This window comes from Cryptomeria japonica, chromosome 1, assembly GCF_030272615.1.
Source record: "Cryptomeria japonica chromosome 1, Sugi_1.0, whole genome shotgun sequence".
NCBI classification, from domain to species: Eukaryota; Viridiplantae; Streptophyta; class Pinopsida; order Cupressales; family Cupressaceae; genus Cryptomeria; species Cryptomeria japonica.
This window is the reverse complement of record NC_081405.1, coordinates 70,874,985-70,947,073: the sequence shown is the minus strand read 5'-3', so window position 1 is coordinate 70,947,073 and position 72,089 is coordinate 70,874,985. Positions and strand designations below refer to the sequence as shown.

At 34.4% G+C, this 72,089-nt stretch overlaps 2 protein-coding genes and 1 long non-coding RNA gene across 5 annotated transcripts; 1 reads left to right on the top strand and 2 right to left on the bottom strand.

Annotated features, from left to right (window-relative positions):
* Positions 1-11,384: 11,384 nt before the first annotated feature.
* On the bottom strand, positions 11,385-15,995 carry LOC131040346 (probable pectate lyase 5). 2 transcript variants are annotated; one of them, XR_009104817.2, is made up of 7 exons: positions 15,413-15,995; positions 13,574-14,210; positions 12,787-12,890; positions 12,562-12,700; positions 12,197-12,399; positions 11,782-12,079; positions 11,385-11,668 (listed from the first exon to the last, which is right to left on the bottom strand). XR_009104817.2 is itself a non-coding variant. In XM_057973245.2 (6 exons), the coding sequence occupies exons 1-6, from the start codon at positions 15,748-15,750 to the stop codon at positions 11,836-11,838; spliced, it is 1,665 nt and encodes a 554-aa protein (XP_057829228.2). In that variant the 5' UTR covers positions 15,751-15,995; the 3' UTR covers positions 11,385-11,835. The 2 variants fall into 2 exon arrangements, 1 of the variants encoding a protein (XP_057829228.2); XM_057973245.2 differs by having other exon boundaries at positions 11,385-12,079.
* A 10,949-nt stretch (positions 15,996-26,944) lies between these two features.
* LOC131040347 (probable pectate lyase 5) lies at positions 26,945-30,881 on the bottom strand. 2 transcript variants are annotated; one of them, XM_057973246.2, is made up of 6 exons: positions 30,655-30,881; positions 28,941-29,577; positions 28,313-28,416; positions 28,088-28,226; positions 27,781-27,983; positions 26,945-27,663 (listed from the first exon to the last, which is right to left on the bottom strand). In XM_057973246.2, the coding sequence occupies exons 1-6, from the start codon at positions 30,879-30,881 to the stop codon at positions 27,495-27,497; spliced, it is 1,479 nt and encodes a 492-aa protein (XP_057829229.2). In that variant the 3' UTR covers positions 26,945-27,494. The 2 variants fall into 2 exon arrangements, with proteins under 2 accessions (XP_057829229.2, XP_057829230.2); XM_057973247.2 differs by lacking the exon at positions 30,655-30,881 and adding an exon at positions 29,712-30,062.
* Positions 29,486-32,775, top strand: LOC131040348 (uncharacterized). Its single transcript, XR_009104819.2, has 5 exons — positions 29,486-29,617; positions 30,061-30,981; positions 31,053-31,665; positions 31,765-31,793; positions 32,376-32,775. It is a non-coding gene; the product is annotated as an uncharacterized LOC131040348 (long non-coding RNA).
* The last annotated feature ends 39,314 nt before the right edge of the window (positions 32,776-72,089 follow it).

The following is a 72,089-nucleotide window of genomic DNA, read 5'->3' as shown; positions in this document are numbered from 1 at the left end:
CCCATCCTGTGTTGATAGCTAATATGCTCCTGACCCAAATACTACTATGACCACAAACAAACCTAACCAATTTGGTTCAAACTTCCCTTTCTTTTCTCAAGCTGCCTAGTTGCGTGGATTTTCCTTTAGTACTAGTTCTCCAACTTGAAAGGCTCTTGGTTTGACCTTGTGATTATAACTGTAACACATTCTTTGTTGATACACCTTCAAATGATCAAAGGCATTTTGTCATCATTCATGGATCAATTCTAGTTCTTGTAGTTTGGATACTCTTTGTTCTTCATCAGGGATAAGGCCTTTTAATGATACTCGTATAGAAGATATAACTACTTCTATTGGCAGTATTGCTTCTCATCCATGGACAAGAGAGAAAGGTGTGGCCCCGATTGGTGTGCAGATACTCCTCAAGAGTTTGTGAACATTTATTGTTTGATATTAGGCTCAGCCCCTACAATTATATGGGATAAGAATTGATAGTACGATAGGCCCATAGAGTAGGGTTCAATTGAATATGCCAATCTCTGCCAACATCAGTCACGGTCTTTTTGATGATTTTCAAAATAGTTTTGTTTGATGCTTTTGCTTGCCCATTCCCTTGTGGATAGTAGGGTGTGTAAAATCTGTGTTGGATCTTGAATTTCTCACATAGCTCTTGTACATCCTGGTTCTTGAACGGTCGCCCATTATTAGTGATAATGATCATGGGTATGTCATAGCGACATATGATGTAGTTCAAGATAAATGCAGTAATTTGTTTTCCTGTGATATTGATGAGAGGTACTGCCTCAATCCATTTTGTGAAATATTATGTAGCTACAAGGATAAATTTGTGACAATTGGATGATGGGGGATTTATCTTTCCTACTAGATCAAGACCCCATTGGCAGAATGGCCAAGATGTTGCCAAAGCATGAAATTCTTGTGCAGGTGCATGAATTAAATTTCCATGGATCTTACATTGTTTGCATGTTTTAGCTATCTGAAAAGAATCTCGTTCCATAGTTGGTCAATAATAGTCCAAGCATATGAGTTTTTTTGAAAGGGTAAGACCACTTGAATGAGTGCTACAAATATCATCATGGACTTCATTTAAGGCGTTCTCATATTCTTCTTGCTCGAGACATCTTAAGAGAGTATTGTCCAGACCTCATTTAAAAAGGGTATCCGCAACAAGAGTATAATGGGAAGATTGGCGAATATAGTTTCTCTTTTCATTCTTTTAAAAGTCAGGAGGGAGGATATTATCTTTCAGGTATGTATAAGTTTGGCCATAACTGGAGAAATCATGCCTGACAAGGTGATAGATAATTTGGGAATCTAGACAATTATGTACAGGGTAAAACAACTCTTCCACCAGGAATTCATAATGCTCTTGATTTTCCTGTGTCTAAAGTAGAGAAGCAAGTGTTGCCATGGCATCTGTTTCTTTGTTGTCATTCCTCAGAATCTGCTCAAAAGTTATTTCAACAAAGTATTTCTTGACATCATCAACTATCTTCTTATAAGGCATTAACTTTTCATCCTTTGTTTGATAATCATTATTGATTTGATTGATGACGAGTTGAGAGTCTCCAAAGACCTAAAGTTGTGAAATGTTCCACTCTATGGCCATCTTGATACCTGTGACCAAAGCTTCATATTCTATTATATTATTGGTACATGGAAAGCTTAATTTGTATGCCTTTGGAATTGTATGACCTTGTGGCGTGATGAATAGAATGCCTACTCCTGATCCATGTTGTGTTCTATTATTGATGTCTGCTCCTGGACTAGAATTTAGGTGATGCATTATAAGATCTGAATCTAACCCTGGCATGTCTGCATATGACCAGGTAAAATTGATTTGCCATCATTTGAAGAGTTCCAAATATTTTTGCCTTTCTTGTTCTGATAGAGAGGTTGCTAGATCTATATCATTTGTGCTAATGTTAACCGCTTTCGTTGGTTCTATTGGGATAGATGACCTCTCTTGATAGTATTTAAGTAAGATGCCAAATCTCCCATCTTCTGGCACCTCGAGGAGGTTTTCACCGTTATATGCATCCTTTCTTTTTACTTTTTGTCGGTCTAATGTTGGTTTTCAGTAGTAGACTTGATATTGTTTTCTTTATTTTTATTTTTGCGACTAGGAGATTTGGCGCCCATTTGATTGGAAGATGCGCTGTTGAAATCCTTGGTGAAATTTGTTGCGGGTTTGATTGCATTAAGATATAAGGATATTGCATGGTCATTAGGAAAGGTATCAATGGTAGTATGTCTTTTATTTTCCCAGTCAATAAGTTCATGATGGATTAAGGGTAAAGGATCCTCAGGTTGAATTGTTTCAAAGATATTAGGGGTCATGATAGAGATGTCAGAGCTTTCAATATGTATTTCAATGTCCAGAACGATACTCTCGTTAGCATGACCTTTCGCAAGTAGCTCCCGATTGTCCTTGATTAAGTCCAAGTCAATCGAATGTGATCCTGATTCAAATGATCGAGTTCCTAACATTTTCTCTACGTACGCATGAACTACATCGACATCTTCATCTTCTTCTTCCCTTTCAGTTGCAAGTTGCTCTTGTCTATTATCATGTTTATCTTGTTGTTGGCTAGAAGATGTGTCCTCTGGTAGAGTAACTTGTCCATACCCTAAGCTGGATTTGTCTATAGCCTACTGAGTATGAGGTTAGATAGGTTCTGAGATACCTTATTTTCTTTTTCCTACATGACCCGTTCCAGTGTATCCCATTTTATGAAGTCCATGTTAAATCCTTTTCCATATTCTTTCAGTGGGTATTCTAACATTGTTGATTTTTTGTTGGACTTCTTCATCCTTGTATAGCCACTATAGCACATCTTTGTCCTATGTTTCCTCAGATAATGTTCTAGCACTGATAAATGCTCCATCAAATATCGAAAGATGTTTCACAATTGGTTGTTGTTGAGAGTTTGATGGTCTTTCATAAGATTGAGGAGAAAGTGGTATTTGTGATAGTATATATTCTATGTTCCCTTGATCTCTTAGCTGTATTTTTTATCCATGCTTGACAAAATTGAGGCAAATGATTTTTCCTTGGATTGTGTGTTTGAAGACAATGCCTCTCTTTTATGTGGAACAATAACCTCTTGAGCTGGTTTCATATTACTACAATACTGTAATGGATTTGAGTCTACTGAGATCATGATTTCCTGCCCATTGTAGGGAAATTCCAGGCACTAATGCTATGTTGATGGAATAGCTTATATGTCATGCATCCAGGGTCTTCCCAAGAGTATGTTGTATGATAAATCCAAGTCTAGAACCTGGCATGTTGTGTCTTTCTGCAAAGGTCCCACTCTGATGGGTAATATCACAATTCCTTTAGAGGAACACTCCTCTTCATCATATGCTTTGATTGTGATCTTTTTTCGGGGATCAACTACATCTTCAGAATAACCTAGAGCACGAACAAGACTTAATGAGCAAATGTTTAAGCCAACTCCCCCATCTATTAGGATGCGTTTAACAAGCGTCCTATGAATGAGGACTTCAATTTGCAAGGAAGGGTTATGGGGATGTTGCAAGGAATCAATTCTTGGATATGAAAAAGATGGGCTTTGAATATGATCCTCTGAAATAGGTTTGATGGCAATTATGGATATCCCTTGGGGAACTTCATCCTTGGGTGTATTGTTTGGTGAGGATGCTATGGAAGGTTCTTGCAAGTTTTCAAGAGGTGTAGGAATAGATGCCTTTGGAGAGTCAATTTTCTTATGGGGGGATGAGCCATTTCTAGACATAGGTGCACAATTTTGATCTTCCTCAGAAAAATCCCTTAGGGATCTCTTTAAGAGTTGCATAAAAGAGCCACCTTTCTTTGGAGATGTATTTGAATCCTTGTGAGGTTTTGACATAGTTGGCTTTTGATTTTGGACTTGTTTGATTTCTCTAATATGTTGACCTGCTATGTCTTCTTCTTGTATTTTGCTTTGGTATTCCATGTTTCTATGATCTTTAGCTATTTTGAATGTTACTATTTCCATTTTTGCGATCTTATGCTTCTACGCTCTAGTTAAAATGGGCATACACGTGTGTTGAATATTGTGCAAGGATTCAATTGTCTAAAAGGTGTTTCGATAAGTGATCAACTGTCAATGTAGATATGATAGAGTGATATGACATGAAAAGATAATTCAAGTATTTATAAGTTTGTAAGTTTTTCGATCTTTGGTTGGAGTGCAATGATGATGATTTGGATAAGACTAAGTCCAATAGGAATGATATATTCTATGAAATGGGATGAGATTATCCTGATCAAACGTTGTAGTTTCGTGATAGAGAATGATGGATACTGATGAGAAACTATATTTTGAGTGATCAATTTATCAAAGAGGGTGATAATACACTTTGAGATGTTAGATCTTGAACTTGTTGAAGGTGAATACTTGAAAATCTTGGGGTGTCTAGTTCTAGAATCTGATTTGACAGAAGATAACTTGATCGAGAGAACCAAGAAGACAACCTAAGCACATAATGACAGATATCAGTTGTTTATGCTCACTGTAAATTAAGCAAGAAAACATGACAGATCTGGAATAGACATGCAAGAAGACAGCTCTGGACTGACAGAGATAGAAATTTGTACGATAGTTTACACAGTATCAAACGATAATTCAGACAAACCCATATGAAAAAGGCATAATCTCGTACGACACTTCCCACAAAACCATAAGACAACTGATAAAAAATAATCTTCTACTAATCTGACTCATACAACAATTAACACAAAATAGGACGATAAACTAGCTTTCTCGTATGACAAACTAGAAAACTCATACGACTGAGGACAGAGAAAAGACAAAATTTTGACTTTGATAAATTTTTTATCAATGATGTTTGATGTTTTGATTATGTTTTCCAGTTTTAGATGTCTGAGTTTATGTTTCAAGGATGAAAACACAGCAAACACGCGATATGATAAGTGACTTCAAGCACAACATGCTAAATCCTAAGGAAGTTGGTTGAGAGGGAAAACCTTTGCTTGCAAACTTAGGTACACACCCAATAGCTAATCAGAATATGGTTGTTGAGTCTCACACAATGGATTCTCAACGTTGTATTATCTGACTCCAAACGCTAATGGGGCCACGATATGGCAAGTGTCTTGGGAGAGTTACTATCTCTCTTGCACAAAGATTATCCCCCTTTCGGAGGTGAATCGAGTAGCTTCTATCTTAGGGTTTGTAGTAAGGATTTTCATTTGGAATTACCCCTTATAGTCGCGCAAGCGCGATTGAGGCCTATAGCCCAACAAGGTACCAAAACAAGAATTAGTCATGCAAGCATGATTGACACCGTGAGGCCCTATCTGATATGAGAGATCTCAAAAGAGAAAACTCAAATAATCCCATCCTTTGAGCCTTTAATCCTGAGAGGCCTATTTTTTAGAGTGAGTCAGAAAGCTTAGGTCGAGTTGTACTCACTTGGGTCGTTCTCACAAGGTGATTAATTTTTCCCACTGTGACAGGCCCGTTAAAGGTATTCAATTCTCAAACATAGAAGTGCTTCAAGGGTCAGGATTTCTGATTGTCCAAATGGACAAGAGCATACTCTCCTACCTTTTAGACAACTTCTTAAGCATAGAAAACAAGATTTTCATTAACCAATAGCAATTTAAGTGTGCCTAGAAAACTTTAAGAAGACACAAAGTTTGGTTGAGCTTCCTTTAGGCAACCTGCAAAACAAATACATTAGTAATCATGTTGTTTTGATGAATTAAATTTCTTTGGCAAGCGTAAACTTCGACAATCATCTTGCAAAAACCAGTTAGGTTGTTAAACAACTCAAAATCAAGCAAGGGTTAGGATTAGTAATAGCCAAATTGAAGCACACAAACCCTAAAATGCAAACTGTTTTGAAAACCCAGAAGCAAAAAATCGTACAAGTATATTCACCTAATAGTACGAGTATTCCCACATAACCGTACGAGTGCACAAAGAAATTCGTATGGTACTGTAAAGGTACTCATACAAGATTCTGAAATAGGTCCAGCCAGAAACCCGTGAGATGGATGATTTGATGATGAGAGAGGCCAAAAATGAGATTTTCGACCCCACGGTGAGCGCCAAAATGTCGTGTGTGTGAAGTAGGGTACTTGCAGCTGCAACACAAACACTCAATAGATCATTACAAGCATGGTTAGAAAATTGAAATAAAATGAAAGATAAACCATGACAAAGCAACCTATCACCTCCTAAGAGATGCGAGTGTGGATTTGCTCTCAAATCTAGATGAGCAATCCCAGTGACTTGACTACACCAAGACAGAGGATTTGAAATGATATGATGTGCAAGCTAGATGAATGTATGATTAAAATAGATTGATCCAAGAAGATAATTATGCTAATGATATGCATTGATTATGCTAAATGATGATGCAATTAAGCTAGATGAGAGATTGATTATGCTATATGAATAGGCAATTATACTAGAAGATGATCAAATTAAGCTAGATCTAAGATGCAATTGCTTATAATAACAATGCTTAAATGATATGCAAGAATGGATATGCCTATAATAACAATGCTTGAAATGAGATGAGATCGGATTTGCCTATAATAACAATGCTTAAGATGACATGAGATCGGATTTGCCTATAATAACAATGCTTAAGATGATATGAGATGGGATACTTTGTGCTCCGAAATGGGGGATATTTATAAGATTTCCAAGGCCAAGGGTGAGGTGGCAGGAATCAATGGTCAAGATTGAATCTGAAGATATCAAGGGTCAAATTGGAAGAGGTTGGAGAAGAGGTTGGAGGGAGGGACACTTGTCATCTCTGTGGTGACAAGTGTCAAGGAGCCTTGCTCATAGGAGGGCAAGTGTCTAAGGGAGGAGACATGTGGCATAAGTGCCATGTGTCTCAAGGGGAGAATATTCAACCCATAGGAGGTTAGGATGTGCAAGATAGGATAAGGTTAGTTAAACCCAAGGTTCTAGGTGGAATGGGTTAGGTGGTTAGAATTTAGGAGGCATGTGGGGAATTTGAATTTAAAAATTCAAATAATAGGAAAAGGCTAATTAACTTTCAACAACTCATAAATTGATTTTTTTAATTAATTAGGGGATTAGAAGAAATGATTTAAATGGGAGGAGGATTAATTAATTTAATCAAAGGGGACTATTGAAATGAACTTATTAAATGAATCCTTAGATTTATTAATAAGCAGGTGAATGGGGAATTTAATCAAATTGCTAATGAATTCAATTAAATTGGGAAGGGTGAATTATCTTCAAACCATTTTTAGGTGTATACAGTAACATACAATCACATCTATAGGGAGGGCAATTCCCGGGCGAATTGTTTGGCTAACTAGGGGCAGATGGTCAAACTATCATAAAAGTAAATTCACATCCAATGGTTGGATCAAGTAGGCACCTTGATCCAAAGGCATAATTTACCACAATAAAAGGATAGTATTATTATACTATGTGCAGGGGTCTTCTTGTATTAATAAATCTTTAAAGAACAAAATAGTAAATTAATTTATAATAACACATTCATAACAAACAGACCAAAGATATATAGTAATATTTAAATTAATACAAAGATATAGATATATAGATATACCCATATAAATAAACATAAAGATATTAATCTCTCTCTATATATATATATACACACACAAAGGTATATATAATTAAAATATAAATTTATATTAGTATAAATATAAATATGTCTATGTGTGTGTGTATTCTTTTATATATATATATATATATATATATATATATATATATATATATATATATATATATATATATATATATATATATATATATATATATATATATATATATATATATATATATATTCATACTTATTTCTTTTCTTAAATGCATACTCCTTTATATACACGGTTTTATATATATAGTTATATAGTTATATAGATAAACAAATCAAATATATATATATATATATATATATATAAGATTCTTTAAGTTTTATAAGCAACACTTTATTCATGGCATCGTTAAACTGTTATTTTTGTTTATATAATTTGATGATAATTTTTCTTGATGAGCCCAGTTATGGATAAGGATGCTCCAGTATATATAAAAATCTTTTCCAAGACATATATTAAATGTATAGACATCTATGACATGGATGTTTGATGTTGGTGTAGTTATATATGCATTTTATATGTGACTACTAGGTTCTTCTGGGCTGAAATTGAACTATTACAATGAAAGATGAATATGGCTGCTTAATACGTTTTAGTTATTATGTTATCAATGTTGGATTATAGTTGTTGGCTTTGAATTTCTACCGCCTTCCTTGGTTATTCATTCTGGAGAATAACCATATGCATCTTAATATTTGCTATGCCCTTCATAGGGGGTGGGCGCTGGTGTGGTGATATATTCTCTGCTCCACTCACTACTAATGCTCTATTTTGATATTTAGGGTATTTCTTGGGAGAATAGGAAAAGGTCTCTATTTTGATTTTCCATCCTTCACAGGTGGAGGGTGCAATTGTGGAGATAGTTTCTATGTTCCAATCAATATTAATGCTCTATTTTGGCACATTGGGTATTTTCCTGAAAAAGTAGAAAAGGTTTATATTATTAAAAAAAATTGCTTAGTGATAATCGTAGAATTATTTGAGAATGTTTGATAGGTGGTAATATGCCTACTACTCACACTTTATTGAAATTTGTCCTTTGTAGAAAGAAAGAGATGATATAAGATGTAATGTGGCTAACCAAACATTGAGTTGGAATGTTGTAGATTTGTTTAGTGATGCAGGTGTTACAGGGGAAAAGGCGAGATCCATGAGGAACTAATGGCTGGACAAACAATGATGGGACTAATTAATCTGTTATGGAAAAAGATAGTCAAGATTCAAGAGTGTATTAACCCATCAAATCAATGTAGTGTAATATATTGTATTGTAAAGTAGTAGAGGATAGTCACTGCCTCTTTACTTCTTGTAATATAATAAGAAATACCTACTGGACATGTAAATGAGAACCAAAGGCTCTCATCTAAAATGATCCGTTGAGTCCAGGGCGGAGCTATAAAAGAACATAAGAATTTGATGTAATTTTATTTTATAATCTGAGACGTTGGACTTATATGTCCCAGGTGAGACCGGAGGTTTTCTTGACTCCATACTTTCCTACTGGTGCCTACATTGAACGGAGTTTGTAAAAACTTTTATAATTAGGTTTTCATAATTAATTTTCCTATATTATTTTTCCAAAAGTAATTAGGTTTTCATAATGAATGCTCTAATATTCATTTTGAGGAGTTTTTAATTAATTATTTTATTCATATAATATTATACTATATTATAATATTATATTAATATAATATTATACTATATTATAATATTATATTAATATAATATTTAAAAATAAGATATATAAATAATATAGACATCCATATAATTAATCATAAAATTAAATTAAAATAATTAATATAAAATTAAAACAAAACATTATAAATTTTTCATTCAAAAAATATTTAATAAAAATAAATTAATTATTTTTATTTATTTGAACATTTCTGTTTAATTAATCCGATATACAAAAATTTAAATCTAATTATTGAAAAGGAAAAATAATTTATAATATATGTTTTATTAAATAATATACTTATATTTTAGTTTTATGAAAAAGATTAATCAATTCAGATCAAAAAAATTTAAAACACTTATTTTAAATTTATAAACTACAATGTCGCGCATCACACATTTTAATCTTATTAAAAAAAATTGACTCGTGACAAAATGTATTGTCCAATCACAACAACAATAAAATGAAATTTTTTGACATATTTGTAAAAAATGTCTACTTTTCATAATCAAATGTTCATGAACTTTGAAAAAAAAATTATTTACTTGATTTTGATTGATTGTCGTTAAAAACTTTATTCACTTGTTACTTATTGTTAATTTTAACAATTATATTATCTTTCATTAAATATTTTTAAAGATAAAATAAATATTTTTTTAAAATCTACTTTTATATTAAGATTCCAATTTTTTAAAATAGATTGGCTTTCCCATTAGACTTCTCACCGAAAGATTTGCTCTATATTTCATTTTCTCCTATATAAAATTTATTCTTGAAAGTGATAATACAATCTATAAATTTAAACCTTAACCTTTCGAAGTCATCCGCTACACTTGAAAAGCAGTATAATATATATTTAATATTTTTTTAGTCAAATATTCTAACCGACCTCTTTAGATTATAAAATTTAAAATATATTTTATATTTTTTAAGCAATATATAAAATGTTTACTCATCTTCACAACAAAACAAAATCGGTTTGTCGTGAATAGAAAAAGAGGATAATAAAAGGAGGAAATAGAATCTGGGTGGAACGTGGATGATGAAAACTCCCTTGTCGTTTATCTCCTTAACTACCACAAATATCTCCATCAAGACACAAATAATGCATAAATTAAGTCCAAAGGGAAGATCCCCCTCTTACAAAATTCAATTCTATTTATCAGCTTGATCAATATTAATTAAAAAATAAAAAATAAAAAAATCTATTTCAAATTCAAGATTATTAGGGATTGGATGTTTTAAAGGGACTATGAATTTATTATTTAGAGAATACGATTTAGTTGTCACACAATTTAATTTCGTTTTTAAATTATATGTAGTAAATTTGAATAGTTTTTATTAATTTATATTAAAGTTTTTGACAAGTTAATTATTTAATTATTTAATTTATATTATAAAAAATTATGTTACATTAATATGATTTTGTTAAGGTATTATAATGATCTTTTTTGAAAGGGATAATACTTCATTATATTTGAATTGTTTGTTCATGCAACATTACTTAGTTTTTTATTTTTTAGATCTAATGAAATTATTTCATGATGTAGACAATTTTAAAAATTACAAATTATTAGTCTTTCAAACAATATTCTATTTTTGCAATTTATATTTTAAGTAATATATAAAATGTTTTCAATAAAATTAAACTAAGATAGATATCTTAAATACATCTATGTGAAAAAAGACTAAGAGATCAATTTCAAATTATTTTTATTTTACTTTTGAATTATATTCATTTCATAAACTATGTTATATCTACATTAAAACATTTTGATTATGAAATGATAGATAGATTTTCTAAAATATTAATAAATTATATTTATTTATCTATCTAAAACTTATAATTTAATAAGCAAATATATTTATTTATTATTTATTAATATATTTTTATTTGTATTTAATATTTAATTTAAAAATATTATACTTATTATTAAATATTAATAATTTGATAATGGATTTCCATCAATCATTTATATATACAGTGGATGACCTACACTGCAGCTGCAAGCTTCTTAAATGAAAGGTCTAAAGTTCAAATCTCAAAAGGATTGTTCAATATTAAAAAAAAATCATTCATATATACCACCAGGACTTTACGGCAACACAAAATTAGTCTATTAACCATATTTACAGTGTTCGCGGTGGACAGAATTCGAAGCTCGAAAGCGATTAAAAATCTTGTCCTGGAGCAATGACGGGCAGGTGCTTGATTAACAAATGGACAATTTGTAATCTATCCATTCGTCAAGGACTTTTGGCACAATACAATTTGCAAGAAATTTTGAAGGATCTTCGCAAGAAACAATCTGTGATCCATCTCGAAAGACCTTTGCAAAGATTCTCTGCGACATGTGAAATGGCATTATGATCGATTTCGCCATTATTGGCCGGGGATTTGTCCCCTCCTCATCAATCATGACCGACGGACCAAAAAAAAATATTATTCTATTCTTACCCTAATGGTGATATCCTTCAATTCATGGCCCGCACTGCACATCTATTCTTTGCTTCAACTTTCCGTCCTTTTAAAAGCAATGTCACATTCAATATGGAATCCAATTTTTCTAGATCCACTCATTTTGAGTGCCGTATCTTCACCAGCAAGTATTAATACAGAGCAGAGGAAGACGCAGAGCGTAATGTAGAATATTGTACAGTGAAATGGCGACAAGGCCTCTGCGCCAGACACTGTATTGCGGCCCCCTACACCTGTAGTGCTCGCTAATCCCGTACTTCCGCTTCCAGTTTTAACCCTGCAAATTATGCAACAGAAAGCAGGATAAATTCAAAGCATTTTACGATTTCACTTAACTTCTTTTCGTACGCGACAACAAAAAGATTCTGTGAGCGAGAAAATGATTTTCTTTTACCCGTCCTGAAGAACACCGGCGTCCGCAGTTAGGGTTCCGACCAGTAAAGAGGGCTTTGCTCCGAGGCTAGAAGCATAAATATAGCTGTCAGCTGCCACTGCGCCTGACGGAACAAAAACTGCCCCGTTTAACATTAGGTCTCCGTCCGATCTCCAGTTCCAGTTCATCCACTCACTGTCCTCTGCATCAAGCCGCTTGGTTACCTGCAGTACTTAATTGAAGTTTTCAGTAGCAGACTCAATTAGGTGAGTGAGCTTTAATTCAACGAATGCGCCAGAATTTGAGTAGGCAGCAAATTTATACCTGCTTTGCAGAGAAAGTGGAGAATTTATACCTGCTTTGCAGAGAAGGTAGAGAATTTATACCTGCTTTGAATTGGGATCCGAGGGAGCCGAGTATCGATTCCCTTGGCTGTTTATAGTGGGCTTCGCGCTTCCGCCAATGGCGTACATTTCCCAGTGTGTGAAATCGTTGTTAACCACGTGGAAGTACCCATGGCGACATCTGTCGAAGAACAAAATGAATTATAATATTCCATGAATGATGATAATTGATAAGGGTTTGTGAGGTTTGTATACACCATTGCATACCGAGGCATCCTTTGAACAAGATCTTCGCCGAAATGGTTGAATGCGATGGTGACCTGCATTATCACGTCACCAGTATAGCTGTCGCTGTGACCAAGCAGCATCACCTGCATTTCTAGAAAGAGCAGTCTTCTAAGCCAACAATCATCAAGAATATGCAGCAATGTCGTTATTTTAATGGAGGATTTGATATTTTGGTCATTTCTTGGGGAACTTTTTCTCGGGAAAAAAACAACTATTTAGCGATCCACAAGAATGAAATTGACATCTGCTGCGTTAGGGTTTTTTATTATGATGACATTTGGTTCAAATTAAGCCCTGGATTCTGGAGGATTTTGCCCCAATTCAACGAAGGAAAATTGATAGCAGCTTCGTGGAAGTTTCCCCCAAATTGTAATCTTTTTTATTATGATGACACTTGGTTCAAACTAAGCCCTGGATTCTGGAGAAGGAAAACTGATGGCAACTTCGCGGAAGTTTCCCCCAAATTGTAATACAACACTTAAAAAGCCCCGCAAACTTGAAATTTATTTTCTGCTGCACTGACGGTCAACAGGGCTTTATCTTTTCCTACTATAAATAAGTAAAATGAACGATCCATTTGGCTAATTTCGTCTTGCCCGTAAGATCACCCAGGATTAAGACCCAATATATATAAATTGAACTCTTTATTATGAACCATTCATTTACCAAAGATCGATCGACAATTTTCCAGACACAGTGAAACCCTAATAAGAGAAGTAAATCCTCATATGCATAGGAAGTAAAGCGGCCGGATTGAAGAGCTGACCTTATTGTGATGATGTAAGTAGTTGTTGGAGATGGTAATAGCAGTGGAACCCAAGGTGGCATCGATTAGGCCGTCGGCGCAGTTGTAGAGCTCGCAGTGATCGATCCAGATGAAACTCGAGCTGGAAATGGAAATGCCGTCTCCGTCACAAACGCCATGGTAACCGTAATGAACAGGGGTGTCCCTAATCATGGCATTTCCTGCCGGTATACAGTCGTGAATATGAACGCCATGGATGATGATATTCGTCACATCGTGGATTGTGATGCAGGGGCCATGAGCTATGTGAATATTCGCGCCCCGGCCATCGATTGTCTTGTAGCTGTTCATTATGAGCTCTTCCTTGAGCTGAATGAACATGTCGCTCTGGAAAATAATCCAGAGGGGCTCTGTTTGAATGACGGCATGGCGCAAGGTCCCCGGCGTGGGATTCACTGGATCGTTGTCGCTGGAATCGGTGATGAGGTAGTATTGGCCGTTCTTTCCTCCCTGGGCGCCGCGGCCGAAGCCAATGGCACAGTCTGCCAGTGTCTGCCGGTTCATTTGCCAGTTAGGGTCACACCTCCAGCAATCGTCGATTGGATTTCCGGTTCCGCAGTTCACATAGCTCAGCTGTCGCCGTGAATCGGTAATGCTCCTGTATAGCCATTTTGCATCACTGGTACTGTTAGTAGCAGGTATAGTAGTGACATTTTCTCTTAAATGAATCTCATTAGATACAAATGCTTCAGTCTAGACCTTAGGTTTTGATGTTGGAAAGCAATCCACATTGTGGAAGATTTGGGGTTTCAGCAATTCATGGAGATTTAGGGTTTCAGCAATTAATGGAGATTTAGGGTTTCTGAACATACGAAAGCTCAAGCACAGAAATGTGGCTTGACTAAAGGGTTTCCAGTGAAGTTGATGTTGAAGAAATGGAAAACGAATGGGAAATCACACAGGATTATAGCGCCCATCAAATAAAGAGGGTTTAGTAGGACATAGCTACGTTTAACCAAATAAAACAAACTACAGCAAGAGTAAGGCTATAGGCATTATAATCGATACAACTATTTTAAGAAAATTAAAAACAGAGTTACGAAGGCGATTATATAATGCATCATGGATCATAGAGTGTATTAAATCTTGATGAAGAAAAAGTTTATTCAGTCATATTCAGAAATTTTTTTTTTTTAAAGATGCATAGTCTGATAGTGGAGTCTCCCAGTCAAAAAGTCTGAAGGAACTGAAAATAAAGGTCAGCAATATTTAAAGTTAAGCTGAAAATAAAAGAGGATTACATTAGCAATATTCAGAAGTATTTGAAGTTAAAAGCTGAAATTAAATTAACAGCTCAATCTAAAAAGACAGATTTTCTTATTCTCGTATATACACAGAACTCTGTGTCTGCATTGCCAAATTGCTGAGGATTAATTGCATTTAACCTCCCTAGACGGTAATAGAGACAGATCACAGGAAACATTTTTGTTAGTTATCTTTTTATCTTCAATAATAGAAGCAGGCTTTCAATAGCCACAAATTAAAGATAATAGTAGTACTTCAAACATTATCTACAGCTTTATTTCTTCTGAAGGATACTACCATTATCTACAGATTTATTTCTGTCCTACGGCATATTAGATCTTTATTTGTAATTTAACTAGCCAATTCCTGAGCTATGAATTAACATTACAATCAAGTATTCTAGCCATTAATGCTTCTGCTAATAATTCAAATTAATCTTACAAGAACATTTAAGTCATTTGGATCCTAGTAAAATGTATGGAAGAGCTTGAACCTCAGAAGTCTATAATGTCCAAAGATACTGTTTGCAAATTTAAGATTTTAAAGTACGAATACCTTTGGACCATCTCAACTACTAATTCTGGATCATCTACCGAAGAAGATTTGTTCCGCGAGCGGTGTTGCTCCAAATCGTTAAAAATTCCAAAGGTCTTGACAGATGAAGATTTGTGCTCCGTGCGGTGTTGCTCCAAATTGTTAACAATTTCAAAGGTTCTGATTGCAGAAGATTTTGGAATGAGGACTTGGAAGCACAGAGTTCCAATTACTATAATGTACGATAAATCCCTCTCCATTTGCATTCTCATTTGTAATTCTATAGGACTCTCACAATTGTGATGCTCGTGAACAACTAACTCTCTATTTATGGCTGCTTTTGATGGCGACAGCTCCATTCACACACGGACCTTGAACAGCATAATAATTGATTCCACTTTAACCAAAGAGACTTAACCCAGGTCTCCGTCAAAATGAAAGCAAAGCATTTTCAGTTTACCTCCATTACATTCTTTCATCACGAGCATCTACATTGGTAACAATTGACCAAAAAAATCCAAGACTTGTTGGTTACTCCTCTTGCTAAACCTTCGCCGGGAGGAAATTAATATATTCCCACAAGCTACAGGGCTCCACTGGACTTTTTAACAAAATCTCTTTTTTTTTCTTTTCATACTTTCGGGTAGTTTAATTATATATACAAGATCTTTTGACAGATTCTTTTTGTCAGTCTCAGACACTTCCATTATACAAATTCGTTCTTGCAGTTAGGGTTCAGATCGTTGTTCTTCTAACAATTCATCTCGGGGTTGTATAGATCTCAGTTTTTTATTTTCATCTTGTAAGTTTTTTATTTTCTGAGCAGTAATTTTTTTTTCTCAATTTCATATCGTTTTCCACAATCGATCTCTGAGACTTGGTTCAGAAGTAGGGTTTGGAAGAGGTGTTTAGTTTTTTCAGAACATTTAGGATCACATTCTGTGATCTATTATTATGACGATTGAGTCTTATAAGGATGATTGAGTATCATGATTGTGAGCTATCAGATTTTTATTATCTGACACCACTCAATCATCCTGATGATGAATCATGGAGTGTAATCCAAAATATTATGCAAAAACTACCCCACAATCTGATCTTGCAAATCTCATGGATTGTGGCAACTTGATCTCTTTTACAGTAACAAGAGTTTAAGCTGGGTCTAAAACAGAAGTGGCTATCCAGCTATGAAAATGCACTAGGACACCTATGGCTGCATGCTACATAACATTGATGAGGATTGTTGTTATTCATTTGAGGCGATAGTACAGTGAACAATGTGGAAACAATCTTCATAAATGAAAAGTCAAAACTTCAGTTATGTAACATCCAACCTTGAATGCCATGATATACATCCTGACAGCTGGATAACTGTTTCCAGCTCCAATCTATTTTTGACGTGTGGCAGAAACAACCAAGCTATTCTTGACCTGGTTTTGGTCATGAAACAAAAATACTTCGCACTGTAAAAACCTCCCAAACCTCCATTTTCATCAAGGCATTGTAGCTTGATTTGTTTTGAATACAGAAATGATTTGCATTTTGGAGAAGCGATATTTCCAACAACACTACAATAATGTCCCAGACATCTCGTTTCTGTGTTGCGGGGATCCACAACAGTAAAAAGAAATTAGAGATCGAAGCATTGAGGTGAAGTTTCAGGAATTTCTAGTGTTGAATTTGTTGAGAAAATATTGTCGACTACAATAACTGACCAGATAGGTATGAATTTGTTGAGAAAATGTTGTCGAATTCGAACACTGCTCAACTACAACAACTGATCAGATAGGTATGAATTTGTTGAAAAAATATTGTTGAATTCGAACACTGTTTGACTAGAACAACTGACCAGATAGATATGAATTTGTTGAGAAAATATTGCCGAATTCGAACACTGTTTGACTAGAACAACTGACCAGATTGGTATATATTTTTCAGATAAAAAAGATTGAACTCCAATTTTTACAGTTTCACAGAAAGAGATTAAAGAGATTATCTTAAGATATAGAAGTTTCTAATTGAAATTGGGTATGTATTTTTCTTTGAATTTCAGATTGATCACACTCAATATTCCATCATCAGAATTTAGATAACTCCAAAATTTATTCAAATTCAGAATATAGTCCGTATCTATTGAACTCTCTCTTAAATTATTGTTCACCTGTGAGTCTATAAATTCTGATGTGTAAAGGGATTTCCTATTGACTTTTGTTGCTATTTTCTTATGCCTGTTTTATGAAAATGATTCGAGTAACTTTTTCCTTTTTTAAAAGTGCAATTCTTTTTATTATAATCCAACTCTGTGACACAGATCTAGGTTACTGTAATTAATGAGATGATTTTCGATTGGGTCTAAATAGATTGCAGTGATCTGATAATTCAAACATATCATAAGTTTGTTGCATGCTCCTATCAATTAATTGAAAGCTTTCAAATCAACAACCGAACCAATCTAGTCATTTATGGACAAGAGCAGGCAAAGGTCAAAAAGTGGAGCAATGGATGAAAAGAAATTCATTACAGGCCAGGCGTCCTGTCCCCTCCACTTTACCGCCGTCGTAATCTTATCATTTTGCCATCTGCGAAAAAGAATATCGGGCCGACTTCGCTTGTGAGCACGTAATTGGGGGGTTCTATGAAAGATAGATATATTGATTTTTTTAGTCTCTAATATCAAGCAGTCTGTATACAAATGAGTTTAAATTTGTGATGTTTCTTTCCAGAATTCACATTTTTCATCAATCAAAAAAATAAAACAAATATTTTTTAAATTATCATCAATTAAATGTTTATTATTTTATATTTATTTATTTTATTAAATTATAAATATACAAAATAGTTAAATTTATGAGATTGTCAGTTTCTAAAATTTTAAAAATTTAAACTGGTTTACAAAATTTATGAAATTATTTACTTTAAAATATTTATTAATTTTAAAAAACAAAACTCCCATCCATACAACCCATCGGTCTTTGATGGTTACGAAAAGACCACCAATTTTACATCCACTAATTTAAAGGAATAAAAACTCTCATCCATGAGAGTCTGAGACCCATCCAAAGGTCTTTGATGTTTATGAAAAGAGCCACATTGTCACACTTAGTTGCCTCTTGCAAGTGCCATCTCCCTTCCTTTCTTGCAAAGAAATCTTGGATTTCAATAGTGAGATCATTGTTTTTTTTAAATATGGTCATGCTGGACATAAATGATCATTTTAATGCACATATTACATTATTAATAGTTTTTTTTTTAGTAAATTTAAATTATTTTTTAACTAAATGATCAGGATTAAATTGGGAAAATATTGAAATCTAATTTTTCCAAAATTTTATATGTTTTAGTAAATTGCAATTTTGAGGGTCTTCGGTGCATTTTTGGACAAATATGGTGCGCGGAAACATCATCATGTTTCCGGAATTTGGTTCTAGATTATTTGAGTACCTTTCCAACGCATCAAATGGTTTGTAATTCAGGGCTAGGATGAGAAAGTTATGCCTTCTCAAAGTGGACTGAAATTTTATATTTAGTTTTTTTGATAATTTTGATAGTTTTAATAGTTTAATTGTAATAAACATTATGATGACTCTTCATTTCAAATTCCAAGGGATTTGTGTGACCCTTGGGATACATTCGACTTGTATAAACTCCAATTTTGAATAGAATGGAGATAGTTTTTAGTTTGCAATCTTCTTGTTGTCAATTTCTTTTTGTGTTGAAATCTACAATACCGCAAGTATCACAATAGGTATTGTAATCTGGTTTTCATAAATCAGATCACTAAAATTGTATAATTGCGTCAAAGACGTTATATTTGTATATATTTAATTATTATTATTTAATTAATTAATTTTTTTTTCTTATGCATTCAAATAATTATTTAATGCTAATTATATCTTTATTTCCACCCACTCACTTTGAGTTTAACTAATCAATCAATTAGAGAAACGACTATTCAACCCTATGATGCTTACGCATTAGTGTAGTCTAGGAGTTAGATAGCCATTTCCATCAGTTTGTAATTGCATCGAAGGTTCAGAGTTGGCACTATAAGTAGGTTCAAAGAGAGACAATGATACCTCATCCAGGGTTTGTAATTGCTAAAGGTTATGTTGGGAAACCAATGTTAGTCTTTCCATCAAGGTTTCACTAAATAAATACCTGGCTTATGAAGCAAATTCAGAGGCAAAGCAAAGACGACGACATCAAATGCTTGTCAATCTGATCAACTAAGCTGGAACTGAGTTCTCATATCCTCCCAAAAATGAAGACTCATGGTAACTCTAGAAAAGAAGTCTGAGGAGTACGAATGCCATACATGTGGAAGCACTAAAAACGAACTCCAGGCACTCAAGCTAGGGGGAGCCTTGAATTTGAATGAGCATAGACCACCAAATGTTATTGTTGGTTGAATGAGAGACCATCTCCGAAACCAAATCCATCCCACCAAAGTCAAGGTTTGATGGCTTCCCAAGCCCGCCAAATAATTTTGGCCACAAAAGTACCTGTTGTAGACACCTAAAATTGTATTTTATCCCAATTCTTCTATTAATTAAATAATTATTTATTTATTTAATTAATTCATTAATCCTCTTCTAAGCCTTTTCTCATTCTTTTATTTATTTAAATTGTCATTTTATTAAATTAAATAAATATTTTATTTATTTATTTGATCCTATTTCCTCTATTAATTAAATTATTTAATTAATTCATTAGCCTTTTCTACCTATGACACATGTCATTCATCTTTTAATTCTTTTCTTACCTACCCTCTTTATCATTTTATTATTTCCTCTACCTACCCTTTAATCATAACCGACCATTTATCTTTACACCTCTTAATCTTATCCCTCCATTTCTTATAGTGTCTTCTATATAAGAGGATGTTTCTTTCATTATCAACCCTAAGCATTCTATTCAGTTAATGAGCACACTAATTATGCAATCAAGTTTTTTTGTGATCAAGCTATCAACCACATTTTCGTTCTTTGTTGAGCTCTTGTGCGCACATAAAATATGAGAGCAAATATATCAAGCAAGATCAATAGAGATAGGAAGACAATGGAGATTGAGACCCTACTAGACATGTGAATGGTAATATTGCTTTATTTTTGTTGATTTACATTATCTTAGGTATCTCTATTGGTATTGGTGAATGTTTTATTGTAGAATCTAGATTGTTTGTGGCTGAATCTTTATGGTTTTACAATAGTTCATTTTTCACTTTTCACCATACACATTTTGGCACGTTCAATGGGACATGGATTTTTGTTAGATCTATATTTTTTTGCAGGTTTTTCTAACCCTATATTGTTGTTTTGTAAAACCATTTGGAGAATAACCTTGTGCAACTAGGGTTTTGGACACAAAATTAAGATCTTGGAGAGATATGATCTGATTTCACAAACGGATTATAATTTTGGTACCAAATTTTGTTGTCAGGTTGAGGACTATATCAAGAGTTCTCAATCCAAAATTCAAAAATTTTGGAGCATATTTTAATTTTCTATGATTTTTTTTATGCATTTTCATAAAAAAATAATTTTGAGATCAAATGAGTGAATTTTGTCAGATTTTTTTACAGTTTTGGAAATTTCTCAGAATTATACACAAGATCTGTTCTTTGTGATTTTAATTTTGATGAAAAATATTTCACAAAAAATCGGATCTTTAAAAATTAGGGTTTTGCATTATTTTGATTAGATCTCATAAAAGGATTGGAATTTTGGCATAAAATTTATTTTGCAGGTCTAGAATAGTATCAAAAGTGCTCAGTAAAAAAATCCAATTTTTTTTAGCATATTTGAATTTTCTATGAATCCAATTTTTTTTAGCATATTTGAATTTTCTATGAATTTTTTATGCATTTTCATAAAAAAATTAATTTTGAGAGCAAATGAGCGAATTTTTTGGATTTTTTTATAGTTTTGGAAATTTCTCAGAATTATACACAGGATCTGTTCTTTGTGATTTTAATTTTGATCTAATTTATTTCATAAAAAATTGGATCTTTAAAAATTAAGGTTTTGCATTATTTTGATTGTCTCACAAATAGCTTAGAATTTTTGCAAGATTTTTTTTTTATGTAGGTTTGGAAGGATATCAAGAGTTTCCAATAAAAAAATCAAATTTTTTGGATCACATTTGAATTTCATATGATTTTTTTTATGATTTTTCATAAAAAAATTAATTTTTGAAGCAAATTAGCAATTTTTTGGATTTTCTTATATTTCTAGAAATGTCTTGAAATTTTACAGGTGGTCTATTTTTAATGATGCAAAAGAACGCATGGAAAATCATATATTTGAATCTATCAAAAAAATCTCTTGTCGAAAGCCCCTATTTCACAAAGTCTTTTGGATCTAAAATTTACCTAACTTGTGTGCTTGCAAGAGGAGTATTATTTCACAACTACTAATAATCTTGGTGGATGAACTTTGACAAAGATTTGATTTTAAAATTGTTTGTTTTGTCTTCTTAGTCTAGCAAACACTTCAATTGGTGTTGAATATGAAGTACCATTGAGAGGGCGGTGAATCAGTGGTTCCTAGGTCTTTTCACTTTTTGATCTAACTTGAGAATATCAATCATATACTTAATCACATAAACAATCAAACCGGTAATATAAGAAGGAAAGCCGAAGTGACCATGCACACACAACCAACTCACAACACCATATTTACGAGGAAAACCCAATATGAGAAAAACCTCGATGAGAAAAGCTGTTGAAGTCTACTGCTCCAATCCAACCTCACAGATAAAACACAGATTTACAAAGATTTTAGGACACCAACCCAAGGAGCACCAACCCCTACACCAAGCTCCGACTTGGCGATGTATATTGAAATACTATTTGAATGCAATTAAGGCTTCTTACTGCAAATGAATTATGCAGCTCTTGAATCAATTAACTCTTTGTTATCTTTCTCTCATTCTCACACACAATCTCTCAGTACACTGTGTCACACTAGGATGTTGTCTGCTCTGCCACGCCTTACCGATTAGGCTCAACTGCTCAACTATGAAACTACCGATAGAGTCCTCTTACCGGTCTGCTTGCTTACTCACACTGTAACTTGATCGAAACCCCTTCTCAAGTTTTCATCTTCCAACTCCTCTCCACTCAACTTTCTTCACTACAACATAATCATATTCTATTTATTGCTCCATTTTCTTATATGATGATTTCTCGCCGAAAAACAATTTAAAATTGAAGCGGTTAAGGTTTCTTCACCATCCTCGAGGCAAATCAAATCCAATTAGATCTTGCAAGATCCGATCTTCTTGAAGTCCATCGGTTCATCTTCGTCATTTTCGTGCCTTTTAAGACACGTTTTAAAGACAGGGGAAACACGATCCTTCTTATAGATTTACATCTGTCAAGTTGCTATTAATGCCTCTGTTGTTTCCTTCTCTAGGTATTCTTTCAATCTGATCCTTCTTGCTTCGATCCAGGCGCCAACTACTCCCCTGATCTTCCTCTGTCATTCCTTCTCCCTGGAGCTGCAATCAGTCTGATGCAGTCCCTTGATTTGCGGTTCCTTCATTAATGGCGAATATCCGTTTCATCGACACTGTGGATGAAGCTTCACCAACCACACCTTACTTGCCACCTCAACTTCACATTAATCAAGACACGACCTTCCAATGTTCAGTCGGTCCGACAAACACATACCGGTAAAACCCTTTGCCAGTAGAGTGTTCTTCCCTATTGATCGGTATAGCATCCTATATCGGTTGTACATCTTAACATTCTGGCTCTTCATCATTAACCAAGCAACCATCTACCATGCTCAATCTCCACCTGTTGACATCAATGACAATTAAGTGCCAAAATGCCAACAATTGGTGCACTAAAATTGAACCAGTGTCTTTTGTGTTTTGAGCATTATGATCTTTTGTGTTTATCTTTAGAGGACTTGCCTCCCCGTGTGGTCACTAGGACTACTAGTGAGGGGGGAACGACCCAAGTGAGTATGACTAAAACCCAAGCATTCCAACTCACTATAATAAATAGGCGTCTTGGGATGAAAATTTCGGAGGTTGGAACTATCTAAAATTTATCTCATATCAAGCACTTTGTAGGGCCCCTTGAGGTCTAAATCATGCCTGCGTGACTACTAAAGTGTTTGGTACTTTGTTGGGCTATAATCCTCAATCGTTCTTGCACGACTTCAAAGGATAGTCTCCTAACGAAAACCCTTACTAGCAGCTTTTTGTTTTAGAAAGACCAAAAACCTTCTAGTTGTTGGCGTAGGAGGTCGGACCTCTGAAGCAGCTCACATTCTTACGGTTCTTAGTAGAGATACAAAGTTCACCACGAGGAGTTTTCGTGGGGACTGGTGCTTGGCTGCCCCGAAGAAGTGAGTGTTGAGGGTGGAGCCAATGGGGTCAAACACCTAAGTATCCACTCTGAATTGCGTAGCTCAGGGTAACCCCCAATGTGAGATTGAAAAACTATTGTTCTGGCTAACCCTAGGATTTGTGCTTGCATGATCAACACAGTCAAACATTTTCAAACAAAATGAAGAAACATTGTGTATGTCATGTTTTCAAGTGTATGCAAAAATATTTCACGTTATACTTTACATTTGGAAACATTTTGGATCTTCAAGACAAAACACCTTCAAACATTAAGTCTTCATTGTTTTCGTGTCTTCTTGCCACTAAAAATTCAAAACATTAAAATTTGGTCACATTCAACAACTTCACAACTGGACAAAATTGCAAAACATTTTCAGAATCACGTCTGGGTTTGTTAAAACTGTGTTTGCATTAACAGTTGAGAGATTACAAGAAAACTCTTGAGAACAATAAGGACTTAAGTTTTTAGATCTAAAGAGCTTTTAAGGTTGCTTCCTATAGGGCTTCATTCTTTAGTCAACCTGTCTTGGTCATACACAATCAATCATTTTCCTTCACTTGCATTGCCCTCATACATATTTTCCAAATTTGAGTCAAAAGGTTACCTTGCTTGTCCTCATCACATTTTACAAACATACTATAACACAACACTAGGTGAGTCCCGCATCAAGATCCATCATCTTAGGGTCTCATTTGGTCTTCTTGAGTCTAGGTCAACTTACATCATCAAGAGATCCATCATCTCTTTGGAAGCCACACCTTACTCTCAAACATACATACTTGGAGTCAAGGTCAACTTACCTCATCAAGAGATCCATTCTCTCTTTGGAAGCCACACCTTACTCTAAAAACATACATACTTTGGTCTTACACTCTTGGGCATTGCAAGTTTACCCTAGATTCAACTACACTTCATACACCTCTTTGTCTTCCATAATCTTTGCATTTTCATCCTACCTTTCATTTTTGGGTCAAGACTTTAGTTCATGGTTGAAACTCGTTCCCAAAAGTCTAGAAGGGAAGCTGAAGAAGCTTTAAGGTCTTTAAACATGAGTACCTATGAGTTTGATGGAGATGAATTCTATAATCCATTTGAACACCGTAGTAATATACCAGACAATGACAAAAATGACAATAACAATGGAAATGATAATGATAACGACAATGCATCCATGGATTTTGCAGAAGTTGAGGAAACTATCATAGATCCCCATTTTAATAGATTGGTTCAAGAAATCATGAAAAGGGATAGACAATATTATCTACAAATCATGGCACAAAATGGGACAAGATTACCCCGTGATTTTGATATGTCAGATTTTGGAGGATGATCCAAATAAAGCAAATCACGTTAACACAAGACAAAGGAGGCCCAATAGTGAGCTCTAGGTAGTGTGCCTGAATGCATGTGCATTCCCCATTGTAATATTTCACATGTACTACTGCAAAGTATCATCTTACTATGGGTAGGTTCCCATCGTGGTTTTTCCCTTAACCAGGTTTTCCACATAAAAAATCTTGGTGTGGTGTGTTGTGCTTTCAATTTGCTTATCTTTGTTATTGCAACAATTTATCGGATTTGTATTTGTAGTTAAGTTTGTAGATCCGGTGAAGACTGATTCACCCCCCCTCTCAGTCTTCCTTCATTGTTTTTGCCAACACAACTTACATGATTATTACACTTATTTATACAAATCATCAACCTTGATCTCAAGGTCGGCTCAACTCATAAGACCTAATTACAAAATTACATTACATGATACATGAATCAATGCAGACCAATACAATGTCGGCAAGGACATAACATGGACCCAAATCAAAACCTCGAACACGCAACACCACCGAATATCTCGCCAAGATCATCCGCAACACGCAAGAACCGTTGGGTCTGTCAAAAGGTTGTATAACATGAAAAATACCACCGGACCAATAAAATCTTCAATAATGCGCACAATGATCAATGCGGACCAGCAACACGGATAACACACAATCTAGAAACACCAACAAGCAATGTGAATTCCTTCACAACAATGACAACAACTCGGATTATAAGAATCATCATCATCTCTCTTCCAAAGCTCAAGAACACCATCATAACTATCTGGCAAACTGAAAGATATGCTTGTGAAGTTTCAAATCATGAACCACTCGAATTGAGGACACACATGAATGTCCCAAGCACTCTCTGAAATCCGCACAACATAATGAATCAATTCTAGAGCAATACAAACAAAAAATCACAACTCTGCAATACATAACCAACAGAAAAACCAGTCACCACACTAAATCACATAACACGATCAAATCACCTTCTGAAACACTGAAACTCATGTTAAATCAACTGAAGATACTAATCTCTGAATCATTAAATACGCATCAACATATCTGCAATAAATCAACCAAACCAACTCTCTACAACACTGAAGCACAAGAACACAAGAATATGTTGACAACAACACATTCCAACAACTCTAATATCCAACATAAATATAGTGTGACGACAGACTAATTTAAAAAAAAAAACAGTAGATAGAAGCAAACAAAATTCCTAATAGGGGAGAGGACCCAGTAGTTGTGCACCCTAATTTCGCACTTCTCAAAATCCTACGTGGAAATTTCAAATCACTCCCAATTTTTTACAAAAACTTACTTGGCAAGTCCCTGCTTATAACTAAAGTTTCAGGGCCACATCATCAATATGATGTCAAATCAACATGCTTTTTGCCAAGGTGTCCAAAACAATGCATAAAAAAGGTGAGACCAATAGACATGCAAACGATGTCCCAATACTTGTACAACTGATGTGGCATCACAAGATTGGTTGTTTTTTACAACAAAGGGTATATTTCATTCAATTATTGATACTCATCATCAACAATAACAACTTTAAAGTCACAACTATTGGTACAATGTTGTCCAAAAATTGGACATTAAATCAACAAGTATGGGGGTATTAAATCAACAACTTCTATCACAGCAATTGGAACGCACTCAACTACTAGGTCCTCTTCCCTAGAGCGAAAAGGTGGTAGCTAATCTAGCTATACAAATGCCACAATTTCCGCAAACATGAGGGTAATTCGAAAATTACAGATCTCCATAGAAATAGCTGCATCTTTCATTTTTCAGCTGTGTGTATAACACGTCAACCATTTTGAAGCAAGATTAGTTGAGTTTGAACCCAAAAAAATAAAACAAAAAAAACCCAATAGTACCATATTTTTTTAATATTTTTTAAATAATCAAATCAACATTTGGTCGTTATTTGATCTCATTTACAGTTTCGCGATGGACAAAGACCGCCGCTCGGGAGAGATCAAAACTCTGCTCCTCGAACATACGGGCAAATGCTTGATTAACAAAAGGACAATTTCTAATCTATCCTGAAAGACTTTAAAATACAATTGGTGATGATCCTTGAAAGATCATCGCAAGAAACAATTTGTGATCTATGCTGAAAGATCTTGCCAAAGACTCTCTGCAACATTTGAGAGTGACAAAGAATTGGCATTATGCTCGATTTCGCCATTATTGGCCGGCGAATTGTGTCCCCTTCGCATCAATTATGACCGACGGACCAAAAAAAATGTATTCTGCCCCACACCGCACAGGTATTCCTTCCTTAAACTTTTCCCCTCTGAACAGCGGCGTCACGTTTAATGGAATCCAAAATTTCCTCGATCCACTCATTCGAGAGGATCGTAGGGATCATATACCTCCCTTTACCGGTAAGTACCTATAGCTATAGTCTCAATACAAGGCAGAGGCATACGAAGACTGTAATATAGTATATTATACGATCCAATGGCGACAAGGCCTCTGCGCCTGACACTGTTACGCGCCCCCCCGAACTGCCCTCTAATCCCGTACTGCCGCTTCCACTGTCGTTACTTCCGCTTCCAGTTTTCACCCTGCACATTATGCAACAGAAATCAGGGTAAATTCAAAGCATATTAAGATTTAACCTACTCACTTTTCGTACCAGACGACAAAAAGATTCTGTGAGCGGGAAAAGGGTTTTCTTTTACCCGTCCCGAAGAACACCGGCGTCCCCAGTTAAGGTTCCGACCAGAAAAGCGGGCTTTGCTCCGAGGCTAGAGGCCAACATATAGCTGTCAGCTGCCCCTGCGCCTGACGGGACAAAAAACGCGCCATTTAACAGTAGGTCTCCTTCCGTTCGCCAGTTCCAGTACATCCACTCACTGTCCTCTGCATCAAGCCGCTTGGTTATCTGCAGTATTGCATTTAAGTTTTCAGGGCCAGTCTAAATTAAGTGAGTAAGCTTAAATTAAAGTAATTCGCCAGAATTTGAGTAGGTAGGTCGAAAATTTGAACCTGCTTTGCATTGGGATCTGAAGGAGCCAAGTATCGATTGCCTTCGCTGTTTATAGTCGGCTTCGCGCTTCCGCCAATGGCGTACATTTCCCAGTGCGTGTAATCGTTGTTTACCACATGGAAGTATCCATGACGACATCTGTCGAAGAACAAAATGAATATTAATATTCCACGAATGATGATAATTTATAAAAGCATGTGAGATTTCTATACACCATTACTTACCGAGGCATCCTTTGGACAAGATCTTCGCCGAAATGGTTGAATGCTATGGTGACCTGCATTATCTTGTCGCCAGTAAAGCTGTCGCTGTGACCAAGAAGCATCACCTGCATTCCTAGAAAGAACACTCCTCAGCCAAAAATCATCAAGAAAACACAGCTACATCGTTAATGTACTGGAGGATATGATATTTAAGTTATTTCTTCATGACCTTTTCCTTGTGGGAAATGAAAACTATTTAGGATCCACAAGCATGAAATTGACACCTGGTGTGTTGGTTTTTCTATAATTGACACTTGGTTCAAATTAAGCCCTGGATTTCGGATTTTCAAAGCAATATTGATGTTAGCTTCCTGGAAGTTTCCTGGAAAACACTTGAAGACGGCAAACATAAAATAAAATTTTATTTTCCTCTGCACTACGGTCAATGGGGCTTTACCTTTCCGTAAACTAAATAAGTAAAATGAGCGGTCCATTTGGCTAATTCTTTCTGAACCGTAAGATCACACAAAATTGAACTCTTCATTATGAAGCATTGATTTAAATCAAGAACTACTAGACACGGTGAACCCTAATAAGAGGAGAAAATCCTCATATGCATAAGTAGCGCGGCCGGAATCGAAGAGCTCACCTCATTATGGTGATGGAAGTAGTTGTTGGAGATGGTAATAGCAGTAGAACCCATGATGGCGTCGATTAGGCCGTCCGCGCAATTGTAGAGCTCGCAGTGGTCGATCCAGATGAAACTCGAGCTGAAAATGGAAATGCCGTCCCCGTCACATATGCCCCTGTAACCGTAATGAACAGGGGAGTCCCTCACCATGGCGTTTCCCGCCGGTATACAGTCGTGAATATGAACGCCGTGGATGATTATATTCGTTATATACTGGACAGTGATGCAGGGGCCGTGAGCTATGTGAACATTTGCCCCCCGGCCATCGATTGTCTTGTAGCTGTTCATGATGAGCTCTTCCTTGAGCTGAATGAGCATGTCGCTCTGGAATATGATCCAGAGGGGCTCTGTTTGAATGACGGCGTGGCGAAGGGTGCCCGGCGTGGGATTCACTGGATCGTTGTCGCTTGAATCGGTAACGAGGTAGTATTCGCCGTTCTTTCCTCCGAGGGCGCCGCGGCCGAAGCCAATGGCACAGTCTGCCAGTCTCTGCCGGTCCATTTGCCAGTTAGGGTTACACCGCCAGCAATCGTCGATTGGATTTCCGGTTCCACAGTTCACGTAGCTCAGCTGTCGCCGTGAGTCGTTAATGCTCCTGTATAGCCATTTTGCAACACTAATACTGTTAGTAGCAGGTATAGTAAGTAGTATTTTCTGTTAATTGAAACCAGTTAAATACAAATGCTTCAATCTAGACATTAGGTTTTAATGTTGGAAAGCAATCCATACTGTGGGTGGAAGATAGTACTTGGAGGCAGGATACCCATCTTCCAAATGGGATGTTTTAGTTTCAGTCGTCGCTCACCCATAGAGATTTAGGGTTTCTGAACATAAGAAAGCTCGAGCGCAGAAATGTGCCTTGACTGAGGGTTTCGATGAAGTTAAGGTTGAAAAAAACTAAGGGGAAATCACACACGATTAGACCAACTTGAAAGACCAAACAGTCCACCAAACAATAAGGGTTTAGTAGGGCACAACTACATTAAACATAAGAAGACAAACTGCAACAAGAGTAACGCTTTTAACATTACAATCGATATCAAATCGATTAAGAAAATTAAATACCATTGTTATGCAGGGGATTAAAAAAGCATTCATGGATCATACTCATGGAGAAATGTTGAAGAAAAAAGTTAACATGATCAAGTCGAAAAATATACAGCTCAAGAACAGTAGACAGGTATATCGCCCATTCATATTCCTGTACATGCACAGAACTCGGTGTTTGCATTGCCAAATTGCTGAGGATTAATTGCATTTAACTTCCCTAGACAGTGATTGAAAAAGAAGATCCCAGGGGCGTCTCGACAACATTTTTGGTATTTATCTTTTATCTCCAATAATAGAAGCAGGCTTTCAACAGTCACAAATAAATGATATTAGTCGTTCACTTACATTATCTACAGCTTTATTGCTTGTCGAACAAACAATCGCATTTATTTTTATTCTCCTGCATTTTAGATCTTTATTTGTAATTTGTCTAGCTAATTCTTGAGCTATGAATTAACAGTACCGTCTCCATCTCTATCCATTAATGCCTCTGCATTGATCTTAGATAAACATTTTAGTCATTATTCTATCAAAATGTATGGAACAGCTTTGACTATAATGCAGGGTTGTCTATAAATCTAACGATACCTTTTGCAAATTTCAGTATTTAAAGTGCGAATACCTTTGAACCATCTCAACAACTCTTTCTGGATCATCTATTGAAGAAGATTTGTTCCGCGTATGGTGATGCTGCATTTGTTTAGGGGATCTACTTCCCGAAAATCCCAGCAAATTGTTGAAAAATCCAAATGTCTTGGCTGCAGAACATTTTGGTATGACGATTTGGATGCACAGAACTCCAATCACTACAATGCAGCAGGATAACTGCCTCATCCTTTGCATTCTCATTTCAATTCTACAGAAATCTCACAACTGTGACTGATGAGAAGGGAAGAAAAAGCTCTACCGACTGACAGGGGAACATAAGTTGCTCTGTACCGGCTTTTGGGTAAGAATGTCTATCTTAGAAAACAGAGGAAATGTATTATAATAATATTAATACATGTTATGTATTTGCAGACTGTCTCGAAGTACGCTTCTGACCAATCGCAGCTCTTTTTTCAAGAAGAGTGCTTTTACAAAAGCTCGATTGAAGACTAGAAATATGACCAATGTAGAAATCGATGATTATCGATTTCTATACCGTTCCTCAATATTTAATGCCAATTCAGAAATTACTGCTTTATATGCCGTTCAATGATAATTCAGGAAATTGCAGACTGTATTCTCTGAGTTGCACGATTCTCGTGAACAACCAACTCTCTATTTATGGTTGCATTTGATTGAGTCCCTGTTCACACGGGGTCATTTAAAAGGACTGAAGAAAAGAATTTTGGTTTTCCTGCATTGCATTCTTTCATCACTAGACATCACAGAAGTAATTATTGGTATAAGAATCCAAAGCCTTGGCGGTTACACATGCTTACTTCACTAGAAGTTAATTAATATTCCTCACTAAACATCAACTTTAATAGACCTTTTACAACAGGGCCCAATGCATTTTTTAACATTTATTTTCATAGCTTCAGGTAGTTTGATTATATGTACAAATTCATTAACTTGTTGCGTATACATTTAAACAGTGATGTAGGTTCTGAACTTTGTTCTTTTAACTATTCGTATGATGTATAAGGTTTGTACAGGCCTCAGTTCTATTTAACTTTTTTATTTTCTTAGCAGTAATTTATGTTGCATGTTAAATTTGGATTGTTCTTTACAATGTTTCTTGCAGCTTGATGCTGGAGCACAAATTCAAGATAGGTATTTTTTTAATTGTGCTTTTCTGAAATTTTATTTTTGATAAAAAGTCAAATCTATCACTCTTATCAATTGTACTCAACTAATTAAACTGTAATCTTTCTGCACCCAATTTTAATTGAATACTTACAAAATTACAAAATTTCAATACTTTATACTCCAATATCTCATAGATTCTTATTGGATCTCTTTACATTTTATTTATCATTTAATTTGAGGATAAAAAATTCAAAAGCAGTGGCCATTGTAGACTGTAGGTAGATTGATGCCTAACATATAAAAGCACAGCCGCCAAGCCATTAGTTCTGTCACTTAGATTCCAATGGGGTCCCTCTCAAATCAAGACGGCAGCAGTATAAATTTGACTTATTTTTCTTTGAATATGATTCACTTCTACTTGCTCTATATACCCAATATATAACATACAGAGAAGATGCCATATATTTTCTGTATAATCAACGCTTTCAGCTATATGTACATTCATTAATAGAAACAGATATGTAGGTAAATGTTATTAATGAGATAATATTCGATTGGCTCTAAATAGATTGCTGTGATCTGGTCGTTCTAAATCTACCCGGCCAGAAACGGTGCTCCTATCAATTAATGGAAGCTTTCAAATCGAGTAAGCAATTGTTGATCTAGTCATATGTATGGACAACATGAGGCAAAGGTCAAAAGAATACAACAATGCACAGCTAAGGGTGATGGGTCAAGCTGCCCAGTTGTTAAACATTACACGCAAACCGTCCACTTTTTGAACACTGGACGTAATCTATCCTTTTGCGGTGGCAGGGCCCACTTCACACGCAGGCATGCAGGGTAATGTCTGATCGTCTTTGATGGCTTTGAAAAAAGAGACATTTTCACCCTTAATTATCTTTCGCACGTGCATCTGCCTTCCTTTCTTCCAAAGAAATTCTGGATTTCAGTAATACTAATGAATATTGAAATAATTCACTTTTGACATAATGTTAACGCACCTATTCATTAATAATAATAATAATAATGCATTTTACATTTTTTTTTTTAAATATGGTTTTGATAGACGCAATTGATCCTAATTTTTAATATTGTTTAGTAATACAATGGATTAGTTGAAGTAATATCCTAAAACTATTAGTAGTCTACCACTCAAATTCATCTGGGATGGGAGTGGTTAATTTTATTTGTCATCTTATTCATAGTTGGATCGATCGATGTTTTTGATGTGTTAATAGTTTGTTATGTTTTGACAATCTTTGATATGGATGGTTGTTTTCAAGTTCTTTTTTGGTAAGATTCTTTTTCTTTTTGGGGCAATCTTTTTTGTTTTGGCCAAGTCTCTTTGTTTTTGAGTTGTGTTTGGATGCTATTGTCTATTAGATAAGATTCTTGTGAGCTTAAAGCAAAGATCATCATCTAAAGAAAGCTATTAGCTCAAAAAGAAGTTGTTGAGATTAAAGTGTCATTTATATTGCAATCTTATGTGTAATTCATGTATCTAAAACATTCTTGGAAAGTGTCCTTGAATGCCTAGAGTTGTATTGCAAATTATTTTGTAATTTAGATTTTCTAGGAATCTATATTTTATTTATCACACAACAATGGTAGTTGTAGTTGACTTTTGCATCACTAAATACAATTTCCCAATTAAAGGTGCTAGGATTGAAGAGTAGGAATATTGTATGACAAAAAAAGACTTACATGACTTGGCTGCTTCATTTTGAAGCACTATGTTTGGGAATTCAAGTCATTAGGGAATATGATACTTAAGATGCTTTTGCAGTTAAACTTTATATTTTGGGGGTCAATTGATTACACCCATGCAATGTCCATGTGAAGTTGTTGATGTATTTGATATTCTTGGAAGATGCTCTCTAAGTTGAGTATCAAATTTTCACATGATGTCATGGTTTTTGTATCCATTATTGTGGTAAACCATTTATGGCATTTTCCTCTTTGCGTGCCTATATATTGAGAATGTGAGATAATGATTTATGATGAAATTATTTGTAGGTACATAAATGTTGTTGGAGTGTTTTTAGAGTGAAAGAGTGTTAGTGTGTGGATGTGTCTCACATTTGAAGATTAATACATGTCCTATTTTTCATGTGGACTTTCTTCCTAAAAAGACTTCTCTACATAAATCATGTGTTGATATAGTTACCTAATTTATTTCTCATTGCTAATTTATGCAATCACATAATGTAATTATATGACAACCCTTGTTTATGATGTAAATTTTAGATTTGCATACACTTGTAGAAGTTTTTTTTGCAATACTTTCATCTTGTTTCTCAATACTTGGTATTAAAGTGAATAGTTTTACATAAAAAGGGACATATTTTTATAAGTGTTGAAGGATTTTTGGGTACAATGTTGATTTGTAGGAAATGAGATTCTAGCATATGGATGTAAACTAAGATTTTAAATTTCTATGGCATATCATTGGGAACATTAATAAGGTTAAAATTCAATCCTAATATGAGAATTGAATGCTTTGGACTAATGTTCCTTTTTTTTGTAATGGATTTGAGATTAGGAGATATATGTTTAAGATATAGGTTAAATAGTAGGAAAATGATAACTTTAAACAATAACAATGAATTACATAATAGAAAACTAACACAATAGCTTAAATCTAGAAAGAGGACATAGAAAAGAACCTGTAACTACAAGCTGAGCTTGAAAATACCAAACTAGTGTGTTGGTGCCTCAATATGAGGGTGTTTTGATACCAAAAAGTTTCAAATTTACAATTAGGAGGCCATGTAGGTTTGTCTTTCTAAAATTTAGCCAAAAAGTGTTGGATGCATCTACTAAGTGACCTAGTCTTGGGGTTTTCACCTATTCAAAATTTGGGAATGTTTGTCACTATATGCTCTGTGCACCTGTAACACTCTATACAATTGAATGTGAACCTGCACATACTAAAAAGGGAAAAGAAGGGTTGTGTTGTATAGGGGTTTATATAATTCAAACCTCGTGTTGGTATTCCCACTTCCACTACAACAATGGTTGATGAAAAAGAGAGCTTGTCCTTAGAAGGAAACATGCTAAAACAATTATGGAAATGCTTGGATTGACAAAATAATACATTATAAATGAAACCATTGGCTTGAAGTCTCAAATTAGGCTTGATGTTGCTTGAAAGATGTTAATCCATGCTTTCATCATGAAGGAACACATTATGATTGAAACAAATATGTAGGCTTGAATGCTTGAATCCTTGATTGTATATCTATGCCTAATTGCCTTGATTAAATGTGCTCATAGGATGTAATTGATAGGTAATGTTGAAATAAGAGAGGGGGTTGTATTTATATGCAAACTTACACCTTTTTAGATTTAATTTTTAGAGAGGGTTGACATTGAAGGGCATTTTCCTACTACTTAGAAAGTTGACATTCACAATTCAAAATTTGGGGCTAAACTGTTTGGATAGATGTGTTGGGTGCCCTAGTCCAAGACATGGGCACTAGGCACCCTAGTCTTAGTAGTTTGAGCCATGAAAAAGTTCGTGAATAGGGAATGTACTGTTGGAGTTATTTGTTCAACCTCACAAGTCTATGTATCACCTGCAAGAAAAACACCTATCACATATGAAGAGAGGAATACATGAGTAATGTTATGCACCCTTGAGAGAGGTTGATCAAAAAATGAATCTAATATGTAGATTAACCTATAAATGAATTAAATAGATTATAATGAATGAATGACTTACTTTATAAAAAGAAAGAGAAACCTAATATAAAATTAGGAAATTAAAATTAGCTCAAAGAACAAAACATTAGCTCAACTTTAAGTGAACTTAATCTATTATTAGCCTAATCGAATAAAAGGGAAAAAATAATTAAAGGAGGTCTAATTAACTAATTAATTAGATAATGTCTTAATTACTCCAATCGCCCCTTTATGATTAACTTAGGGATAAGCTAAAGAACTAATGAATGCAAGCATGAATGGATGGGTCCCGACAACAAAGGTTTGATTAGGTACCCATGTACAAGCCAATGAGACTCTCACAAACAAAAAAAAGGAGAAAAACCCAATGGGAGAAAACTCCTCTCCAAAATAGAGAGAAAGAAATGAAAAAGAGTACATGTGACTAAGAATTAAGGACTCCAAACACCCCTCCAAGTGTTGAATCAGTCACATAAGTACAATCAATATCCTCCCCATAAGAGAGAAAGGAAGAGACAATGTATCCCCCATAATGAAGAAGCTCCAATGTTGAAGGTGAATGCTCAAAGACAAACAGTGAAGATGATCCAAGAGCGACAATGTTTCTCCCCTTGGGAAGAAATAGATCCAATGACCAAGGTAGAAGAAACTCCATGAAAGGAGATGGAAGGAATAGTCTCATGATGGGTGCCATGGTAGATTACTCTAATTGTTTGTTAGAATCATGATGTTCTAGATCAATTGAAGAAATCCAAACCACTGTGTAGATACCAAATGTGTAATGCCCGCCAAAATACATACACTAATTGACATGCAAGTAGATTTAATTAAAAAAAAAACATCTACTAGTGCAATATTAATCATGTGCATTTAACATCCATTAACAAGATATACATGTTTCCATTATGAGCATAAACATAAAAGCACTATACACAAGCGGAAATAAACACAACTCTATAATTCATCTTTCCCTCGGGTACCTCAACGTCAATACTTACAACTTATCAAGACAATATCCATGTAAGCATAACCTCATATTTACTACCATGATGCAATGAATTCTAACTCATCTACATTTGTCTTTCATATCTACATAAGATACCCCACTAATCTATCTATCATGAATGCATCCATTTATAATCCAAAACCTATTTAACCCCTTAGGTTCATTTTATGAGCACCAATACCAAATGTTCCTAATCCCATCCTACATCATACTTCTATCATAGCACAATACTATATAATCATTCCCAAGAATAAGATTAGATCAATTCCTAAGAATCATAACACTACTCATTTAATTAACAATCATTTGTCTAAGCAAGAATCACAACAAATAGTACTAATCCTTTCCAATATAAATGAACATATAGCTATTCGAACACATGATCTCAATACAACAATTACACATGATCTTTAACTATTTCCTTAATTCCAAATAAAATTAAAATCTCACGTTACACATTGACCCATAAATACATCCTAGCATATACAATGATTACATCTTCTAGCACTACAAGGTCTAGTTGTAATTATCACATCTTAACCTACTACAACTCCATAATCCAATACATGATAACATATGATACAAATGTTCAATATCTTCCTCTAAAATTACAAATCATCATGATACAATGTTTTCACTTCAAGTACATAGAAATCAGCTCCATAAGATTTCCACATAATGAAGAACCAAGAATCCAAATCCACGCATGCTAACATCCAAGAAGAGCATCCCAATGGAAGAAGGCATCAAACCACCCGACCATGTGGAACCAAAAGAAACCACCCCCGTGCTAGGAGATGACATAAGGTTCCAACTCACACTCTAGACCTAGGATGACACCTAACAACCAAAGGACTCAACATGACATCACAAGACACCATCATGAATGCAAAAAAATGAACAACCTCAAAAATTGCTAATGAAGATGTGATGACAAGAATGTTGAAGTTGTCATCAAAGAGGAACTAAAGATCCTCAAATATGTTCCTGTAGCGTCCTAAAATTGCGACACTTGCAATTTCGACTGCATTTGGGTCTTCACGATGGCGGCGCAACGTTGAACCTGAATGGAGACCCCGAAACCTGCTTGTAACACCAAAAACTGCATTTTTCTGCACCCTGGCCTGATCCTTCCTTGCACCCTGCTGTCCCGGGAGGTGGGACCATGGCGCCCAGCGCCCTGGTCCCTGGCCCTATTTTGGGCCCGGTCTCTTTTGGGCATCGGGTCTTTAAGTTTGCAATTCGGGAAATAATGTTTCTTGGTCGGCCTAAGGTCGGAAAAATCAGTCTATCAGCCCTAATTGACAAGTATATAAACTACATTTCCTCTTCCAAAAAAAGGGGAGAAGAGGAAGACATATGTGAGCAAGACGCGGAAGCAATATTCAAACATTCAAACATTCAAGCATTCAAGCATTCCTTCAAGCAATTGAGCATTCTAAATCTCCATTCAAGGCTAGGTGTTGCATTCAAGACAAGGATTCGACCATTGAAGAGGAGATCACATACAACATACAACATACTACATACATTACACCTTCGCATGTAAGAATACAAACATTCTTACAACAAGGTATCAGTACTTGTTTACATTACAAACATTTACATTTACAGCATTCTCATTTCTTGGTTAATTCCAAAATCGGGGTTTGACCTAAAGGCAAACCCCTAATCCCTAACCCCCCAATTGTCCTCTCTTTTCTGTGTGTAGGTTGCAGGTACGCGGCTGTAATTGAAGATCTGGAATCCTTGTGCAGAGACGAACAGATCCCCCTTCGTTTCGCGGATTTTTCGGAGGACCGTGTGCACGCCGGGCGCCATCGTCCTGTCAACTTTTGCTCAAATTTGCAGGACAACACCGTCTCGACATTTTACTGCTAATTCCAGGTCCGCAGCTTCATCTTGTATCCCTATCTCTGTTTATAAGTGAATCTTTCCCACTTTACATACATTCCTAGTTCAATCATCTTATCTATATTCTTTACAAAAGAGGGTATCCTTGATGTCTTAACCCTTGAAACTCATTTAGAATCCAATCTTGCAATGCATGGGATTGGATCCTGTGGGTTTCAACCCCTCTTTTGAATGTAAAGTCTCTCCTAAGTGAAAACCATCAACCCTAGTGATCTCCCTTCTCTCTCCTTGGAGTTGGGGAGGGGAGGACAACTAGGGTTCGATTTTTCCGCTTTACATTTTGGTGAACCCGATGTGAACATCCTCATTCTGATTATTCATGGTTAGATCTGAAAAATTTGCTTCCTTAACTACATTTCCATGTTTGATCTTTTGCAAATTTTAGAGGCTAATTGCATAAAAACCCTAAAATTTTCTTTTTAGTAATTGAGCTTGTGAAATGTTTAATTGTTAATGCTTGTTTCAGATCTACCCTTCTATTGCAAATTGTCAATTCATATTTGTGCTTTAATTTTGAAAATTAAGAGGTTAAATGTCAAAACCCTAATTTTTAGAACCTTCTTGATTCAACCTTTGACTGATAATTTCACTGATCAAAACACCTCCAAATCGGCTGTAATTTTGGATTCCGCAACAAAATCACAATATCTTTCATCCTTGAAAATTTGGAAAAAAGTTGCGAGGACTGTGTGCACCCCGAGCGCCATCGTCCCCGACATTTTTTTCGAAATTTCGGGAGCTAGATCTTACTGTATTTTTCTGCTAAAATCCAGAATTTTGGCTGATCTTATCAATTCTAACACTTTCAAAATTAAAGTCAAAGTTGGTCTAGCGATTGCTTGGATTGAGGTTTCTAATCATTCAAAAATCATTGAAATTAAAATTCATATCAAAATTGTGTTTCTTACTGTCCTAAATCTGAAAAGTGTGTTGGCATTCATTCGAAATTTCAGTGCTTTATTCAAATTTTTGTAGTTTGTGACTTTTGAAATTAAATGTTTAATTGCAACAACCTTGATTTCCACTTTCAAAATTGAATTTTGCGTGAAATTGAGTCAATTTTTAAATTTCAAAACTTGCATTGCTTTTAGTATTCCCTCTAAAATCATAAAATTCAAAATTTCAGTTTCCCTCTCTTTTTCAAAATTCAAAATTTTACATTTTTCAACAATCTTGGTAGGGTTCAATTTTGAGATTGCAACTTTAATTTGGCCTATCTACAGATCATAAAATCATTCAATTTTTTCAGATTAGCTTTAAAATCATCATAACTTTCATCCCTGAAAATTTTGAAAAAAGTTGCGAGGACCGTGTGCACTCCGTTCGCCACGGTCTCTGATGTTTTTTTCGAAATTTCGGGAGATTGTCTTGATTGCATTTAACAACTTAAATCTAGGAGATTGGCTGATTTTATTGAAATTTGCTACCTCTAAAATTCAAAATCTTCTATCTCTCTTTAGTGCATGAGTTTTACAACAATAAGCCCTACTTACACTATTCCCGTTAGACGAAGCCTTAGAATTAAGTCTTTCCAAGGTTTAATTACTGAGGAGATGGAACCTAATTTGAATGGCCTTTTTAACGAGGACATGGGTAATTCCTCTAATCCTCTTAATGATGAAGAAGCTCTCCATGAGGTTTCTGTAGAACAACTTTCAAAATTGGATAACCAATTTGATGATTTTCGACAATGGATGTCTCAAGAATACCCCAATAGTCAAGTTCTTTCATTAATTGAGGGTCTAAAACGTATGGTTCAAAGTGATAAGAATGGAATTGATATTTTGCGTGGTATTGCACACATTGTGGATTCGAATGTGATGCCTATGAAGAGTTGTGCCGAAACTTTAGGTTATACACAACCTCCTACTCAAGTTAATCATTCTATTCCTTTGACAACTCCTATTGCTAGTATACCTACTTTTACATCAAACATGATGACTACTTCAATACAAGACATTCCTCCTATGATCACTAGTCATGGGGGCAATCCCTCGTCTTCAATCAACCCTCTTCCTTCATTCAATCCAACTTCTTCATTCATTCCTTCAATAAGTGTTCCTATTATATCTCCGCAAATGAACATGACACAAGGGGGCAATTCATTTAACCATTCCATTCCTCCTTGTAGTGTTCCTCCTTTCCAATAATCTCCTATGACTAACTATCATAGTGTCCCACCACCTTACTCTCAATCAATACCTTCTTTCAATAACATAATACCTCCATCACAATCTAACACGTCTAATATGAACTCTTCGACTGAAGCGACCATTAACAATCTTGCACATACTGTCTCTTCTTTACAGCAACAAATTGCCTCTATGAATCAATCTAAGTTTAGTGTGCCCACATTTGATGTTGCGAGCCCACTTTCTCTTGACATTGTTCGAGCTATTCCCCCTAAACATGTTGAAATTCCGCATTTGGAGCTTTATAATGGTAAGGGTGACCCTCTAACACATGTTAAGACCTTTCAAACAATATGTACTGATTTTGCTTATGACCAAAGGTTGCTTGCAAAACTGTTTACTAGAACATTAAGAGATAAAGCCCTACAATGGTATTGCTCGTTGCCTTCTTATTCTATTACTTCTTTCGAACAACTTGCAAATGCTTTTATTCAACAATTTCAAAACAATATAAGTCCTAAAGTTACTTTGATTGATTTAATGCATTGTAAACAAGGTGTTAAAGAAAAAGTGACTGATTTCATTGGTAGATATAAGCATTTGTATGCTCAAATTTCTTTTCCAGTACCTGACAATGATATTCAAAGAATCTTTATTTCTAATTTACAAAAAGATATTAGAGAAAAACTTCTGTTTTCTAAGTTTACTTCTTTCCAACAGTTGTGCGCAACTCTTCACAATTATCAACTGACTGTGAGTCAAATGGAACAAGCAAATCCTATGGCTCCGAGTGATAAGGGTGATAGTAGTCAACAACCATTTGGGAAGTTTAAACCGAACAGAGAGTCCATTAAATTCAATGAAAAAATCATCAACAACAATGTGAATACAGCATCAGGTGTGCCTCCTATTTCTAAGTTTTTCAAGAAAGAAAGAAATTTTACTCCTTTGAATGAATCATTGCATAGTATTATGAATAAGTTATTGGAACAAAATGTGCTTACTCTTCCTCCTATAAGGCAAATAGATCCTGCAAAGATTAACTCACCCTATTTTGATAACAAATCCTTTTGTCAATTTCATCGTCATCCTGGGCATGATACTGAAAAATGTTTTGCTTTAAAGGGTAAAATTCAAGATTTGATTGATAATAATACTATCTCTGTTTCTGGTGTGAATGATAAAGGCAACACATCTGTAGCTCCTCCTAACCAAAATCTTCAGATTTTTACTGATCCATTACCTTCTCATACCTCTAATGCGATTGATACTAATGATTCCTCTGTCTCACTTGATGATCTTGTGTCCATGACTCCGAATGTGATTAACTTTGTAGAGTAGTAGAAAATCCCTAAAGAACTTTCCATCACCTTTGATTCCAGTGAAACTATCAGGGCACCTGATGGTCCTTTATATATAGTTGCAAAAGTCAAGAATACACCTTGCCGTGGAGTGCTTATTGATCCTTCTTGTATGATTAATGTCATTATTGAAGAATTTCTTTTTACTTTGCAATTGAATCAAGTGATCTATGACAAAACAAATGTGGTTGTGAAACTATTTGATGCATTTTCTTCTCCTGCAATTGGTTCTATTACATTACCTATTGAGGTTCATAACAAATCCTTTGATGTGAGTTTTGCTATTATTCCATCGTCCGAACAATTTCATGTGAAGCTAGGCTATCCTTGGCTATCTTCCATGAAAGCTATTGCTTCTCCTATTCACAAGTGTTTGAAATTTCCCCATAATGGTGAAGTTGTTACTGTCAATCATAGTCTCTTTAAACCAGCTGAAAGAACTTCTAGCATCCCTATTGATTACTTTTGGCCTAAACAATTCCAATCTCTTCCTCCACGAAGTGATCATCTTTTCAAATCTTATCAAAAGTGGAAAAAAGATATGATCCTATCTCTAAGTGAACCTAGAACACCCAAACTTGATATTCCTATCGTTCTTGAGAAGGAAGTTCTTCCTTTGAAAGATAAAACTAATGTCTTTCCTCGAGTAGATTCCCAACCCATCCCTATGAATGTGACTATGCCTATGACTAATAAACTTCCTAAAAGTAGACCTATACCTCCTCATCATGATGGGCTTGGTCTCCTTCCTAAACCAAATATTCCTCCCTTATATGGAGCAGTTCCTCCTCCTTCCTCTTATGGAGAGAAGAGACCTTCCTCTTCTCCTATTATTCAACCTAAGAGACCACAACCTAAACACCCAAGTGATAAGGATGAGAACATTCCTCCTCCTCAATCTTCTCAACTTCCTACTAAGACTAGACGAAATCGTTCTGCACGTGAACGCCGACAAAAGCATCGTCTTAGAGCTCAGGCAGCTGCTTCTCAAACTTTGCAATCCCCAAAAACACCTTCAGCTAGTATTATTCCATTTTCTCCTCAGCCGACGATTGAGCCGAAATCTCCTAAACATAAGATGCATGATGGTCTTGATCCTGTGCGAGTTAAAGATCCTATTTTTATAAATCTTGATGATGATATAGATGAAAATGTTATTCATGATGAAAATGTTACTCCTCTTCATTCTGATAGTGAATATGCATATGTTGATGTTGATAACCATTTATCTAACGAATTTTCTAAAGCACTTATCCTAGCTCCTAGACAAGAACAACGTGGCTCGGAACATGGACATAGCCCTTGTTTGGATATGGTGATAGCTCCATCTGTTGTGTTGGATGTTCCTCCTCTAGCGTGTTTCCTACCTTCCCGAAATATTGATCAGCAAGATCAGGGGGTAGATGACGTGCTAGACTAGTTTCATTAGCATAGCAGACTCTCTCCTCCTCTCTTGACCTCTTTTGTTACTTCTTCTATGTGTTATTCTCATTCTTCTATTTGTTGTCCTTAGTGTTGTCTACTTGAGGACGATGCAAAGCATTGAGATCTGTTTTGGTCTCTCTCATGTTGACTCAAAAGACACATGTGTTCCCTTCTTCTAGGTGACCTTCCTTGATTGGGGAATGAAGAACAATTATGCATACATACATATGATATACATGAATTATCATACAACATACTGACCCCGAGGAAAGCGAAGTCACCTTGTGCTTTGTGTTTTGTGTCTATTATCCTTGGGCTTATCTCACACTTGGGGGCTAAATCCTTGTGATAACGTGCTCCTTTCCCTTCTCATTTTTATATGTATCACTACCTTAAAGCAATCACCCCGGTGAGGCATGTGCGATCGCTTTAACATAGGGGGGCATACATCCCGTCCATATCTTTTCAAGATACTTGAAAATTTCTTAACAAATTTAACTTTGCCTTGAAAATTTTTGATATCTTTCTTGCATGACTCATAGTGAGGGAACCTTACTACTGACAGTCATGGTTCTCCCTCGTGATCTTCCCTTTTACTTTGTCAATCGAAGTTGTAAGATCCTTAGTCCACTGGGGGCTTGGTGTATCTTGCCTCCTTGACGTGGTGAAAGTTTTTCAATGTTGTTTCCTTGTACTTTACCGGAAGTATGAGCGTACGCTTATACCCCCGCTAAAGTGGGGGATAAATGTAGTGTCCTAAAATTGTGACACTTGCAATTTTGACTGCATTTGGGTCTTCACGATGGCGGCGCAATGTTGAACCTGAATGGAGACCCCGAAACCTGCTTGTAACACCAAAAACTGCATTTTTCTGCACCCCGGCCTGATCCTTCCTTGCACCCTGCTGTCCCGGGAGGTGGGACCATGGCGCCCAGCGCTCTAGTCCTTCAGGACTAGGGTGCCCAGCGCCCTGGTCCCCCAGGACCATGGCGCCCAACGCCCTGGTCCCTGGCCCTATTTTGGGCCCAGTCTCTTTTGGGCATCGGGTCTTTAAGTTTGCAATTCGGGAAATAATGTTTCCTGGTTGGCCTAAGGTCGGAAAAATCAGTCTATCAGCCCTAATTGACAAGTATATAAACTACATTTCCTCTTCCAAAAAAAGGGGAGAAGAGGAAGACATATGTGAGCAAGACGCGGAAGCAATATTCAAACATTCAAACATTCAAGCATTCAAGAATTCCTTCAAGCAATTGAGCATTCTAAAACTCCATTCAAGGCTAGGTGTTGCATTCAAGACAAGGATTCAACCATTGAAGAGGAGATCACATACAACATACAACATACTACATATATTAAACCTTCGCATGTAAGAATACAAACATTCTTACAACAAGGTATCAGTACTTGTTTACATTACAAACATTTACATTTACAGCATTCTCATTTCTTGGTTAATTCCAAAACCGGGGTTTGACCTAAAGGCAAACCCCTAATCCCTAACCCCCCAATCATCCTCTCTTTTCTGTGTGTAGGTTGCAGGTACGCAGCTGTAATTGAAGATTTGGAATCCTTGTGCAGAGACGAACAGATCCCCCTTCGTTTCGCGGATTTTTCGGAGGACCGTGTGCACGTCGGGCGCCATCGTCCTGTCAACTTTTGCTCAAATTTGCAGGACAACACCGTCTCGACATTTTACTGCTAATTCCAGGTCCGCAGCTTCATCCCGTATCCCTATCTCTGTTTATAAGTGAATCTTTCCCACTTTACATACATTCCTAGTTCAATCATCTTATCTATATTCTTTACAAAAGAGGGTATCCTTGATGTCTTAACCCTTGAAACTCATTTAGAATCCAATCTTGCATTGCATGGGATTGGATCCTGTGGGTTTCAACCCCTCTTTTGAATGTAAAGTCTCTCCTAAGTGAAAACCATCAACCCTAGTGATCTCCCTTCTCTCTCCTTGGAGTTGGGGAGGGGAGGACAACTAGGGTTCGATTTTTCCGCTTTACAGTTCCTAGTGTCTACAATGTGTGACTCAACAAATAATCTTGCAATATTTGGTAGAAAATCATCCCACAAAGCTGAAACTAGAAGGGAACTATCAACTTGTTGAGCTAAATCAAAGGGGGCCATGCATGAGCCAATGCCAAGGTCATCATAAATAATAGAAGATGTAGATTGAGATGGTGTCTCAATATGAGTAGGAACATCAAGACAAGTCTTTGATCCATCAGAATATGCAAGACCTATGATATTCTCAAGCTCCTCTAAAGTATCATCATCAAAGGGTATAAAATTTACATGTGCAAGGGAAAGAAGACAATCTGTTGCAAGATCTTTTGGGAATGGAGAAATATGGAGATCTCCATGCATCTCCCAAAGTGCACGGGAATACTCAAGGTTCGATAGAGAACACGTAGTATCATGATCAACACTAGAATAAATGATTCCTACAACATGGTTTAAGATATTAGCCCAAGTAGGTCTACCTCCTAAAGTGACTCATTTAGGTATGAGTCCATACAAATAAGGAAAAATATCTAGCCACTTGAGATGTGTAAGGATGCCATGTCACCAAGACTCGTAATTACTCTTTGCAAAGATTACAAGTGAAGGACAAGTGAAGGATGAACTGAAAAACCCATGATACCTCCTCAAATGAAACGATTAGACCCCAAAAATCTCAATACATATAAAGAAAACCAAATAAATCCCTTTCCCACAAATAGGTCTATTCCAAGTGCCAAAATATCCATGAAATTAACCAGATGGTGAAAACACTAAAATATTAATAAAATATACAAGAAAAATTACATTTATAGAGTTGAAGAGCTCTGAATCATCTTTCCAATGACACAATAATCACAAAAATTAGAGATACTGGTGAAAAGATATGAGCTTGGAAGTTAAAACTAAAGATTTGAATTTTGACGAAGTATAATAGGAATTTGGAGCTAAATCTAAAATGAAACCACCACCATTAGAAAGTGCCTAGAAATACCTTTCCAACAATATCTTGTTTGTCCAATTTCTACAATGTAAGCAAAATTTATGGCAAAAAGATGAATATTCTAAATTCAGCTAGCTAATAACTAGCAATCATGACCTTTCTAATCTGATTTCAAAAAAAACATTACTCATTGCATGCAAAATCCAATAGTTACATAAATTATTTTTTGGGACAAAGAATATAACCCTGAAATATTTTTTCCCAAAAATTCATAGAAAAAAGTTGTAGCCAAATCTTGGTTTTTTTTGTGCTATTTTTTACCTTCTTTTTTTCATTTTCTCACAAAATTTGATGATTATTGGAAAACTAAGAGCGACCAAGATGTTTTTTTGTGGCTATGAAAAAAATCAAGAAAATATTTTTCTTCAAGAGATGCCAATTTTCTTCCCAAGAATTGTACAAGAACTTAGTAGTTTTGGAGCTCTGATACCATATTGAATTTATTTGTTCAACCCCACAACCTATGAATCACCTAGAATAAAAACACCTGTCACATCTGAAGAGAAGAAGCCATGATTAATGATATGCAACTTTGAGAGAGATTGATCCTAAAAGGAATCTGAAATGTAGATTAACATGTAAATGATTCAGATAGATTAAAAATGAATGAATGACTTGCTTTATAGAAAGCAAGAGAAACCTAATCTAGAATTAGAAAACTAAAATTATCTCAAAGATCTAAAAATTAGCTCAACTAAGTGAAGTTAATATATTATTAGGCTAATCTAATAAAAGAAAAAAACACCTAAGTTTATCTTAAATGAATAAAATAATTAAAAGACCTAATTAATTAAATAATTACATAATTTCCTAATTGCTCCAACATGCACCAAGTTAATAGAAACAATTCTAAAACTAAGCATAATTAGACATCAATTAGGTACACATTAGGCACAACCATCAAAGTGGGTCCAAATTAAGTGTGAAATTATAAAGAGACACATTTTACTACACTACAAATGCAAGCTTTTGCAATGAGTGGTTTTATAGATTTGCAAAAAGGATTATAAACCATGGTTCCTAATTCTTATATAGATATTGAGGAATTCAATAGTACCAAGTATGAGATGTGGATGTTGAAGATGAAAGATCTCTTTGAAGAAAGATTTTAGTAGTTTTTATCACAAGACAAGTTTTTTAGCACTAGACAAAAATGCATGACGAATCGTATGGTTGTGTCTTGCATATTGTCCTCTTGAATATTTTTTTGGGAATATAGACATACAAGTTGTGAAAGAGGATATGTGATATTTATTAAATTGAAAGTCTAAATCATAAGTTATATCTCAAAAGATGACCTTATATTCATTGAAAATAAAAGATGATTTTAGTATAGACCATTAATTTTTTTTTAATTTGAATTTATGTTAGATTACTTCTATATATATTAAGTTGGAAGAAGAAGATACATGTATTTTATTGCATTCCTCTTTACGTGATACTTACAAAAATCTAATCATTGACATTAGTGATAGTGATGTAGAGCTAAAACTAGGAAATATTATTGCTACTCTTCTTTTAGATGGAATGAGAAGAAAAACCATGAACAAAATCTTGAAAATGCTTTGCATGTATGAGAAAGATCCAAAGAAAAAGATGGGCCTAGAGGGGATAAGAAGAAGGATAGTTGTACAAGTCTACAAGACGTTCTAGTATTGGAATTATGGAAAAAGGGGACATGTGAAGAAAGAGTGCACAAACAAAAAAAGAGACAAAAAATATTTTGATGATATTGACAATGATCCTTTTTTTTTTTTTTTATAGCACTATGACAATACTTGACTTCTTGATGGAAATGTTAAGGCTGCCACATTACTCTCCTAAAATTTCAACCAAAAAGCATTAGACACTTCAAACTTGTTTGAAGTGTCTTGATAAAATAGGCCCAAATTTTAAAGGAAGTTCAAGATAATAGGTCCTAACATTAAATATAGAATTTATATTAGGATTGATGGCATTTAAGTGGGGAATTAAGTGCATTGAAATTTTAAAAAGAATATACCCCAAATAAGCTTGAAATGATATATGAAAAGGGGCACACTAAAATAAGGGCACAAAGAGGATTGTGTTGAAGTTTTAAAATAAGATAAGACACATATTCTTGAGTTGAGGATTAATTCAAGGCAAGAAATGGTCCCAAAATGCTTATGAGAAATGGTAAAACTAAAATGAGTGCTAAGAAGAGTGTGAGATTAGACTCATAATTAAATGAGTTCAATTTATGACATTGCAGTATCAAAGCAGATTGATATCTCTATGCATGTGCAATGATGGAGCATGAAGAATAAGGAAAAACATGTAGGCACTAAATTTTATTGAGGCATTTTGATTTCTACTAGGTTACATATTGTAGTCAAAGTAAAACAGAAATAGCCTTTTCATTTCTTAACTAAATTTGAAAATTCATTTTTTAGAAAGTTGGCGAAGCATTTTTTAATACATCATTATTTTTTATTATTTTTATTGAGATTCTCAATAGGATTAAAAATGATGCAAAATGAATGCTAATTTGTGCCTTTAAGTACTAGAACATAGCATCAAATTTTGTAAAATATGCACTTAGCTCAATGTGTGAATATAAAGGGGGTGGGTTAACTAAAATTTAAATTTAAAATTTAGAATAGAAAAGGTCAATTATATTTGGGTAGGTATATTGATAGGTGTAATGAACATGGAAATAAGATGAATGTATTAGAGTATGTGTGTATATATAGATTAGATGGGGGATGAAGATGTAGGAATGTGTGTGTCTAGGAATGGGTAAAGACTAGGGAAATGAACCCATATTCACACATGATTGTGCATCTTGTGTGTGTGTGTGCATAAAACTAAATAGGAAATGACACGAGTATGCAAATTTCATCAATTATAAATACTCATGTCATTTCCTATTTAGTTTTATGCTTGTTTTCATATGTGTGTTTGTGTATACATACATACATACATACATACATACATACATACATATACATATACATATACATATACATATACATATACATATACATATACATATACAAATGCAAATACACATACACATACACATACACATACACATACACATACACATACACATACACATACACATACACATACACATACACATACACATACACATACACATACACATACACATACACATACATACATACATACATGCATGCATGCATACATGCATGCATGCATACATGCATACATGCATGCATGCATGCATGCATGCATGCATACATGCATACATGCATGCATGCATGCATACATATGAAAACAAACATAAAACTAAATAGGAAATGACATGAGTATGCAAATTTCATCAATTACAAATACCCTATAATTAATTTAGGATATCTATGTAGGGGCAATAAGTAATTAAAGTAATTACAGGCATAAATTTAAATGAGTTAATCTTAAAGACATTAAGATAGATAAATATAAATGATAAAAGAAAGTGAGAGGGGTTAGGGATTATGAGGAAAAATGTTGACATTGACTATTTGGATACTTTGGTAGAGAGTTGACATTTGAAATCTAGAATTGAATCTAAGATCAAATTTGAGATGAACAACCCCCAAGGTTCATGAATGGTAGGATAGAATCAATGTTTAAAGACTATTGTAAATAGAGGGAACAATAAATATATCTTGATGATATTTAGGCACATATGTTGGTTTGATAATATTGAAAGATAAAACGAGGAAATGAATGTCGCTTAGTTGAGGGCCATGGAAGTTGAGTTTGATGCAAGATGAGTATGATGCTTCTCTTTTTGGCCTTTTAATCAAATAATATGAGTAATAATAAATATTAAATACCAAATTATTGTGTTTGATGCTAACAACTTAAGATTAAACTATGAATAATGTTAGTTAATAATAATGTGAGTGATACTCAAAGAGTGATAATTGATAATATAAGTGTCATAGTCCTTATGACGTTCTTAAATAAACAACCCCAAACACCCTTGATTTCAATATTCTAGAATGCATTCATGTAGATAACACTCATATCCTAGTATTATCGGCCTTAAGCTCATGAACTTTGATTTTCAAAACTAGAGAATGAGATCTTGCTCATGATCTAGTCCAAGGGATGAGATCACACCTAAAGGCTTTAGGATTCATAATAATGTTGGTTTAAGAGGAAGATTCAACTTAGCAGAGTGAGGGATTCAAACTTGGGTTCAATGAGTACTCCAAAAGAGACAAAATGAGTGCCAAAGGTATGCACCAACGACATCCCTACAAAATATCTTAAATGTTAGAAATAAAAAAGTAAACTACAAACTTCTCCTCTACACATAATAACAAAAATATATAACTTCTAACTTAAATGATTAGACACTACAACAAACATGGGTACACATGACAATAATATTTTTAGTCATAGAACAAATTCTAAAACACAGTTTCTAGAAAGATCTAAGTGTGGAGAAATATATTATTTTAGAAGCTTGTAATAATAACACATTCTAATTTTTGTTGTCGGTTTTTTCATCCACATAAAAGAAGAGGGAAAGACCAAACAATAATATATAATCATACTCAACCAACCAACTAACCACTATATTAGTAAGAAAATCACTTCCACTACGATATCAACCCATTAACATAAGAATAATAATATAAATAAATTATATATATCTTACAACAAACTAATAATTCCAACCAATATAAAATTAATTTTAAATAAAAAATATGACATTTTTTAATTATAAAATCAATTTCAAAATATGTTATTTAATTATATCCCATATAATTCAATCAAAACAAAAATATTCATCTACAACTAATCAATTGTACTCCTACTATGATATGTTGCTAAAAATATATAACATAAAAAAAATTCAACCCAATGAGGTTGAAACCTAGTAGGGACCAATTAGGGGTATGATTAGGTACGTGCGCTTACCCCACTCCAAAGTATATTCCCCCCAACTACTCGTCAAATGGTCAAGGTGGCATGAATGAAAATGAACAAGTGCACACTTGTTTTTTTCCCAATGGGTATTACCTACCACACAATTCTTCATTGCTGTTACCATGAAAGAGAGAGCTGTAAAATCTCCTTATCACAATGACTTCCTTTGTACTCCGCCCTCATTTCAAGGCTTAATGTCTTCATTAGAAAGATGCACACCACCAAACACAAGTAAAGTTATCTTGTATGGAAGGATTTCGCTAGTATAGTTGAGAGTAATGTAATTGGATTTATATGCCATATTTTCTAGCTTGACTACATTGATTCTAATGTATATAAGTACTGGAGAGTGATTGGATTTAAATATAATTGAAAATGGTGATAATGATATGTAATAATAAGTTAAAAAGGATTAGTAAATATTGATTGGTCTCATAGTCAATTTGTTCTAATTTTTTTAATACAAATTTTTGAAAAATAAACAATTTGAAGTTTTGACCAACAAAATTAAAATGCTAATAATTCAAATAACAATCAAATCGATCAAATCGATCAAACATCATGGAATACAATTTGATCTATGCAATCTTATATAACGTGTTTGCTCATCTCTTTTGTAGACATCCATTTTAAAAATGAAAGCGAATGATGTAACTTTGAGCTTAGTTAAAACAAGTTACATATGACTCACTTTATCCTTGCATGCACATACATTTAATATTAAATCATATATATTATATTATATTATATTATATTATATTATATTATATACAAGTTAAAACAAGATACAAGGATAATGTTTTCAATATTAGTATAAATTTAATATTAAATCACATATATTCTATATTATATTATGATAATCTATAAATTTAATTATATATTTAAATATTATAGTAATGTTATTCATAGTAAATTTGTTAAATGTTTAATATATTTCTTAGTCCATCTCATTAACTTAAATTGATAATAACTGTATCTCAATAAATAATAGCAAATTGGAGAATTTGAATCAAATTTTGATATAAAATACTTGTACAATCAGACAACAAATTGTATTCACATTAAATACTTATGAGTTATTTGTATCATAAAAATTATAAGATTTTTTTGAACTTTGGAAAAAGAAAAAAGAAAATGTTATAATTGATATATGAGAAATGACAATGTGTTTGAATTGATTACTAGAGTATCATGACATGGTAGGAACTAATAAGATAGTATAACTAAATGGTTTGATTCTATATTGCTCTTTACCATGTTAAATCATATTTGGGGTTGGATATGTCTTTTTGTGATGTTCTTTGTAGATTGTATGTGGTTTTTCTACTTTAACTATTCTACTAGTAGGACAATTCATCTTGTTGGGTATTTTTATCAATTGAATTCTTTGGTAGTCTAAATAATTTTTGAAGAACACGTATTCTAGTGATACATTCATTTTTTTCTCATTAATAAAGCTTTTCTTTAATAAAAAAACAAAAAAAATCCACATTTCTTTTCTTTTAATGGTTTTCAATCTATTAATGTATTTTTATATGCACAATAACTTTGTTCAGTCAATTTATTATAAGAGCTTTAGTTTAACCAACATTTGTTAACAATTGCAATGATGAATACTACGCACCTTATATCTTTCTCCCTTGATTTTGGATTTATTTTGATAGGGTTGTTTCTAATGTACTTATTAATATGTGATATGGCATATTCTTACATGAAAATTAGAAAATTTCTTGATCTTACCTTAATTTTTATCTTCACACATTCTTACAGATTGGTTCTATTCTCCAATTGAAGTTCAAATACTCACAATTTATATATGTAGGAATGAAGGTTACATTGATAGTTTTTTAAGTGAATAGGTCAAATCAAGGCTTCCATTTTTTATGAATGGGCTAATATATTTTGAGAATTAAATCACTTCATTTTTATAAAATATTGTTCAATGCTATTTAAATTTGTCAAACGTTATTTTATCAAACATTTGAATTAAATTATTTCATAGTAAATATTATGTGATTTTAGACAAATTACCTGAAGTTAATAGTACACATTATAATCTAAATCATTATATTCCCTCTTTTGGAGTAGACCTATCATCATTACTTTTAAATTTTTGCTTATTTATGAGATTATTTTTACTTGAAATCAACATGTAGTAGAATTTTCTTCTTAGAAATTATATATAATAATATATTTATACATTATCTTGTGGTCCATTTGTGTAAGATGAGTTGTATACAAACTTCATAATCTTATGGTGGTAATATGACCATAAAAAATGGATCTTTCTTTCCTTTGTTCCCTCTAAAACCCATGACATATATGGCTTGAAATTTTATGATTATGAAGAATATAGGCAATTCATGTACTAATATTATTTTTATTTTTAATGTTTATATGGATAAGAAATTGAGGTCTTGTTTGCAATCTATAACATTTATTCACTTTATACAATGGTTGTAATGACTATTTTAATGTTGTTGTCGGAAGATGAGGAATTGATAAGATTGTCTGTTTATATGATCAACAAATAAATCATCGTAATTCATTTATAGATTGCAAGTCATGTATGCAAGTGTATGATAAAATGCATTTACTAGATAAAAATATTGTTGTTTTTAATTTTTAATTTTTAGATGAATTTTATACAAAATTGTATGTTTAAAAGTGAATCAATTTGCATTACTTAATATTTAGGTATTTTTCTCTCTAAATACATGAAAGAATAAATCTTCATTTCGCACCATTGATCTCTTCTTATTTTGATGGTTTTAATTTCATTCCATGAGGCTATAATTAAACACTATTTAAAATATTTACTTATTATTTCTTTGAGTTGTGTGATTATATATTGATCAATTATTCATATTTTATTTCATGGGACTTTGGAAAAAGAAAAAAGAAAATGTAATAATTTATATACAAGAAATAACAATTTGTTTGAATTGATTACTAGAAAGTATTATGTCATGGTAGGAACTAATAAGATAGTATAACTAAATGATTTGATTCTATATATTTATGTTTATCATGTTAAATCGGATTTGGGATTGGAGATGTTTTTCTGTGATGTTCCTTGTAGATTGTATGTTGCTTTTCTACTGTAACTATTCTATTAGTAAGACAATTTATCATGTTGGATATTTTTATCAATTAGACTCTTTGGTAGTTTAATAATTTTTGAAGAACACATACTCTAATGATGTATTCATTTTTTTATCAATAATAAAAGAAATCTACATTTCTTTTATTTTAATGGTTCTCAATCTATTAATGCATTTTTGTATGCACAATAATTTTGTTCAATCAATTTAATATCTATCGAGTAATTTAATAAATTTACAACAAAGGGACATCTATTGAATTTAACTTAACAATCCAAAACCATTTAGATTTGAAAAATCTCAGGAGCTTCTTTATTAAATTCAACAAACATGTAAATCGAGTGAACAAGGTTTTTCATCGAATTTCTCAAAAATGTTACTGAAACTTCATGCAACTAATTTATTATGTTTAGAACATATTTCCAACATGAAACACATCATATTTTATATTAAATATTGTAGCCAACAACAAAAAAATCTGCAACAACTTATATCTTAAAAAGAGATCCATATGGAGTATAAAAACCACTCTACAACACTATAAACTTAGGGAAATCTCACCAAAATTCATACCAAGGATCGTAGTGACAAAATACATGAAAATACATATAAGAAATAGAAAAACCATAGCCTCCAATCCACTATGAACTTTTGCAACACATATAAACTTGAATTGAAGAAATCCTTAATAAATCAACACAATGATAACCTTTGAAATGAGATTATTCAATGGTAATTCTTGAATTTTGTCTTTGATCACTTGGTAATCCTTTGAAACTCATCCATAGATCACCTGCAAACCTTCAAACTCTCGTTCTACTATCTCCTCTTTTAGTTTGTCAAACATTGAAGAAATAAGCCAAAGCTTAGCAAAATTCTGCAAAACTTGTAGAATGATGAAACTTGAAGCCAAAACCAAACATATATGAAACCTATTTTTAAACTCAAATTGATTGCCAAAAACCCAGTCCTAGGGAAAGAAAACTTTCATTTTTTCAAATGTTGCCAAACTTCTACAATTTCCAAAGTGAAAAACCCCTCTAGGTCGACTACAAATAAGGAGGTATTGTGATATCATACCTTTGCAAAAATGTTATCACTAGATATATTCGATATTAAATGCTAATCAATATAGTTAGGAATATGGGTAATTGAGGATATGTTGTTGGCTTTGGACTTGATGCTTATAATGATTATGATTATGTAATATTTTCATAGGGTGAAGACTGATTATTTTTATAAGGGATTTTGATGTACTAACCTATGTTGCAGTAGTCGAAGTTGGAGGGTAAGTAGATGTAGTGGCCTTCCATGACACACTTTTTAGGATGGTTGTAATAACCCACCTTACTTAACCCAACAAAATTTGACCACTTTTTTTTTCTGTTTACTTTAATCATTTGTGTTTGATTCAATCACATACTCTAGGCATCCATCCATTAGGATTAGGCATTCATCCATCCGGGATGAGCATCTAACCATACGGGTTAGGCATCTGTCCATACGGAGCAGGAGGTTTCATCTATCCAATATGGGATAGGCATCTACCCATACGAGGTAGGCATCTATCCAATTGGGATAGGAGGTGCTCTGGCTAGAGACTTAGACTCATCAGGACCATTTGGGTCCTGAGTCACTCACTAAGTACTACACTCTTCTAATAGGTGCACTGAGGTTGCCATCCTTAGGAGAAATCAAAATAGCATAATACAAGCTTGAATTCCGCCTCAGAATTTGGCTTAAAGCCTCGAGAAGTCAAGTGAATCCATACAGGATTCCTTCTGAGTATGCATTGAATTACTTTTTCCTTTCTATTATACTTATCTTTCAAATTAGGATTCTACTCAACCCTTCTTCTTACCAAACCTAGACCCCACCCACGAACGCCTGAGTACTAGGGACAACTCTATCCCAAGACTGCCTACATACCCGTTTCGGCATGGGATCAAGGCATAAAGTGTGTAGTTCTATTTTCTACTCTATGGTTTGATGTAAACTAATTAGTGGGTACACAACCCTTTCTAGGGTCAATGTCCCAGACAATTTCTCTGTGGTTGCTACCCACGGTGGTAGCACTTAAGCAAAGGCTCAAGATGGCCTATTGCTTGTGGCCTAAAACAACTAGATCTTAATACCTATCATAAGCATCACCCTTGACCAAATTGTCAATCGTCAAGAACTCTTCAAGATTAAATTGATTTCATAAAAGCATTTCACTCAATCAACCTTAAGGGGGTTTACTATGGTTTAACTCAGCGGATGTAAAATCATTTAAGGATTATCTTATTAGATTATCGATCCAAGGGGGATTACCCGCTCCTTGGGTTTTAACTTCCAAGTGTCCCTTATTACTCCCCGATGATTATAGGGACGATGCCATAGACGTCGTTGATGCAACTTTATTAGGCATTAAGTGCAGTAGTTCAACACGATGACATTACCCATAAGAATGACCCAGAGGTACTGTAAATATAGAACGCTGCTAGGTTTTGGTTTTCTGACTTCCTTTATTTAGTTTTCTAACTAAGAAGCTATGACAAACATCATGTTTGAAAATAATTATGAATTGAACGTGTATAATTAGACATTGCAAAGCTTATTTAATTGAAACAACTACTTGATGAACCATGTGGAATAAATACCATAACTAAATTAAAAACTTGAAATATAACTTGCATAAGAATGATGATTACGAAACTTGTATATTAATAATTAAATGTGTAGCTTGCATGAAGATGAATAAAATGTAACTTTGTCATCAAAAGATGCAAGTAATGTATAAGTAATTCGCATGAGCAAGGATAGTGTAAGTTACATGCAAGGTTAAGCAATGTGTTGATTTCTATCATGAGAATAATCACTTATGAAGTCACTAGTCCCAAAAATAGCAATTAGCTTAGACATTTGGTTCAAATCATATTAATATGAATTAATTGCCTTTAATGAGTCCAAAATGTCATCTAAGTGACCCAATGAATCTTAAGTAGTTTTTATAAAATTCCAATTATAAAAATTAATATAATTTAATTTACAATTAGAAAATTGCTAAAAATAAATTAATTATAAAATTTACTAAGGATGATAAATTTCAAATTTACCTAAGTTAAATTTTTATTAAACTAAAATTTGGAAATAAATTTTTTTTACAAAGTCCAAATTGCCATGGTTAAATTTTATAGTGACTTTTTTAAAAAAAAGGAGCAAGTGGGAGCAGGGCCCACGAGTCCCATCACCACTGTGGACCTACTGGAGCAGGCCCGTAGTGATGAGGGGATCGTCGTGGTCCCCTCCACTACCCTGCAGCCACTGCCGTAACAGTGACCACAGGGTTAGTGGAGGGTACCACTCCCCTGCGGTGGTAATAACTTCGTCCCCTCCTGCGATTGGCCCGCTATTCCATGCATAGGCGAAGTTAAATCTACGGATTTCTTCGTACTATTTCATGCACTATTTTATATATTTATTTTTGCTTTGCATAAATTTCAATAATATATATATATATATAGTTTTATTGTTATTCCAGTTTATTTAATAGCATAAAAGATATATGTATAAGAGAAATATTAATGTGAAAGAAATGAGAATAAGGATTTAATCACGGGGATGAAATAACATATAGAAATAAATCTGTTTCAGCATTGTACAGATAATTAAATTATCACAGAGATAGGTAGATGATTACGCTGAGATAAACAAGGCTTTCCAAGAAAGATTTTCAGGAACTAATATTCACAGAGGGAGATTTATACTTTATTTCCATAGAGAATAATGAAGTTATACTTTATTTCTAGATGTTTTATGTTCACAGAGAAGTAAGACTACTCTCAGAGGAAAATGAATTAATTAAGGGATTAAGCTTTACACACAAATGATCAAATCTACATTCAGAGAGAGAGAAATGGGTTTTTACTCATAGGAAATTTTTTAAATAACTTCATATACAGATGATCAAACTTATATTCACACAGAGGTAAGATTATTCACAGGGAAGTAAGATTTAATTACATAAATAAGATTTACCTCCATTTCAAGAGTGAGAGTAATGAATTTAAGAGAAGAATAATAAGGAACAAGATTCATACACAAGTGATTATCATTTAATCACACAGAGAGGAGTTTAATCTCAGAAAAAGAAATTTAAATAAGGGAAATATGATTTTTGTACAGATAAAAAAAAAATCTTTTGGAAAAGCAAAAGCAAGATTTGAAGTATATTTTTCTAAAGAAAATTAAATAAATAATAAAGCTATCTTTTACATGCATTATATAAAAGTACTTTTATCAATATTTATCCCTAAATAAGAAGAAAAGATTTACAATCTAATAATTTTTTTTTTTATATAAAGGAAGATCTAGAAGCTATATTTTTTTTTGATAATACAAATTTCTCATATGTAAACGAGAGATGACAAAGAAGAGAACTTGGCTTATCGAAGCTCGATGTTGAATCCTCTAGCTATCCTTTTTAGATCCTTCCTTGCAACTTGAGAGAAATCTTCAAGAACAACTTAACAATCCTACAACGAAAATGAGACTACCAAAGAAGATCCTACTACTAAAAACTTGGGAGATTTTTCTTCAAAACATAATCAACTCCCTCTTTTGAAAACTTGCATACAATATATAGGAAAATTCCCTTAATTCCACTATCTAGAGAAATTAATTAAGAATGAGATTCTTTTCCAATATTGGACTCATGCAAAATTGATTAAAATCCTAGTGGGGGATTTACATGCAAGGTATTGAAGATTCCTCTTGAAGCTTCTAATTCCTCCTACAACATGTGCCATAATTGGGAATGAGAAAATAAAAATAAAAATAAATAACGAATTTTGAATTATATTCTCCAAGTGTGTGTGGGGGCCCATTATTTATTCTTTTATAATATTCATTCAATTATTTTCAATAGCTCAACCAAAAATATAATAGAATTGTATCAAATCAAAAGGTGATAAAGGAGGGTTCTGACATCCTCCCCCCTTAATTTGTGCATTGTCCTGATGCACTTATTGAATGTATCCAAAAGAGTCTATAGTTCATGATTAGTTTAAAACAAAAAAGGAAACAATTGTTGCATTTCCCTAGTATCTTCCCATATGGCATTCTTTTCATCATACTGATTCCATTGTACTTTGCATTGATAAACCTCTCTGTTGCGCAATTGGTACTGGCGCCTCTCCAAGATTTTGAATGGCTCTATTATTATTCCTCCCATTTCCTAGACCTGTAAAGAATCCCAATTCAAAATATGTTTCTCATCAGGTACATACTTTTTAAGAAGAGATACATGGAAGACATCATGGATTCGGCTCAACTGGGGAGGTAAGGCCAACTGGTATGCAACTAGATTAATCCTTTCCAATATTTCAAAAGGTCCAACATAACGAGGTGCAAGCTTGGTCTTTTTCCCAAACCTTATGGAACTTTTGTGTGGCCTAACCCTTAGGAAAACTTTCTCTCCCACCTCAAACTCCCTTGGTGTCCTATTCTTGTCTGCATAACTTTTCTGCCTATCTGAGGCTTCCTTCAATATTTGCCTAATTTCCTTAGTTTTCCTTTCCATTTCCTTCAACATATCTGGTCCAACAATTACTCTATCTTCAAGACTATCCCAACTCAAAGGTGTTCGACATGGCCTACCATACAATGCTTCGAAAGGTGCCATTCCCAAAGATGTTTGATATGTATTATTGTAAGCAAACTCTACCAGAGGTAGGTAATCTTTCCATTTCTTCTGTTGGTCCATGCAGCACATGTGAAGTAGGTCTTCCAAAATTTGATTTGTCCTTTCTGTTTGACCATCGGTTTCAGGATGGTATGCAGTGCTAAAATTTAGTTGAGTTCCCAGAGCTAATTGAAGAGTTGTCCAAAACCTTGAAGTGAATCTAGCATCTCTATCTGATATGATTTTCTCTAGCATTCCATGCAACCTAAATATTTCTTTAACAAAGCGCCTCGCCAAGGTAGGTGCATCATCCATCAGATTCCCTGGTATAAAGTGTGTCACCTTAGTGAGTTTGTCAATTGCCACCATTATTGTATCATACCTAGAAGGTGACGTGGGCAACCCTTGCACAAAATCCATGCTAATAACTTGCCACTTCTATTGAGGTACATCGTGTAATTGTAATAATCCAGCTAGATGTCTATGTTCTGCCTTTACTCTTTGACACTCCAAACATTTAGCCACATACTTGACTATGTCATTCTTCAACCCTTGCCAAAAGTATAACTTCTTTAAATCTGCATAAAGTTTGTTAACTCCCGGGTGCCCTGAATAAGGGGCATTATGAGCCTCTGACAAGACTACTTCCCTTAAGTCTCCTGAGTTAGGATATAGATTCTATTATTGTATCTGAGCAACCCATCTTCGTCTAATGTATACCCTTCAACCTTAGGATTGGTTGGATCATGTTCTAAGGTCAATTTGACTTGCTCATACCATGGGTCATGTCCCTGCTCATCCATTACTTGCCTTTTGAAAGAAGTTTTGAATGTTGCTATAGTCATCAAGTGTCTCCTCCTACTTAAAGCATATGCCACCCTATTTTCCTTCCCCTTAATATATTCAATTTCAAAATCATATTCACTTAGAAACTCTAACCACCTTCTTTGTCTAGCATTTAAGTGGGGTTGGGTAAAGATGTACTTTAGTCCTTGGTTATCTGACTTCAACTCAAAGGGCTTCCCTAGCAAGAAGTGTCTCCATTTCTATAGGGCATGCACAATCATTGCTAACTCTAAGTCATGGGGTACATAATCAACTTCATGAGTCTTTAGCCTCCTGGATTCGTAAGCTACTACCCCTTCATCTTGGACAAGTACTCCTCCTAAACCTTCGATAGAAGCGTCAGTTACGACTGTGAAGTGTCCATTTGGATTTGGTACTTTTAGAATGGGTACTAAAGTTAGTTTTCCCTTCAAAGTTTGGAATGCCTTATCACTTTGTTCTATCCACACACACCTTTTACCCTTCCTCTATAATGAGGTGATGGGGTTTGCTATCTTAGAGAACCCTTCCACAAACATCCTATAGTACCCTGCTAGCCCCATAAAGCTTCTTACCTTTGAAACATTTTTAGGGATCGGCCATTCTACTATTCCCTTTATCTTATCTGGATCAACTGCTATTCCTTCCTTTGATATTATATGCCCAAGGTAGTGAATCTTTTCCTCGAAGAAATCACATTTTGATAGTTTCCCATATAACTTATGTTCCCTCAACCTTTGCAAAACAATTTGTAGGTGTACCAAATGTTCCTCCTCATTCCTAGAGTAAATCAATATGTCATCCAGAAATACCAAAACAAATTTGTCCAAGTAGTCATGGAGTACACTATTCATTAGGTTCATAAATGTAGCTGGGGCATTGGTTACGCCAAAAGGAACTACTGTGAATTCATAATGCCCATATCTAGTCCTGAAGGTTGTCTTTGGAATGTCCTCCTCCTTAATTTTGAGTTGATGATATCTTGATCAGAGGTCTATCTTTGAGAAAACTGCTGCTCCTTTCATTTGGTCAAAAAGATCCTCTATTCGAGGTAAGGGATACCTATTCTTTATTGTGACCTTGTTCAACATCCTATAGTCGATGCATAGTCTTAAGGTTCCATCCTTCTTCTTAACGAATAAGACTGGTGCTCCCCATGGTGATACACTTGGCCTTATTAATCCCTTTGCTAAGAGTTCCTCTAATTGCATTTTGAGCTCTTGTAATTCAGTTGTGTTCATTCAGTAAGGTGCCCTTGATATTGGTTCGGCTCCCAGTAGTAAGTCGATAGAAAAGTCAAACTTCCTTTTAGGGCGTAAGCCGGGTAATTCTTCTGGAAATACATCCTTGAATTCTTTTAAGAAAGGAGTATTTTCAAAGGTTGGGTTATTTTCCTCTTTTCCTTCATCAATTTCAACCATATAGATTAGGTCTCCTCCTCTTCTTTCCTTCTTTAATTGCATGGTTGATATGGTTTCTATATTAATGGGATTAAACTTTCCTTGGATTTTGACCCTTTTCCCCCCATCATCCAAACATTCAACAACTTTGTTATAGCAATCTACATTAGCTTGATGACCTGTTAACCAACTCATTCCAATAATTACATCATATAATCCTAGGGGTGCCACATAGAGATCTACCCTTGTTTCAAACTCAGGAAATTGTACCCTTGCCCTCGACAAACACTTAGTTACTTCCCTAGTTGCCTTATCCCCATATTGAACCATCCATGATGACTCCATTTGATTAACTTTTAAAGCATATTTGCTTACTAATTCAGGTGAGATGAAACATTCAGATGACCCAGTGTCAATTAGAATTGAAATTGGTTGTTCAAATAGTGTACCTGTAGTTTCCACGGGAACATTCTGGAATCTTGCTCTTCGGTTCCTAACTGCTGCATGAATCCTTTGTTTGGGCCCTTGTTATGGTTGATTGGCCCTAATTTGACCTTGCATCCTGGGACATTCTCTAGAAAAATGGTTTCCCCCACACATAAAGCATCCACCTGGAGGACCCCTCCTGCCTTGATTCCTAGGGGGATCATTCCTTGTTTCATTGGCCCTGGGTGAATAAGTTATCCTATTCTGCTGGTCATTCCTATTATAGTTGCCTCTGTTATTATTGCCCCTGTTATTATTATTATTTCCATTCCTCTGATATTGATTAGGGGGTGGCCTTCTTTCAGAAGAATTATTCCTTTGACCTTTGTTGAAGTTAGTGTTCCCCTTGAATTCCTGCTTTCTTTTAAAAGAGTGGTTCCCATTATAGTTTTGCCCTGCTAGGGTTTGAATTTTTCTCTCCTGCCTTAGGGACTTTTCAAGTACTTCGTTCATGTTTTTGGGTCCATGCATGTCGACCTTTGCCCCTTATGTTGGTATTTAGTCCCAAAATGAACTTCCTTGCTTGGCCTTCTTCATCTTTCTGGTACATAGGCACATACTTAAGCAATTTGGTGAACTTATCCCAATATTGTTTGACTGATAGGGGCCCTTGACGTAGATTATCGAATTCTGTCACCTTCTCATCAAAGAACAATTGAGGGAGCCACCTTTTTTGGAAGTGGTGAACAAATTGATCCCATGTGATCATATCCCTGCTATACCCATTTTGCTCTTTGGTATTGGTCCACCAACTAGCTACCTCCCTTGTGAGTTGATAGGAACCCCATAAGGCCTTGGTTGTTTCACTAAAATCTCTTAGTTCAAAATACTTTTCCATTTCATTTAACCAATTCTCAGCTCCTTCACCAATTTGCCTCCCATCGAACTTAGGAGGGGTGATTTTTTTCAAATCCCTAGAGAGTTCCAATATGCTATTTTCTTTTCTATTATCCATCATATTCCCTTGATTGCTACTAGGGTTTCCATTTTCAGTTCCACTTCGGTTTTCAATGTCATTCTGCCTTGCCCTAAGGTCCTACATTGATTGCTCTAGGAAGTTGATTTATCCCTTTTTTCGGTTAGCAGTTTGATTATAGCCTCAACCCCATCTTCGTTATTCCTTGGGTTATGTTGATTGCCTTCATGGTCTTCCTCGTGGTTCTCTTCATGGTTTTCTTCATGATTTTCCTGATGGTTAGCTTCACTTTGTCTCCTAGTGGTAGTACGTTTTCCATTTCCTCTTCCTCTTCCTCTTCCTCTTCCTCTAGCCATTCTAGGGTTTTACCTGAAAATTAAATTATGTAGTTAGTTCTTGATTTACAATTAAAATTTAATCTCTACCATTGCAAAATATTCCCTTAGTTGTGTAAATTGAAGTGAGCACAAGGCCTAGATTTGAACCTTTGCTCTGATACCACATGTAATAACCCACCTTACTTAAAAACCCAACAAAATTTGACCACTTTTTTTTTTTGTTTGATTTAATCATTTGTGTTTGATTCAATCGCATACTCTGGGCATCCATCCATTAGGATTAGGCATTCATCCATTCGGGATTAGCATCTAACCATATGGGTTAGGCATCTATCCATATGGAGTAGGAGGTTTCATCTATCCAATACGGGATAGGCATCTACCCATATAGGGTAGGCATCTACCCAATTGGGATAGGAGGTGCTCTGGCCAGAGACTTAGACTCATCAAGACCATTCGGGTCCTGAGTCACTCACTAAGTACTACACTCTTCTAATAGGAGTGCATCGAGGTTGCTGTCCTTAGGAGAAATCAAAATAGTATAATACAAGCTTGAATTCCGCCTCGGAATTTGGCTTAAAGCCTCGGGAAGTCAAGCGAATCCATATGGGATTCCTTCCGAGTATGCATTGAATTACTTTTTCCTTTCTATTATACTTATCTTTCAAATTAGGATTCTACTCAACCCTTCTTCTTACACAACCTAGACCCCACCCACGAATGTATGAGTACTAGGGACAACTCCATCCCAAGACTACCTACATACCCATTTTAGTACGGGATCAAGGCGTAAAGTATGTAGTTCTATTTTCTACTCTATGGTTTGATGTAAACTGATTAGTGGGTACGCAACCCTTTCTAGGGTCAATGTCCCAAACAGTTTCTCTGCGGTTGCTACCCACGGTGGTAGCACTTAAGCAAAGGCTCAAGATGGCCTATTGCTTGTGGCCTAAAACAACTAGATCTTAATACCTATCATAAGCGTCACCCTTGACCAAATTGTCAATCGTCAAGAATTCTTCAAGATTAAATCGATTTCATAAAAGCATTTCACTCAATCAACCTTAAGGGGGTTTACTATGGTTTAACTTAGCGGATGTAAAATCATTTAAGGATTATCTTATTAGATTATCGATCCAAGAGGGATTACTCGCCCCTTGGGTTTTAACTTCCAAGTGTCCCTTATTACTCCCCGACGATTTATAGGGATGATGCCATAGACGTCGTTGATGGAGCTTTATTAGGCATTAAGTGCAGTAGTTCAACATGATGACATTACCCGTAAGCATGACCCAGAGGCACTGTAAATACCGAACGTTGCTAGGTTTTGGTTTTCCAACTTCCTTCATTTAGTTTTCTAACTAAGAAGCTATGAAAAACATCATGCTTGAAAATAATTATGAATTGAACATGTATAATTAGACATTGCAAAGCTTATTTAATTGAAACAACTACTTGATGAACCACGTGGAAGAAAAACCATAACTAAATTAAAAACTTGAAATATAACTTGCATAATAATGACGATTATGAAACTTGTATATTAATAATTAAACGTGTAGCTTGCATGAAGATGAAGAAAATGTAACTTTGTCATCAAAAGATGCAAGTAATGTATAAGTAATTCGCATGAGCAAGGATAGTGTAAGTTACATGCAAGGTTAAACAATGTGTTGATTTCTATCATGAGAATAATCACTTATAAAGTCACTAGTCCCAAAAATAGCAATTAGCTTAGACATTTGGTTCAAATCATATTAATATGAATTAATTGCCTTTAATGAGTCCAAAATGTCATCTAAGTGACCCAATGAATCTTAAGTAGTTTTTATAAAATTCCAATTATAAAATTTAATACAATTTAATTTATAATTAGAAAATTGCTAAAAATAAATAAATTATAAAATTTACTAAGGATGATAAATTTCAAATTTACCTAAGTTAAATTTTTATTAAACTAAAATTTGGAAATATTTTTTTTTTACAAAGTCCAAATTGCCATGGTTAAATTTTATAGTGACTTTTTTTTAAAAAAGGAGCAACTGGGAGCAGGGCCCACGGGTCCCATCACCACTGCGGACCTGCGGGAGCAGGCCCACAGTGATGAGGGGACCGTTGTGGTCCCCTCCACTACCCTGCGGCCATTGCCGTAATAGTGACCGCAGGGTTAGTTGAGGGTACCACTCCCCTGCGGTGGTAATAACTCTGCCCCCTCCTGCGATTGGCTTGCTATTCCATGCATGAACAAAGTTAAATCTACGGATTTCTTCGTACTATTTCATGTACTATTTTATATATTTATTTTTGCTTTGCATAAATTTCAATATATATATATATTGTTTTATTGTTATTGTAGTTTATTTAATAGCATAAAAGATATTTGTATAAGATAAATATTAATGTGAAAGAAATGAGAATAAGGATTTAATCACGGGGATGGAATAACACAGAGAAATAAATCTGTTTCAACATTGTACAGATAATTAAATTATCACAGAGATAGGTAGATGATTACGCTGAGATAAACAAGGCTTTCCAAGAAAGATTTTCAGGAACTAATATTCACAGAGGGAGATTTATACTTTATTTCCATAGAGAATAATGAAGTTATACTTTATTTCCAGATGTTTTCTGTTCACAGAGAAGTAAGACTGCTCTCAGAGGAAAATGAATTAATTAAGAGATTAAGCTTTACACACAAATGATCAAATCTACATTCAGAGAGAGAGAAATGGGTTTTTACTCATAGGAAAATTTTTAAATAACTTCATATATAGATGATTAGACTTATATTCACACAGAGGTAAGATTATTCACAGGGAAGTAAGATTTAATTACAGAAATAAGATTTACATTCAGATTTCCATTCCAAGAGCGAGAGTAATGAATTTAAGAGAAGAATAATAAGGAACAAGATTCATACACAAGTGATTATCATTTAATCACACAGAGAGGAGTTTAATCTCAGAAAAAGAAATTTAAATAAGGGGAAATATGATTTTTGCACAGATCAAAAAAAAATCTTTTGGAAAAGCAAAAGCAAGATCTGATGTATATTTTTCTAAAGAAAATTAAATAAATAATAAAGCTATCTTTTACATGCATTATATGAAAGTACTTTTATCAATATTTATTCCTAAATAAGAAAAAAAGATTTACAATCTAATAAATTTTTTTTTTATATAAAGGAAGATCTAGAAGCTATTTTTTTTTTTTGATAATACAAATTTCTCATATGTAAATGAGAGATGACAAAGAAGAGAACCTGGCTTATCGAAGCTCGATGTTGAATCCTCTAGCTATCCTTTTTAGATCCTTCCTTGCAACTTGTGAGAAATCTTCAAGAACAACTTAACAATCCTACAACGAAAATGAGACTACCAAAGAAGATCCTACTACTAAGAAGATCCTACTACTAAAAACTTGGGAGATTTATATATGATTGTTATATTAATTATATTATTAAAATATTATTATTAATATTGACATTAGTATCATGATTATACCATTATAATATTATGTCTTGTATTATAGTATGGTTATTAATATTATTACTATTATTAATTGCATGCAAATATCATATTATTATTATTAATTAATTAATTGTGTGAGAAAGATATTGATTATTAAATAAAATATATGTATATTCATTTTGGAAATGAATTTAGTGTTTGAGTTTAAATGCTAATTTCTATTTTCTTTTTGAGTGAAGTGGGGGTTTCTTTTGGCAGGTTGCCTTTCTCATTCATGAGTGTGAGAGGAAATGGTTTTGAGAGTGTGAATTTGTTTTAGTAACTTTGTTTGGGAGAATTTTGGGAGGAAGTTTTGGGTTGGTGGTTTTCAAAAAAAAAATATTAGAGGGTGGTATTGAATGTTTGAGAGTGGTTTTGATAATTGAAGTGGTCTTTGATAATTTGTGAGTGGTATTTGAATATTTGTGAGTGGTTTTGTGTGGGATTTGTTGGTTTTGGATCTTGTGCTAGAATTTGTGGATTTTGGAGGTGATTTTGAGCGATTGTTGGTGATTGCCTTGCATGCAAAGTCTTGGCATCTTGCTGGAGATTCTTTCTTCATAGGTTTTTCTTTGAAGTGGTTTTGTTTCAACTCTTGTTTCCATACTTTGTTAACCAGGTTGGATTCTTAAAACCTTTGTTTTCAATTGAAAATATGAATTTATGCTATTGAAAAGAGTGTATTGTTGTGTGAATCTATATTTATTATTATTTTGTGAGAAATCTAAAAGGGTATGCTAATTGTTGCATTCGTTTATTTTTGATAAAATGGATTTTAGAATTTCTTTTGATTTTTTTTATGGAATTGAGTGCATAAACTTAATTGATGTTTTCTCATCCTACCATCTATCAGGCTGGAATATGTGAAGCTGTCATATATAATCATTTTTATATGTATGCATGGTTTAAACAAGCTTCTTTGTAACATTGGCAATCTCAACTGTAACACTTGAACATTAGATGGTTTAAAACTTAGATAATCTTCCTAGTATGTTTGGCAACCTTTACATGTGCAACACTTGAATATGATTGTTGAAAACCCAATATCACCTATCTATACACTTGGTCTATATTTTAACCATATTATATACATTTAGAAATGTTATGCCGCAAGCAATTTATGGAAACTATTCAAAACTTGAAAGAAAATAAAAGACATGGCATTGTGGTGAAGGGTGTATATTTTCAAATCATTGATTTGAGGTTCAAATGTTTTCCACCTCAAATTTGTCATTTTAAATTTGCTTATGACAGATCAATAGCCATGGATTATCACGTGTAAGAGAGTATGCATGTAATTATTTCTCTTGAAAAGAATGAAAGGTTAAATAATTAGGGAGTAATTATGTTAAAAAGGATAGTGGACAAAAAGGTGGGTAATATTGGAGGAGTAAAACAAATAAAGGAATTTAGATTAAAAAACAATAGAGGACCCACCCATAATCCCCTTTAGGAGAGATTTAATTTAAGTTTATTTTTTTTCTCCTTTACTTATTATTATTAGATTTAATTTTATTATCGTTATTTTAGTACCTATGTAGTTGACTAGTTTTATGTCTGGTTTGTGGGTTTTTGGCTTTTTAGGTTGATTTTGGACACCAGAGGCCTTGGGTTTTACTTTAGGGTTCTATTTGACTCCATTTTGCAAGTAATTGGAAATCTTGGTGCTTTTACATGTCCATCTTTTGATTATGTGTATTTATGTGATGAGTTTCAGTTGTAATCAATTCTTCGATTGAGTTAAGAGAAGAGAAATCTTATGTTGCTTTATATTATTGTTATGATTCAATTTTGAGATATATTTCTTGTACCTGATGGTACCATGTAGCCTTTGATATCTTATGAGTTATATGTCATGTGTTGTATCTTAAGTGTTTCCTAGGGTCTAATCCCTATGTTGTGCAAAAGCCTCTGATGAGTCATGTCATTGGGTTAAGCCAATGAAACATGATGTTTCAACTTTGTGCATTTTTATTCCCGTATGTTCTTCTAATTCCCATGGAATATTGAGTGTCAACCTAGGTCTAGTGATGTGTGTGGGGCCTTATGTCATCTCCTAGCACGGAGGGTGGATCTTTTGGTTCCACATGGTCAGGTGGTTGATTCCTTCTTCCATTGGGATATCTTGGAGTCCTATTCTTGAGCGTGGTGGATGTTTCCAATTCTCCTTAGATTCAGTGGTTGGAATTCATGATGCTTATGTAAACTCTTATTAAGTCAAGATCATCTAGGTATATGTAATTTTTATTATGACATTCTCAATGAAGGGATTGATGTAGTAATGATGTAATATATTGTATCAAGATGATGTAATAATGTTATGTATAGTATTCATGTTGTAAAGATGCAATGATAGGATTTAAGCACATGTTTACTTATGAGGTGTTGGTACTGTTAGACAGTTCAAATAACCAGAAGACAACTGAGAGGGGGGTGAATTAGTTGTCATAGATTACCAGAACCTTAAGCAATTAAAACATTAATACTAGAATGCTTAAGCCAAATACCAAAATAGCAGTTAAACCAATTAAGCATAAAAAATAATCATAGAATAAATACCATCCACATGACACCAAGATTTATACATGGAAAACCCAGTAAAGGAAAAAACTATGGTGGGAAGCCTACCCATAGTTAGATAATACTTCAACAGTAAGTATGTGAATTACAATTGAGGAGCCTCCACTTGCAAGAAGGCCAACAACCTAGAGCACATTGCTCATCACAAAAGGAGTCTCACTGACTACATAGAAATCTAGACTATAATCCAGAGAAGTGTTGATTTGGAAAATATAGCATCTCTTATGCCTGAGTACAATTCCGGTTAAGCTCAATACCAGAGGACTAAATCCTCTTACATAAACCCAATTCGATCTCCAATGATCGAACAAATCCTCTTCCTGAATGATATTACATTATTCACACATTACATATCCATATCCCTATCCCATGATCTCTACCATATGATCTACAATGAGATCTTACATCTATATATACAAACCCTAGACCATAAACAATCAGGTCGGCTACCGAAAAATAAGCCAATTACATAATTAAAAAACATGTCGGCCTTAGACCAAACAAATAATATCCAACACATAAGACATCCTGAAAATGTATTGAGAAGTTCAATCCACACACTTCATTAAACTGATCCATAACCTAGACCAACCGGGACCCAATATAGGTCCACATGCTACAACAATGATCTCCATCCGCCAAGTCTTGAACATGATCACCAACAACATCTTGAAACCATACCAGAAGCTGCACTAACACTGTTTATGCAATTCATCAAAGATCTTCAGCAAAAGATTTGCTAATGAAACCCTCACCGGAACCACAAGCCAAGCTTCCAAGAAAACAGGATAGCATCCGATCACCAGACCAAAACTATCTGACTAAATATGAACATCATTATCATGAATAAGCCAATTCCATAACCAAGTCATACCGAAGCCTACCAAATCATGTCAGATCCATTCAACCAGAAACCACTCAACCTATTGGGACCAGAAGGGTACCGATAAAGCATGCAAATAACTAGTGTTGGCCTCAATGACAAAACATTAATGCAACACATAATAAATTCCACCAAATGGTCAATAATCTTGCCCTTTGTCATTGATGGCAACACTAGATGTGAAAAACATCTAAGTACCAAGAAATGCCAAACAAGTCTCCCCCAATGGAAGATGGCCAACAATATCCCACAAACAAATATAGAAATGAATTTCTAAAACAAAGACCAAACTCCATCTCTCCCCCTATCAATGTCTCATTTATATCTCTCCCCCTTTCTTTCTCTTTTTCACATCAACATGTCTCCCCTTTGACATCAATTCCAGAAATCTGATAGAAATATCAAAGAAAAAATATAAACTACTGAATCACAAAGCTAACTACTCCTCCTGAGTAGTAGCATCCCACATCAGTGCCAGAATGAAGAATATCTTTGATAATGCATACTAGATTGATGCCAAACCACATCAATTAGTTCTCTGTCGGAGGGGCAGAAACTCCCACTCTGTCTCTAAAGTACTCAAATGATTCTTTAGGAAAAATTTTAGTTAAAATATCTGCAATCTATTCTTTAGTGTTCACATTAACTAGTCTAACTTCATTTGCTTCCACCTTTTCCTTCAAAAAGTTGAACTTGATATATATGTGCTTTGTCTTAGAATGAAATACATGATTGTTTCTTGCTGATCCATGAAACCAACTTCTTTCCAAGAAAGAAAGCTCCACCAAAAGTACTTTTCTAGTTATCAATATCTCCAACCCAATTAGCATATGTATATGCACATAAAGTAAAGCATTATCCTTAGGGTACCACAAACCATATTCTGATGTACCTTGCAAGTATCTAAAAATCCTTTTCACCGTACTCTCATGATTTTCTCTAGGATCACTCTGAAATCTTGATACAATACAAACAACATTCATTATGCCAGGCCTAGTTTGAGGAAAATAAAGCATACCTCCAATCATAGATTTGTATCTTGTAGGATTTACCGGTGCAGATACTTCTTTCCTTGTCAATTTATCACTTGTAACCATATAGGTTTAGAATCTCCCATACCAAATATCTTCAATAATTCCTTAGCATACTTAGTTTAACA

Excerpts from the sequence above, each read along its gene's own strand:
- LOC131040346 (XM_057973245.2), bottom strand. The coding sequence starts at position 15,750 with ATGGAGCTGTCGCCATCAAAAGCAGCCATAAATAGAGAGTTAGTTGTT. Across the intron at positions 14,211-15,412 it reads GTAGTTGAGATGGTCCAAAG|GAGCATTACCGATTCACGGC; the intron begins GTATTCGTACTT and ends ATGGCTATACAG. Across the intron at positions 12,891-13,573 it reads ACTTACATCATCACAATAAG|GTGATGCTGCTTGGTCACAG; the intron begins GTCAGCTCTTCA and ends CTAGAAATGCAG.
- LOC131040347 (XM_057973246.2), bottom strand. The coding sequence starts at position 30,881 with ATGAGAATGCAAAGGATGAGGCAGTTATCCTGCTGCATTGTAGTGATT. Across the intron at positions 29,578-30,654 it reads GTTGTTGAGATGGTTCAAAG|GAGCATTAACGACTCACGGC; the intron begins GTATTCGCACTT and ends ATGGCTATACAG. Across the intron at positions 28,417-28,940 it reads ACTTCCATCACCATAATGAG|GTGATGCTTCTTGGTCACAG; the intron begins GTGAGCTCTTCG and ends CTAGGAATGCAG.